Genomic DNA, 72,089 nt, shown 5'->3' on the forward strand with positions numbered 1-72,089 from the left:
TTCATATGTATTCCATTATTCAAGAACAGCTTTTTCCTTTTTTACTCAACTGACAGCATCTACCACAGTTTCCTTAACCATCACAGGTGGATCGAGGGTCATTGCTGCAGTTAGAATAAAACATGTTTTTGTTTTTTAGCTCCTTGCTCCACGAGAGTTTGTTAGAAATGCAAGCTATATCCCACCTAGATTTATTAAGTCAGAATTTGTCATTGTAAAAGATCTCCAAGTGATTTAAATACACATTAAATTTTGAAAAACACTGAAGCCAACAGAGTTCATTCAGCTGAGAAGGAAAGATGATTTTCTTTCTTTATTGTCCCAAGTTGGTATAGTTGGAAGTGGGTAGATGGAGAGATCATGGGTAAATCAGGGAAGACCTTTCTCTTCCCACTGTCCAGGATACAGATAAAAAGTCTCCATGAACACACACCACTGAAGCACACTAATCATCAAACAATCCAGCTCACCAAAGTAGAGGTGTTAACACACACTCTTATCACCTATGAGCCACAGCATGTTACTATAACACATAAACATTTGAAGTAAATATTATACTATTTTTTGACAAAAATTTGTGGTAACCATTTTCAAAAACAAGCTTCGTTTTGTGAGAACCTTCCAAATAATATTTTCCTGTGAATAGTACAGAAAACATGCTGTCAGAAGACACAAGAAAGGAAAGACAATCATATTTTTAGAAACTGAAAAACTGGAAATGGACATACTTTTTTTAAAAAGAAGCAAATACCTACTCTTTCATTATGTGTGTGTGTGTGTGATGTTCTTACAACTGTCTCATTCACAGTGCTATGCACTTTCAACATGCATGCAATATTTAAAGTGAAAGTGAAGTCACTCAGTTGTGTCCGACTCTTTGTGACCCTGTGGACTGCAACCCACACCAGGCTCCTCCGTCCATGGGATTCTCCAGGCAAGAATACTGGAGTGGGTTGCCATTTCCTTCTCCAATGCAATATTTGGGGAGGACAGTATTTTACAATATGGTTCAGACTCAGAGGCTGAAAAATTGAAGTCTGTTCCCCTCTGCACCACTGATTCCATCTCCAAAGCAATAACAGCAACACAAGTAGGGCACAAACACTGTATAAGATGTGTACAGGACAAGTCTACCACAATGAAATAAAAAGGCTATAATTCAAAGCATGGCATTCCATTTTAGTAAAGGTGTACACTGCCATTTTAAAAATAAATACTCTGGGCTCCTGCTGCACCTTTCATATGCAGAGAGTATATGTCCATTCTGTTGTTTTGATAGAATAATATTATTTTTGACTGTTAGCTCATAATGTACATCTACTATATAGTTTTATATTTATATAAAATGCAATACTTGAACTACTTTCTGGTAAAATGCAATGAAGGAAATTTAAGTTGTAAAAGTAATAAAAATTAATCCAAAATTTTTCATTATAGGCATATGCCAGAATTATTGTTAAAATGGTTAAACCTTATTCATTATAGCTCCTTCAGAAACTTTCTATGAACAATTATCATTTAAAATTACAGTTTTCCCCCCTGAACTCTCTTTTGATATGAAAAATAAATAGTTGGTAGTGTTTCCATATTCATGGAATTTAATCTTTCTCTATCTGGGCAGTACATTTCTATCTTAATTCTCAGAAGATAGTTAACTAAATTGTTAGAATTATGGCTAACTCCTTTTTAACACACATGCAAGCTAAAAAACTAAAGTAGGTCAATTTTGACTTTATGAAATGAATGGATCCTTTAAAACCTGTTTTGATTTTTGAGGGGATGAAAGAAGTTCTCCTTTTGAAATTGAAGTATAGTTGATTTGCAATGTTTCAGTATACAGCAAAGTGATTCATATATATATATATATATATATATATAGTATTTTTCAGACTTTTTTTTAATTATAGGTCATTACAAGATATTGAATACAGTTCCCTGTGCTATACAGTAGGAACTTGTTTATCAATTTTATATATAGTAATGTGTATCTGCTGCTGCTGCTGCTGCTAAATTGCTTCAGTCGTGTCCGACTCTGTGCGACCCCATAGATGGCAGCCCACCAGGCTTCCCCATCCCTGGGATTCTCCAGGCAAGAACACTGGAGTGAGTTGCCATTTCCTCCTCCAACACAGGAAAGTGAAAAGTAAAAGTGAAGTTGCTCAGTTGTGTCCGACTCTTAGCGACCCCATGGACTGCGGCCTACCAGGCCCCTGCATCCATGGGATTCTCCAGGCAAGAGTACTGGAGTGGGGTGCCATTGCCTTCTCCAATGAGTATCTATTAGGCCCAAATTCCCAGTAGATTCTTCCTCCTACTCCCCCCTTTGTAAGCATAAGCTTGTTTCTATAAGCCTATTTCTGTTTTCTAAATGTCTATTTCTATCATCTTTTTAGATTCCATATATGTGATACAATATGATGTTTGTCTTTTTCTTTCTGATTTACTTCTCTTTGATAATTTCTATGTCCATCCATGTTGCTGCAAATGTCATTATTTTATTCTTTTTGTGACTGAGTAATATTCCATAGTGTGTATTTTTGCATGTGTGCACATCTCTATCCATTCATCTGTTGATGGATATTTAAGTTGCTTCCATGCCCTGGCTACCGTAAATAGTGATATTACGAACACTGAGGTGCATGTCTCTCTCTGAGTTAGTTTTTCATCTTTTCTGGACATAGTCTCAGGAGTGGGCTTGCTAGGTCATATGGTAACTCTGTTTTTAGTGTTTTAAGAAACCTCCTTAACTGCTTCCCATAATGTCTGTACCAGTTTACATTCCCACTAATAGTGCAGGAGATTTTCTTTCCTCCACATCCTCTACAGCATTTATTATTTATAGACTTTAAATGATGGTCATTCTGGTCAACATGAGGTGATACCTCATTGTAGTTTTGATTTTCATTTCTCTAATAATGAGTAATGTTGAGCATCTTTTCATGTGTTTTTTACCATCTATATGTCTTCTTTGGAGCAATATCTAGTCAAGACTTCTGCTCATTTTTTGTTGGGTTATTTTTTTTATATTGAGCTGTATAAGGTGTTTGTATATTTTTGAAAATTAATCCCTTATTGGTTGCATCATTTGCAAATATTTTTTGAAGTCCTCATTTTAAATTAAAGTAATATTCTTAATTTTTTCAGAATTTCTTTAAAGATTTGGTCTATACCAAAATGGGTTCATAAGTTTATAAATAAACAGATAAATAAGTAGATTATAAACGGTGGTTATAACCAGACATTTTCTAAATAGGTACTGAAATAAATAATTCCCCTTTTTTAATCCATATTGCAAAACACTAGTAAAATATTACTGCTGCTGCTGCTGCTAAGTCACTTCAGTCATGTCTGACTGTGTGCCATCCCATAGATGGCAGCCCACCAGGCTCCCCCGTCCCTGGGATTCTCCAGGCAAGAACACTGGAGTGGGTTGCCTTTTCCTTCTCCAATGCATGAAAGTGAAAAGTGAAAATGAAGTCACTCAGTCGTTTCTGACTCCTAGAGACCCCATGGACTGCAGCCAACCAGACTCCTCGGTCCATGGGATTTTCCAGGCAAGAGTACTGGAGTGGGGTGCCATTGCCTTCTCCGAAAATATTACTAATTCATGTTATATGTGAGGTTATGTATGCTAAAGTTATTTGTCTAGTGATACAAATAATCACTAGTATTTTTGGTCTAGATTATCAAGACCAGAAGAAGAGATCCTGATACCAGATATAGCAGATGATTGAGTCTCTCCTATATCATTTTGTTTCTCAGAAATAAAATCTGTGATTATGGGCCAATCACCAATATGAATTGATCAATTCCTACAACTTTAGAGAAGGAAGGTACTACCAGACATGGTCTATAATCAGTTTTATTCATGTCTAAAGGCAATGGCACCCCACTCCAGTACTTTTGCCTAGAAAATCCCATGGACGGAGGAGCCTGGTAGGCTGCAGTCCATGGGGTTGCTAGAGTTGGACACGACTGAGCGACTTCACTTTCACTTTTCACTTTCATGCATTGGAAAAGGAAATGGCAACCCACTCCAGTGTTCTTGCCTGGAGAATCCCAGGGACGGGGCAGCCTGGTGGGCTGCTGTCTATGGGGTTGCACAGAGTCGGACACGACTGACGTGACTTAGCAGCAGCAGCAATAACTCTGACACTTGAAAAATTATGAAGGAAGTATTTTGTCTCAGATGTCATAAGACCTAGAAAAGTAGAAGTTTAGAGCACTTTAAAAGAAATGAAGTGTCATCTGACAAGCAAGAACAGGCTGGAACTTTACTTCTCCATGTAACTAAAGAAAATAATATAAAGGGTAAACATCTTAAAATGGAAGCAATATAACAAGAGTGTTCCTATGAGGAAAGCTCCTGAAAGCCCCACCTAATGGTGTTGTGGTGCCGGGTGCAAATGCTTCAGGTGCCCACACTCCAAGATAGGAGGCACCAAGGCCTTCTACCTTAAATCCTCTCCATAGGAAGGACAGCAATGAGATAGATGCTGCTGCTGCTAAGTCGACAGCAATCAGATGGCTGCTGCTGCTGCTAAGTCTCTTCAGTTGTGTCCGACTCTGTGTGACCCCATAGATGGCAGCCCACCAGGTTCCGCCGTCCTTGGGATTCTCCAGGCAAGAACATTAGAGTGGGTTGCCATTTCCTTCTGCAATGCATGAAAGTGAAAAGTGAAAGTAAAGTCATTCAGTCATGTCCAACTCTTAGTGACCCCATGGACTGCAGCCTACCAGGCTCCTCTGTCCATGGATTTTCCAGGCAAGAGTACTGGAGTGGGTTGCCATTGCCTTCTCTGAATGAGATAGCAGGTCAATGTTTTTCCTTTTGGAAATGCCTATTAGCTCAGTGTGTCAGGATCTTTTGGTGATAAGATGATACCTTGACTTGTTCCCATCCACAAATCTAGTTGTCTATGAAGATTGTAGGGCCCAAGGGAGATAGCACCTAAAGAACCCAAAATTGAGATTGTGGAAGATTTTATAGATCTTTGGGCATTAATCTGCATTATTACATGCAAATATTAGCTATTTGACTTTAAAATGTATTTCTGACAAGTATTGAAAGAAGAACAACACTAAATTCCAAATTGGAGAGACATACCCCAAAATCCATTCCCGTAATTTGTCCATACATCTGCTTTTACTTCTACTCAATAATAATAGATGACTTTCTCAAATAATTAAAAGTGATGAGCACTTGTAGTCTTCCTGATGGTGAATGGACCACATCACTACCAATTCATTCATTTTTCCTCTTATATTTGCAAATTGCAAAAGTATGATCATTGTATGTTTTAGTCCAATTCTGTATTGTATAATAAGATACAACCCGGCAGTGTTATAATAATTACCACTGCAAAATCATACTATTAGGGAAGTATACTGGATAGGAAATGTTCATGTCTTGCTGCAGCGATCAAAACTGCCAGGAGCAATACCCATATTTCAGTCTCAGCACCTGACATTTTGACATGTTGATGGATCCAAGGAGCAGCTGCTGGAACCTAGTGACAAAACAAGGTTTTAAGAAGCGTGGGGTGTTTTGTATCAAGTGCAGTCAAATGCAAATAGAGATAAGGGGTAGAGTTAGGGCAGGGAAAATGTTAATGAAAAATGAAGATTTGTGTTAAGTACTTAACCCACAGTCCAGAATACAGAGCTGTAATGACAGAAAAGGGCACAGTGGTAAAGAATCTACCTGCCAGTGCCGGAGACGCAGAGACATGGGTCCAATCCCTAGGGTGGAAAGAACCCCTGGAGTAGGAAATGGTAACCCATGGCACTACTCTTGCCTGGGAAACATCATGGACAGAGGAGCCTGGCAGGCTACAGTCCATGGGGTGGCAAGGAGTCAGACATGACTGAGTGGCTGAGCACACAGCACAGTGACGGGAGAATGCAGAGCCTTCTTGGCGCAGGGGTAGCACAAAGTTTGAAGCTGGAATAAAAGTCCACAGCACTCTTCTCCATGCAGTGTTCCACTTGTTACTTGAAAACAATTTTTTTTTTAATTTTCCTTCATTATCTTTTTTCCCCTGTACTTTAAGAATTCTTTATATTTCTCATTCTCCTGCTCTGTTCTTTTGCCTTCTTATAGCTGTTATATTATTGCCTAACCTTTCAGTCAGGCATCATTTTCTATAGGCGTTACTCATCCCCGAGAGTAATGCTTAGGGATAAAGGGATTCCTCTTTACGATCCATCAGGAGTAGGATTGGAGCTGAGACATCATCTCTTACAAATAAAAGCTTTCCACAAATCACTTCATAATCTAATCTGATGATGAAGACAGTGTATAGGAATCATTCCAGAAAAAAAGAAAAAAACACTAAATGTTCCTATTAAAATTATAAAGCAGAGCTAAAATACAATACAAAATACAGTGAACCATCAAGAAATAGAAAGTAAAAAATATTATATTGGAGAAAATATAAATTTAATTATGTAAGAAATTGTAAGTGAATTAAAACAAACAAAAAAACTACACCAAGGAAGGGAAACCATGGACAAATCAATGCTGAAAGTACCACTAGAAACCAGTAATATCGAACATGACAATGAATACCTCTTAATAGCCCTTAGAGAACTTAGTAATCTGAAGAATTCACTTCAGGAAGAGTATTGTGATTTCCTAGTTCTAAAATCTATGAGGACATCAAATGTGCCCCAGAGGAGATATAAATAAAGGCAAAGATAACAGAGCTGCTACCCAATCCTGAACAGCATTAGTAGTCACTCAGGAGGATCCCAGAGTGACTTCATAACATAAAGAATGAGAATGTGAAAGGTGTTCAAAAGGACGGGCAGGAAACAGCAAGAATTTGATAATTCAAGGGGAGAAAAAGTCAGTCTCTCTTATTTCCAGTGTTATAAATGTAGGTGTGGCTACTTGCTGTTAATCCTCAGTTTTTCTGCTCTTTGACAGTGTAATATATAGAGGGATTTACAGACAAGGGAATAAAATGTCTCCCTATGGCTGAAGACTTCCCTTCATGCAACTGAGCTTTATGTGATTTGATGGCTCCAAAGACTAGTTTAGAATTATCATAGTCATGCTCAATATCTGACCTTTGGAGGACTTGCTGGTGGCCTAAAAACATTAAACACACTGTATTATATTCTCCCCTTACCCATGCTGTGATCTGTCACCCTGGCATTTGTTGGAAAAGGAATAAAAATACAAAAAGCATTGCTATATATGACAAGCACCACTTTTCAAACAACAGTGTTAACCATATACCACATCTTGTCTAGTCAATGCTTTAGGTGGTATGTAGATCAATAAACACTGTTACATTCTTTGTTATAAAATGCAGCTGGATCATCCCAGTGCACCAGCCCCAAGCATCCTGTATCGAACCTGGACTGGTGATTCGTTTCTTATATGATATTATACATGTTTCAGTGCCATTTCCCCAAATCACCCCACCCTCTGGAGGGATGGTACAGGGAGGGAGGTGGGAGGGGGGTTCAGGATGGGGAACATGTGTATGCCTGTGGTGGATTCATGTTGATGTATGGCAGAACCAATACAATATTGTAAAGTAATTAGCCTTCAATTAAAATAAATAAATTTAAATTTAAAAAATAAAAATAAAAACTGAAAAAAATAAAATAAAATACAGCTGGCTTATTTGTTACACTAGACATATAAATCTCAGCTACTTCAAGGTTCTCAACCTCTCTGAGCCTTAATTTAGCCATGTATGATATAAAGATACTAGCTATCCCTATAGGTTAAATAAAGATTAAATAAGATTCTTTAACCACACAAAGTTTAATCCATCGCAGAAGTGCAATAAATGGTAAGGTTTGCTATTACAGCTATTGTTGTGGTTGATGTTTTAACTTTTATCCCAGAGAGTACACATTCATATGAATATGCATATGCATTCAAGACTTGGAAGGAAACGTTTTAAAACATAATAGCCCAAGAAAATCATATTTTGATTTAGTATATGGACTTGATAACTTTCCCTAGGTACTTATCTTGTATAAATTTTATAACTATAAACTTTGTATTGTGTTTGAATTCCATTAATTTAAAATCACTACTCCCTTTCTTACTGAATGTGGAAGGGAAAAAAAATCATGGAAAATCTTACTTAGGCATCTTATTTAGGTACACACACACACACACACACATAGCTTGCCTTGACCAAATGCTGCTTTTGTGATCTTAGAAAATGATCTTTTGATGTTTAAGTCTTAATGTTTGACCTATTACATTGGGTCAAAGAAGTTATTTTGGTGATATTGTTTTGAAACTCAAATGAGATAATTTATAGAAAAGTTCTGTCTAATTTAAAAAGTTCAGTGCAAATATCACCCTTGCCCAATAACTGAAGAGGAGGAAATAGAGTCCCTTCTAAAAATATGACCTGGTTCCTTAGATTTGTTCCTCTTTTGTAAGGAAATCCTATTTATATATAAGTAATGAGTTTATTTGTTTAATAAGTACATTAAAATGACACGGTGTAAGTTCAGGTTTTCAGCTGAAGTCTTGCCAGTCACCAAATATAGGAATGAGACGTTTGCTGTCAGAAAGATCATCAGAAAGGGCGAAGACCATGTGTTCCATGTCCAGTTCTAACTGTTGCTTCCTGACCTGCATACAGATTTCTCAAGAGGCAAGTCAGATGGTTTGGTATCCCCATCTCTTGATGAATTTTCCCCAACAATAAAACAGAAATAGATGTTTTTCTGGAATTCTCTTCTTTTTTCGATGATCCAGTGGATGTTGGCAATTTGATCTCTGGTTTCTCTGCCTTTTCTAAAACCAGCTTGAACATCCAGAAGTTCACGGTTCATGTATTGCTGAAGCCTGGCTTGGGCAATGTTGAGCATTACTTTACTAGCATGTGAGATGAGTGCAATTGTGTGGTAGTTTGAGCAATCAGGATAGATGCCGGAGGGGAGATACCCCACGCCCAAGGTAAGAGAAACCCCGCTAGTACAGTAGGCGCTGAGGGACGGCATCAGAGGGCAGGCAGGCTGAAACTGCGATCACAGAAAACTAACAAATCTAATCACATGGACCACAGCCTTATCTAACTCAGTGAAACTGTTGTGCCTACATATTCTCAAACATTATTTTACTTCTGAAAGTACATAAGTTGAAACTCATGCAGTTACAAAGTGTGATCTATATGCTTGTATCACCCCAAAAGTTTTCTGTATCCATTCAGATTATTTGAGTACTTCAGAGTAGTTCAGGAATTTTTTTTTTCTGTGTATAAACAATCTCAGTATTTTTTTTTTTTAATTAAAACAGAATAATGTTTTGTTTTTGTTCTTACTTATATAGGGCTGTGACATGAATTTTCTGAAGTTTTAAGATAAATATGATTCCCTGGTAGCTCAAAGGTAAATAATCTGCCTGCCCTTGCAGAAGTTGGGGGTTCAATCCCTCAGTTGGGAAGATCCTCTGGAGAAGAAAATGGCAACCCACTCCAGTATTTTTGCCTGGGAAATCCCATGGAGAGAGGAACCTGGCAGGCTGCAGTCCATGGCCTAAAATAAATAGTGTTTCATTGATAGCCTACATCTCTGGACACATAAAAACAGGCTTTCCTGTTTGAATATTATCTGTTGTTGTTGTTTAGTCACTACATCATGTCCAATTCTTTGGGACTCTGTGGACTCTAGCCTCCCAGGCTCCTCTGTCAATGGAATATTCCAGGCAAGAATACTGGAGTGGGTAGCCATTTCTTTCTTCAGGGTATCTTCTCAACCCCAGGGATCGAATCCACATCTTCTGCATTGGCAGGCAGATTCTTTACCTCTGAGCCACAGAATACTTTTAGTAACTCTTAAAGAATGCAAAGCACAACTTCTGCAAACTCTACTTGGACAACCTTGGCAAGTTTAACTTCTATACCCAAGAACATGTGCACATCCCCAAGGAACAGTAATACCCATTATCAAATCATTTCATCTAAAAATTAGCAGCTATTGACATTGTAATTCCTTGTAAGAATGTTTGTAGTTTTGCATGGTGACCATTATTAACATGCTGCTGCTAAGTCACTTCAGTCATGTCTGACTCTGTGCGACCCCATAGATGGCAGCCCACCAGGCTCCCCTGTCCCTGGGATTCTCCAGGCAAGAAGACTGGAGTGGGTTGCCATTTCCTTCTCCAATGCATGAAAGTGAAAAGTGAAAGTGAAGTCACTCAGTTGTGTCCAACTCTTAACGACCCCATGGACCGCAGCCTACCAGGCTCCTCTGTCCATGGGATTTTCCAGGCAAGAGTACTGGAGTGGGGTGCCATTGCCTTCTCCAATTATTAGCATAGATAAATTCAATTAATGATGAGTTGCCTAGGTGAAAAAGGAAAGATATGGAATCCTTCCAAAATATCATGTGTGTCAGAATGGCCAGATTTAAAACAGAGTGTAATTCTGCTCAATAAAAATCAGTTTTGAGAGATGCAGCAGATTATAGAACAACTAATTATTACCAGACCCTGTTCTAGTAAGAATGAATATTTCAAAACACCCAGCGGCACGTACAGTCATCAGCCAAGAATTGACTATTCACAGGTGGATTGCCCACACTACAGTCTCCAGGCATAGCAGATCTCATTGCTCAGCTGCCTCATATCACCTCAGGCAAACTCTGCTCTCCAAAGTAGCATTTCTGCTGCTCAGTCACGCTGCCTTACCCTTTGCAAATTTTACAAGGTCTTGGGCAGCCCAATCCTCCTGCATCAGCTTTAAGAAGCTCAATCAACCCTTCCTGGCCTTCCACTGCCTTTGCATTCTCAGGTGGCTCTTGCAGTCCTACAGGTAAGTGTGTGCCTCTGAAACGTTTCCACTTTGTCTTCCATTAGGAGTCTCAACTGTTTCCTAAAAAGTCCTGTGCAGAAACATAAATCTCTTTCGAATCCCCTCTGATCCTTATTTCCTTACACAGTATCTACTTCAGGGAATTAGGAGCATGCAAACTCACCTGGAGACATTTCTAGTTGTAAAAAGCAGTTCTTAGAGGCTGCCCTACAAACAGCTGCGAGATCAAAAACAGCAAGAAAAAGAAAAAAATCAGAAAGCCTCCATGCCACTCAAATTAGGACCAGGAAACACTGAAGGGATATCTACCTTTGAGGTTTCCTAATATTTAGAAAAGGTTGTCTGAGGCGGCCTTACAAATAGCTGTGAAAAGAAGAGAAGCAAAAGGCAAAGAAGAAAAGGAAAGATTACCCATCTGAATGCAGAGTTCCAAAGAATAGCAAGGAGAGATAAGAAAGCCTTCCTCAGTGATCAATGCAAAGAGATAAAGGAAAACAATGGGAAACACTAGAGATCTCTTCAAAAAAATTAGAGATACCAGGGGAACATATCATGCAAAGATGGGCTCAATAAAGGACAGAAATGATATGGACCTAACAGAAGCAGAAAATATTAAGAAGAGGTGGCAAGAGTATGCAGAAGAACTATGCAAAAAAGATCTTCATGACCCAGATAACCATGATGCTATGATCACCCACTTAGAACCAGACATCCTGGAATGCAAAGTCAAGTGGGCCTTAGGAAGCATCACCACAAACAAAGCTAGTGGAGCTGATGGAATTCCAGTTGAGCTATTTCAAATCCTAAAAGATGATGCTGTGAAAGTTCTGCACTAAATATGCCAGAAAATTTGGAAAACTCAGCAATGGCCATGGGACTGGAAAAAGTCAGTTTTAATTCCCATCCCAAAGAAAGGCAATGCCAAAGAATGCTCAAACTACCACACAATTGCACTCATCTCACATGCTAGCAAAATAACGCTCAAAATTCTCCAAGCCAGGCTTCAACAGAACATGAACTGTGAACTTCCAGATGTTCAAGCTGGATTTAGAAAAGGCAGAAGAACCAGACACCAAATTACCAACGTCCATTGGATCATTGAAAAAGCAAGAGAGTTCCAGAAAAACATCTACTTTTGCTTTATTGACTATGACAAAGCCTTTGACTGTGTGGATCACAAAAAAACTGGAAAATCCTTAAAGAGATGGGAATGCCAGGCCACCTGACCTGTCTCCTGAGAAATCTGTATGTAGGTCAAAAAGCAACAGTTAGAACTGGACATGGAACAGCAGACTGGTTCCAAATTGGGAAAGGAGTATGTCAAGGCTGTATATTGTCACCCTGCTTATTTAACATATGAAGAGTACATCATGGGGAATGCTTGACTGGAAGAACCACAAGCTGGAATTAAGATTGCTGGGAGAAATATCAATAGCCTCAAATATGCAGATGACACCACACATACAGCAGAAAATGAAGAACTAAAGAGCCTCTTGATGAAAGTGAAAGAGGAGAGTGAAAAAGCTGGCTTAAAGCTCAACATTCAGAAAACTAAGAGCATGGCATCTGGTGAGATGAACAGTGAGAGACTATTTTTTTGTGCTCCAAAATTACTGCAGATGGTAACTGCAGCCTTGAAATTAAAAGGTGCTTGCTCCTTGGAAGAAAAGTTATAACCAACCTAGACAGCCTATTAAAAAGCAGAGACATTACTTTGTCAACATAGGTCCATCTAGTCAAAGCTATGGTTTTTCCAGTAGTCATGTATGGATGTGAGAGTTGGACTATAAAGAAAGCTGAGAGCCAAAGAATTGATTCTTTTGAACTGTGGTATTGGATAAGACTCTTGAGAGTCCCTTGGACTACAAGGAGAGCCAATCAGTCAATCCTAAAGGAAATCAGTCATGAATATTTATTGGAAGGGTTGATGCTGAAGCTGAAACTCCAATACTTTGGCCACCTTATGTGAAGAACAGACTCATTTGAAAAGACCTTGATGCTGGGAAAGATTGAAAGTGGGAGGAGAAGGGAATGATAGAGCATGAGATGGTTTGATGGCCTCACCAACTCAGTGGACATGAGTTTGAGGAAACTCCGGTAGTTGGTGATGGACAGGGAGGGCTGACATGCTGCATTCCATGGGGTCACATAGAGTCAGACACAACTGAGCGATTGAACTGAACTGAACATAAGTTATAAAGCAAAATAGCCTTTAATGGAAATAAAAGAGATCATTAGATCCAAGATATTTTGGTAGATAAATAGGCTTCAGTAGAATAAATGGGATATGGAAAAAAAGGCATCAAGAATAAATTCTAATCTCTGTACTATACTATGATATGAATAGTATTTTCATTCACTGTCATAGGAAATGTGGAAATAGAACCATACTTTTAGGGACTGCACATGGGTGTTGTCAATTTGGCTATATAATTCTTGGTACACCAATATAGAAAAGTCATTTTCACACCTATTTGGCAGGTTCTTCATATTTGATATTAATTAAAATGTCTCTTTGAATATTAGAATATCAATAAATAATGCTTCTCTCTTCAATTCTCAAATGTAGAACCAACTCATAGACTGAAGTGTCAGACAGATGGAAATGAAACATGACTTTTATTGTTATATAGCTAAGTGGAAAAATGATTTGAGACTGAAGTTTGGTTTGCCAGTTGTGCATCCTAGAATTGAATTTACCCATTTAGACACAGACAGAGTGCATAATTGCAGACCTCTCAGTATGGGCTTGTCCTATAAAATGTCAAGCCGTGGAAAAGCAAGGAATATCTTCTTTTTTTTATGTGGATTTACACTGCCTAGTTCTTTCTCCCAAACTAAAATAAGTCAATCCTACTTCTGTGGGGACATTTGAGGGTGGAAGTCTAGAAGGAAGCAAGGTCTTTAATATACAAGAGACCTTGAAGAAGTCAAGACTTTGTAGGAGCACCTGAGCAAGTGATGTAGAATAGGAGGCTGTGGCTGGATAGTTCATAACTGAATCACTCCTTTTGGAATTGGAGAAGTTTCATGTTTCTGATTGCTTCTTTGGGATGTAACAGATTAGATAAAGCAAAATGTTATAGAAATTCATAAGAGTTGACATAGAAATGCTAAGAAACTACAGTTTATAAACAGAGGATGAGATGGTTGGATGGCATCACTGACTTGATGGACATGAGTTTGAGTAAGCTCTGGAAGTTGGTGATGGACAGTGTACAGTCCATGGGGTCACCAAGAGTTGGACACGACTGAGCAGCTGAATTGAACTGACAGTTTATAGATATATTGAAGTCATCCAGGATGAGATATTTATAAAGGAGGGAAATATTTATAAAAAGAGGGGGAAGGCTTAAAAATTGTGCATCTACAGCAACTACAGTTAGCCTTTTGTATCTTAGATGCCGTATCTGTGGATTCAATCCACTGTGGATCAAAACTATTTAGAAACAAATTCCAGAAAGTTCTAAATAGCAATAGTTGAATTTTCCAAGTGTTTACGTAGCATTTACATTATATTAGATTTTGTAAGTAATCTAGAGATTATTTAAAGTAAATGAGAGTATGTGTGCACATGTTCTATGTCACTTCAGACATGTCCAACTCTTTGCAACCCTATGGACTGTAGCCCGCCAGGATCTTTTATCCATGGGGTTCTCCAAGCAGCAATACTGGAGTGGGTTGCCATGCCCTCCTCCAGGGAATCTCCCTGACCCAGGGATACAACCCATATTTCTCATGTCTCCTGCATTAGCAGGTGGGTTCTTTACACTAGTGCCACCTGAGAAGCCCAGATGAGAGTGTGTGCATAGGTCAAATGCAAACATTGCACCATTTTATACAAGGGACTTGATCATTTTCAGATTTTGAGATGAATACTCCTATTTCAAGACACCATTTCTTTTCTGTTGTGCAATGCTTATTGAAAGAAAAAGGAATCTGTTTGAGGATCAAATCATTTTTCAATACACTAAATATTTCACTTCCCTCTTAAAGATCTTCACACGATACTGAGAAGTCCTACATTTTTTTTTTAAATTTCTGATTTTTTTTTCACCAGATAGATTATATGTTTATTGCTGTCCATGGTTGTACAATGATCTCAGCTTATTCTTTTGGGAAAAAAAATCTGCTTTTAAAAAGACAATCACAATAAAATAATATATTCATTATTTCATTCTTATAATCTAGATGTTCAAAATCATTGCTTAGTAAATTATAGTATAGAAATATAATTCAATCTTGATTTTTAAAAATTGGACTATATTTGCTTTATGATCTGATTTATTTACGCTTGGAGCCCATTTTTCACATTATATCTATTGAAATACTTAGCAAAACATTGCAACAGAATATTAAGAGATAATTTATTTCATATTCATCATGGCTAGGTAAAGTGTTTTACACAATATTGTATCAAATCAGATAGTAAGTTATAAAGTAGGTAAATTTCTCTAATGTTATACACTTAAAGGTCACTTATCCAAAATTGATGGAACCAGGATTCAAGCCCCAAATAGTCTCACTCCAAAATTATTTATTTATATACTATTCAGAACCCCCTACATAATCTGTAGGATCTATTGCAAAATATTAATAAAATGCAAGGCCTGTTGTTTGAAAGTTAAGAATTTCAAGGAGGCAACAGCAGAGCATTAAAACAAATGTGGAGCCTTCTGAACATAGTGCCTTGTATGACTGCACAGATGGAACACCCACAAACCCAGCCTTATCATTATAAATAGTGCCTCCAAGTATGCTGTAGTATCTATAAAAAAAAAAAAAAAAATACTCCCACTAGAGTGAGTACCATTATCATTTAAACCACTGTGTAAAACTCCCTGAATAAAATAACTCGGACACTTCCAGTTTAAGGAGTTACAGCCATTATTGTGAAGTCTAAACTCTGCCACTTAATAAGTATTAAGTACAATAAATAAGTGAAATATTAATTTGCCCTAAGTTTATTACCATTACCATTTTATGGTTCCAAAGTTATCATGAACCTGAATGACTTCTCTGTTCATGACCATAACTAACTATTCAGATACTGGAAACTTTTTTCTCCTTATAAATAATTGATGTTATTTTAATATTAAATGGCACAACATATTAATGGCAAATTAAATTTGAAAAGCATTGTATATAAACATACTTTCTGAAATATAAAAATCTGAGAAGAGTAGATATCTCTTTAGAGCAGTCACTGACTCTATAAACTTTTGGTGAACATTTACATTTCTTCAGACAAGTATTGAACATCTACTGTTTCTCAGAAGCATGGGTGACCTGGCTGAAAATATCTTATATGCTGAGGATGCCGCTGCTGCTGCTAAGTCACTTCAGTTGTGTCCGACTCTGCGCGACCCCATAGACTGAAGCCCAACAGGCTCCCCCGTCCCTGGGATTCTCCAGGCAAGAACACTGGAGTGGGTTGCCATTTCCTTCTCCAATGCATGAAAGTGAAAAGTGAAAAAGAAGTTGCTCAGTCGTGTCCAACTTAGCGACCCCATGGACTGCAGCCCACCAGGCTCCTCCGTCCATGGGGTTTTCCAGGCAAGAGTACTGGAGTGGGGTGCCATTGCCTTTTCCTATGCTAAGGATAATGAGATTTAATTAAGCATTACTGTGTTAAGCCCTATGAAGGATTCTGAACTAGGGAACCCAATATGAAAGATCATCATAATCTACTATAATCCTTGAAACTAAAGTATCTTTTAGATAATCAAGAACTATCTGCATTTGGTCTGTTCATTGCTATGCTTTCCTGTTGTGGTTTCTAATGTTCTTTCTTTTTCTGACAAAATATGAATAGTTTCCCTAAAAGGTATTGATTGATTCATCACTGCTTTCTTGAGTTATTTATTACTGTTCCAATTCCTTGAATAACTTAAGTTGGGTATATCTGGTCATAGTAAATGAGGAATACACAGTAAATTCTGAGCAGACAAAAGGTTGACTGTTTCAGTCAAACAAAATTTATAGTCAATTTAATCTGACATTTGCTTATTGAATAAACATTATTACCCTATTGGGTAATTAGGGATAAATGGTAGGGAGTTTACCAAAATGACTGTGATTAGTATTACTTTTAGAAAATAAGGTGTTCCTATAATCTGCTCTGGTTAAGGAGTTTTTATAGAAAATAGAAGCCTGCCTTTAGGTATTGAATCCTTACAATTGTATCTAAACTTCTAAAATCAACTTGGTTGGATACGTATGGGGAGAAGAGAGGGTTGGAAGTGTGATATATAAGGAATGTAAAGAAATCTGGGAGGCAAATTACATCAAATATATACTGATGGACCAGAGGGTAAATACATTCATGTAACAGGTACCCTTTTCTCCAGAAGTTTATGAACATAATGCTAGTTTTCTTGCTTGTTTAGTCTGATGGATGTAACCACACAGTGATGCTGGGAAACCCACAGAGCAGATGCTGGGATCCTGCAGAAGTCAGATTTGCTGGGTTTGATATATCACCCCGGAACATGAGTGGCTTCCCAGGTGGCTCAGTTATAAAGAATCCACTTGCCAATGCAAGACACACAAGAGATCTGGATTTGAACTGTGGGATGGGAAGATCCCCTGGAGGGGGAAATGGCAACCCACTGAAGGATTCTTGCCTGGAAAATGCCATGGACAAAAGAGCCTAGCAGGCTACAGTCCATGGGGTCTCAAAGAGTCGGACACAAGTAAGCAACTGAGTATGAGCCACCGACGTGAGTTGCGCAGTTAAAAGCCAGCACCCTTTAACAAAAGCTTGGCTTCAGAGACAGACAGATGGGAAACAAGTTCCACAGACAAAAGATTGGGGTGGAATAGTGAAGAAGAGTCTGACTATAAATTAAGGCTTCTAAGGACTCAAAGCCAGAGGAAGTTAGGAACACATGAAGTAGGTACTGTGATTTCCATCATTATCAGAAAACTTGCAGGTACTTAAACCATACATGCTGGGATAGAAAAGCTCTAAAATCAGTTCGTCCATGTTGTACCAGAGTGATATCAGAGCATGCAGGGCAAGTTTTAACAAATTCATTTGAGTAAATATAGTTGGAATTAAAGAACAGGCTCACAAATGGAGTTGCAGATTTGACGATCTTTTGCATACCAGTGATAGGGGGAAATCATGGAAATGGATGAGAAGAAATGAAGGCTAAGGGTGAGAAGTGAAAATCATCTACATTAAGTGTGAAAAAAAAACAGTAGTAGTGAAAATAGGGTTGGAAAGTCAAAAGAACTTTGAAAACACTCAGACTCCAAAGGAGAATACTTGTGGTAACTACTAACAACCCAACCTCAGGCTGTCAATGACTTAGACTTCTCTGGCTAAATACTAAAATCTCAATCATTATAGAATGTGATTGGCTAATACAATTTCATATGTAGATTAAGTAGCCTGTTTGTTTCCTCTGCAATTGTCGTGTTAAATGAGAGTTGGAAGTATCTCTGTATTTGTCAAACAAAGTGCTGACTTGCTTTTGCTTCAGTCAGTATTAAAATTCTTGTTTCTCTTTGTATTTTCTCTCACCCAATTACATCTGTAGTAATATGTAAAATATGGTTCAGTCGGGAACATTAATTGTACTATTATTTGATTTCCTTTCCTTAATGATTCTCTGGTGAGTCTTGTTGGAAAGAATCTAGCAACACTGTACATATTTCAAATATATTGCTTGTCTTGTGTCTTTCCTTGGTGTTTCTGAAATTATAGCTCAAATGTTAATAGAAATCTCTGTATTTTAATAGGATGCTCTTGTCTACAAACTCAATATCGACTCAATTACATATTCTAAAAAGCTATTTACAGTTTTAAACCTAAAGCAAATTAGGAAATTTAATTTAAAACCTGCAAGTTACTCAACAGTAATAAGAATTTCAAAAATAGAAGATGACTTTTTTGTCTAATAGATATGAATTACCCATCATTTTAAGTTTATGCTAATTCTGATAACAGTATTATACTATGAAAATGAACTTGGAACTGATGAACATTATCATTGGAAGCATCAAGAAAATTGCAGTTAACTTCTTACACTGTTGAAATGCCTTTTATTATTGTCATATTCTGTTCCAACCAAAGAAAAAAGTGTCCATATTCCAGCAATAAACCATTTTAATGATTTTAAATAAAAATTCAACCAATGAACAAGATCATTCCTAAATGTAATCAGTCTCCATTCTAGAAATAGTCAATAGAAAATGAAAATGAAGATACCATAGAGGTACTTTCATTTTTATTATAAGAATCTCCTTTCTAATTGGCAAAGAAATATATATATTATAAAGAGGCTGAGAAAAAGGACATTTCTAATACTGAGATTTTCTAGTAAAAATGAGAAAATAATATTTTATTTTATTATTTTACAGAGAGAAAGTCATGCATATGTTTAAAGTGACTAACTTCTTTTCTAGTTCATTTCGTTTCTCTGCCTGACTCTTTCCCTTTTATGTCTGTATGAATTCACACACACATACACAAATTTGATATATTTGCTCACTGAGATGGAGGTTTCCAAGCAAGTATCCCTTGATCTGAGAAATCTGTACACACAGCCATTCCTAAGAGGATGCCATAGGAAAATAGAGAGTATACTCTGATGCCAGAAGGTTTCTCCTGAAGCTCCCAGGTGATGCTAACAGGAGTAGGTTTTCTGTTCAGACCCTGATCCCAGGCAGAAAAAAGACTCTAAGCCAGAAAGATCAACAGCCTTTTCAGTTCTCTAATCTGCCATAGACACAAGCTTCAGAGATAATCTACACTCCATGATGGGATATTGAGTGTCTGTTTATAAACTCTTATCATCAAATTTTCAATGATTTGTGTATGTGTGTGTGTGTCACCATTTGTAAGTTACTCCTAAAGAAACTTCTAAAATGATCAATAGTATGTAATGCTAAAAATGGCTTCCAGGGCATTCAGTAAACCACATTTTTCCAGAATGATTCTAGATAGCTAACGAAATCATAAAACCTTATATTCATAAAAAAATCCTAGGGATCAACTCTTTCATTTTATAGAAAAGGAAATTAAAACCAAATGAAGGAAAGGCTGTCTCTCAATGTTATATATCTGAGGACTTTAAAGTAAGCCAAAGTTTCATTCACCTGCCATACTTTTAATGTAGGTTTAAAATAACAACCTTGATGGCAGACTAATATGTTAATGAAATGCACATATATTGGTAAATAAGCCACTCAAATATTTCAATGCCATTTCAAACAAATAGTCTACAAAAATCAGCTCTTAAACAAACATCAAGGGCAGAAGGGGACTTTACTTCTATTATTTTGTTAATAATATATGTCTTTTCTTAGGTTATAGTCATGATAGTTTTGCTGTGTTCCATAGAATTCCATATAAATGCCTGAATATAACAGATGGTCTTTTAAACAAACATATTTCCCACTGTATCATCAGCATAAAGTTAGATACAGATTGCTTATTTTTGCTCTGATGCAGCTTCAATGAACTCATCATTAGCACACTTTGCTAAACCCTATTTTAATAATAACTCAACTGTATATTCAGAGTGTAATGTCAGAGGTAAAAATGTTGTGGCTAAAAAAAAAAGCATTAATAAGCCAATTATTTTTCTTCACTCTGTCAGATTTGAAATATAAATTCTGTTTTGACTATCGCACCAATTAAATATGTTTAAATTGTAATCCAGATACAAAGGTGCATTAGCATAAATATGCTTCTCTTTGCTTACCCTGACAAAGAAAAGTACTGACAAGAAAGAGTGACTATAACTCAGAATTCTGCTGACTGAGAATTCTCTAGCTCTTCAATTATTTGGGAATTCAACAGTGTGCCCTCAAGCCTAACCCATAGCACTTGCAAACTGTAAATTCCAGTTTATTCATAATAAATTTTCTTTCTTTCTCTCTCTTTTTTTTTTTTTAATGAAAGGCATTTTTAAATTAGAAACAAAGAAAAGATTCACTATTTCTAACCCATGGGGCAATATTAGGAAATGAGACACAGACCATGATTTCTGAGATGTGACTCAACAATAGGTATTTCCAAGGGATTCATTTTAAATTCAAAACTATTAGTGGGTAGAGTAAGTGAAAACAAAATTACCTACCACATCATTGTCTTGAAGTACCTGGAGGAGTGAGAGGCTATACTTGTGAAAAAGTAGTACATAAGCTTACTAAATAATAGCATAAATAAATTTATATTGCATAATATGAAATACAAGTATACAAAATATTAACATACTTGCAAGCATGAACAGAAACACATAATAATGTACTTAAAGATTTTTTAATTTCTAAAGAATAATGTATAAATTTTAATATTAACTCTTCATAATTTCATTCAATTAAATATGTATTTCCTGAGAATTTACTATGTTACAAGCACTGTTCTTTAACATAATATACAGCAATAAACAGAAGAGACAAGATCCTTGCTTTTATGGATTTTAGAGTTCTTACTGACATTTCGCTATTGTAAAAATCTATCTCCTAAAATAATGACAAAATTAACAAAGTTAAACTTGTGTTTCAGTATTTAAGAAATGCTCTATTTATTCTTTTAGATAGGAAAATCATTTTTTATTTCACTTATTTTTCTTATGGTAAAATAAACATAAAATTGAGCATCTTGATCCTTTTTAATCATGAAATTCAGTGATATTAAGTAGATTCACACCATTATGTATCTATTACTATTATCTATCTCCAGAACTATTTTTCTCCTCAAAACTAAAACTCTATACCCATTAAATAATAATTCCCCACTTCCCCTCAACCCCAGTCCCTGACAACCACCATTGAATTTTCTGTGATTTTCACTACTCTCTCTCTCTCTCTCTCTATATATATATATATATATATATATATACACACACACATATGAAGAGTGATTAAGCATCATTTTCTTTCACCATATTAGTCTATTTTAACTCACCATAATGTTCTCAGTGGTAAACAATCTCCTGCCCGGGCAGGAGACATAAGCGATGCTGGGGTCAGGATGATCCTTTGGAGGAGGAAATGGCAACCCACTCCAGTACTCTTGTCTGAAATATTCCATGGATAGAAGACCCTGGTGTGCTACAGTCTATGGTGTCACAAAAAGTTGGACATGACTGAGTGATTGAGCACCTAATGTCCTCAAGTTTTTTCCATGTTGTAATATATGTCAGAATTTCTTTCCTTGTTAAGGATGAATAATATTCCATTGTATGTACACACATTTTGTTTTTTTATCTTTTGATGGATGCTCAGTTTGCTTCTACAGTTTAGTTACTGAGAATAATGTTCCTATGAACATGGTTGTACACATATTTCTTTGAGACCCTACTTTTAATTCTTTGGGGTATATACTCAGAAGTGGAATTGCTGTATCATATGATAATTCTATGTTTAAGTTTTTAGGAATTGTCATTCTATTTTCTGCAGTAACAGTTTATATTCCCATATAGCTTTTAACATGTTTTATCATCATGTTTTAGGTAGTTTCCTTCTAGTCCTAGTTTGTTGAGTGTTTTTGTCATGAAAAGGTGTTGAATTTTGTCAAATTCATCTGTTGATAAATCTGCATCTGTCAAGATGACCATGTAGTTTTTTCTTCCCTTAAATGTAGTGTCACACTGATTGATTTTCATCTGTTAAACCATCTTTGCATTTCTAGAATAGATCCAGTTTTACCATGGTTCATTATCCTTTCAGTATGCTGAACTCGATTTGCTAGTATTTCCCTGGGGACTTTTCCATCAGCGTCCTTAAAGGACACTGGTCTGTAGTTTCCTTATAGCGTCTGTCTAGCTTTGGTATCAGGCCAATGGTGGCCTCACAAAATGGCCTAAGTGTTTCCTCTTCTTCTTCTTGAAAAGCTTATGAAAGATTGGTTTTAGTTCTTTAAGTCTGGTAGAATTCACTGGCAAAATCATAAGGCTCTGAGCTTTTCTTTCTTAGGAGATTTTTGGTTACATATTCAGTTTCCTTACTAGGTATGTCAATTCAGATTTTCACTTTTGTCCATGATTTAGTCTTTATAAGTTTAGTGTTTCTAGGAATGTGTCCAATTTATCCATGTTATTCAATTTCTTGCTCATATTGTTTCATAATTCTTTTAGGTTCTGTAGAATCAGTTTTAAAATCCCACTTCAATTTCTGATTTAGTAATTTTAGTCTTTTCTTTTTCTCTTAGTCAATCTAGCTAAGATTTTCCCAATTTTATTGATCTGTTTGAAGAACCATTTTATTTTATTGATATTCTCTACTATTTTTCTATTCTCTATTTCATTTACTCCTCTAATTATTATTTCCTTTCTTCTGCTAGCTTCAGTTTAGTTTTTTCTTCTTTTTCTACTTTAATTTGTAAAGATTTATTGTTGATTTGAGACCTTGTTTTTTAATGTTGGTGTTTATGTCATTGCTTAGCATTGCTTTTTCACTGTGTCTCATAAATTTTGATATGCTGTGTTTTCATTTTTATTTGCTGTAGTGAGTGAGTGAGTGAAAGTTGCTCAGTCATGTCTGACTCTTTGCAACCCAGGGACTATACAGTCCATGGAATTCTCCAGGCCAGAATACCAGAGTGGGTAGCCTTTGCCTTCTCCAGGGGATCTTCCCAACCAAGGGACAGAACCCAGGTCTTCCGCATTGCAGGAAGATTCTTTACCAGCTGAGCCACAACAGAAGCCCAAGAACACTGGAATGGGTTGCCTATCCCTTCTCCAGCGGATCTCCCCAATCCAGGAAGTGAACCGGGGTCTCCTGCATTGCAGGCAGATTCTTTACCAACTAAGCTATCAGGGAAGCCCCTTATTTAACCTAAGTATTTTCTAATTTATATTGTGACTTCTTCTTTGATCCATTGGTTATTTAAGTGTGTTGTTTATTTTCAACAAATTTGTGAATGTTCTAGTGTTCCATTTGTGATATCTAACTTCATTCCATCCCATTGTGATATGAGAAGATGGTTTGTATAATATTTATATTTTTTAATTTGTGTTTCAATTTCTGACCTGATATATGGTCTATCCTGGAAAATATCTCACATGCATTTGAGAAAAATGTGTGCTTTATTGTTATTTGGTAAAGTATTCCTTACATGTTTATTATGACTAGTTATTTTATGGTATTGTTAAAGTCCTCTGTTATCTTACTTATCTTTTGTCTCAGTATTCTATCCATTATTTAAAATAAGGTACTGAAGTCCCCAACTATTTTATGTAGTACTGTCTATTTTTTCCTTAAAATTTGCCAATTTTTGCTTCATTTATTTTAATGGCTTTTTAGTAGATACATTAGTTTATAATTGTAATGTATTTTGCTATACTGAGTCCTTTATTAATGTATAATGTCCTTCTTGGTCTCTTATAACTTTTTTTTTTTAATTTAAACTCTGTATTTCTGATAGTAGTATCATTACTTCTGCTCTCCTTTGGTTACTATTTGCTTGGACTTTTTTTTTTTTCATCCTTTTGCCTTCAACCTTTCTGTCTTTGAACCTAAAGTGAGTCTCTTATAACTAGTCATAGTATTTGATTCCATTACAGTAGTTTCTGTCTCTTTATTGGAGAGATTAATGCTTTTACGCTTAAAGTAACTACTCGTAAGTAGAGCCTCACTTCTGTCATTTTACTATTTGCTTTTTATATGACTTATGGGCTTCCCTGGTGGCTCAGTTGGTAAAGAATCCACCTTGAATGCAGGAGACCTGGGTTCAATCCCTGGGTTGGGAAGATGAGAGAAGCTCAGTGGGGTATAGTCCATGGGATCACAAAGAGTCAGACAAGACTGAGCAATTAACACTATCCCACCATCTGTCTTTGACTTATACTTTTTTTGTCCCTCAGTTTGTATACATCTTCTTTTGTGTTTAGTTAAATTTTCTGGCACTGAAATATTTTAATTCCCTTGTCATTTCTTTTCATGGATGCTCAATAATTTCTTTGTGGTTACCATGAAGATTACATTTAACATGCTAAAGTTATGACTCTAATTTGAATTTATACCAACTTAACTTCACCAAACTTTGGGATTCCCTGGCGGCTCAGACGGTAAAGCATCTGCCTGCAATGCGGGAGACCCGGATTCGATCCCCGAATTGGGAAGATCCCCTGGAGAAGGAAAGGGAAACCCACTCCAGTACTCTTGCCTAAAAAATTCCATGGATGTAGGAGCCTGGTGGGCTACAGTACATGAAGTCGCAAAGAGTTGGACACGGCTGACCGACTTCACTTCGCTTAACTTCAACAATATAAAAACTCTGATACTTTGTAATTTTGTTTTATTATGCTGCTGCTGCTGCTAAGTCGCTTCAGTAGTGTCCGACTCTGTGCGACCCCATAGACGGCAGCGCACCAGGCTCCCCGGTCCCTGGGATTCTCCAGGCAAGAACACTGGAGTGGGTTGCCATTTCCTTCTCCAATGCATGAAAGTGAAAAGTGAAAGTGAAGTCGTTCAGTCGTGTCCGACTCTTAGTGACCCCATGGACTGCAGCCCACCAAGCTCCTCTGTCCATGGGATTTTCCAGGCAAGAGTACTGGAGTGAGGTGCCATTGCCTACTCTAGATGTCACAGAACTACATGTTTATACACTGAGTGTCCAAAAACATAAACTAATGATTTTTAATGCATTAGCTTCTTAGATTATATAGGAATTAAAATATGGAGTTACAAACCAATGCCATAATAACACTAGTTTTTAGACAACTACTTGTGAGGCTTTTTTTTTTTTTTTTTTTGACTCATCGGTCTCTTAATGTTGAAAATAAAATGTGGAGCAACAACAATTACAACAATAATAGCTTTTATAATTGCCCTGTATTTATCTTTACTGAGATCTCTAGCTTTCATAATTTCCCTGTAGTTATCTTTACTGAGATCTTTATTTCTTCACATAGCTTTGAGTTACTGTCCAGTGATTTTTCCTTTCAGCCTGTAAGATTCCCTTTAGCATTTGTTGCAGAATTTTGGTAGACACTTTTTTTTCTCTTTGACTGTTTTGAATATAGCAGCTCATTACCTTCTCACCTCCAAAGTTTCTGATGAGAAATTTACTAAAAAAAAATCTTACTGAGAATGAGTTATTTGCATGTGATGAGTTGCTTTCCTCTTCCTGCTTTCAAGATTCTTTCTTTGTCTCTGTCTTTCAACAGCTTAATTATAGATGTGCTGGTGTGAATCTCTTTGAGTTCAGTCTACTTGGTTGTACAGTAGTGTGATTGTGTATGACATGAATTGCATATATATTGCTTATGAATCACATACAATCACACACACACACACACACACACACACATGGGTGTCTCAAAAATAGTAGTTAAGTGACTTATCAAAATAAAGGAAGATAGGAAGTAAACCAGATTTGAATCCAAACCTAGCCCTTCTATACTGGAACTAGAGAATCTTGAAATTATATTATCTACCCTTTTGTTCTACATGATTGTGTTCATGCATCATTATCAGCTGATTTATTCTTACTCTTCAAGACTACACATGATCACCTCTACTGTAAAATGTCCCACAGTCTCTCATGGTGCTTCTTTCACATAGCTCTGTTAACATTTACCTTGTTATATTCTGTTTGTTTGTAACTCTAACTTCTCATACTGATTTAAAAAAAATTAGCAAATATTTTTTACTTACTATGTCTATTCAGCACAATTCCTGAGACACAACAAGTTCTCAATAAATAGTAAAGCAGAAAGGACAGGAGTCAAAGCTGAGATGGAAAACATTTGCTTGGTAGTGAAATAGGTTCTAAAGCTCAAAACCACAAAGAAGAGGAAAATGTTAAGGATAGTGATGCCAATCTGACTGGAATAAACAATTTAGGAAGACAGCATATGGTCTCATGTAATATTTAATTCAGCAGAATTGAGGAATATAGAAATCTAGTGACTGTCAGAAAAACTGTAATTTATGATTTCAGTCAGTTCAAATCACTATATTTAAGTACTGCCAGAAGGAAAAAAACAATAGATATTATGTGATATCCAGACTTTAGTCTCTATGGGTAAAATTATGAGTAGGCTGATTTCCGTCAGTTCTAGGTTGGTTCATTCTGTTACTACAAGATGCACTACCATGTCATTTTAATTCCTTACCCATCCTTGGAAAAATTCAAGTATAGTCTAGATAACTCCTTAACTGAGCAGTCCTATGAAGAACTGGAGACTGAACCAGATATATCTAATCTTTAATGGCTCATCATGAATTTCATTTTCCTCTAAAATATAATACCAGAAGATCCTCTGGAGAAGGGATAAGCTACCCACTGCTGTTTTCTTGCCTGCAGAATCCCCACGGAGAGAAGAGCCTGGCAGGCTACAGTCCGCAGGGTCGCAAAGAGTCAGACACGACTGAGTGACTAAGCCCAGGAGAGCGTCCCAGGTGGCACTAGTGGTAAAGAATGTACCTGCAATGCAGGAGACCTGGGTTCAATCGCTGGGTTGGGAAGATCCCTTGGAGAAGTGCATGGCTACCAGTTCCAGTATTCTTGCCTGGAGAATTCCATGGACAGAAAAAACTGGCAGGCTACAGTCCATAGGCTGAGTCAGACATAACTGAGCAACTATTTCATATAGTTAGCCACGTATGAGAAAAAGATCTGAAAACTTATTTGTTAGGGACAAAAAAAAGTTTTAAAGAACTTTCTCTTTCTTGCTCCAGTAGACATAGTCATCAGTTATCCCCAATTATAAAACTACTATGTAAAGTATGTGTGTATGTTAGTTGTTCAATCGTGTCCAACTCTTTGCAACCCCATGGACTGTGTAGCCCACTAGGCTCCTCTGTCCATGGGATTTTCCAGGCAAGAGTACTGGAATGGGTTGCCAGTGCCTTCTCCAGGATGTAAAGCATAGTGAAATAATTTAATCTATACCTGTCTCACTCTTCTACTTTCCACTGCTCATGTGTAGCAGGTTCTTTCTGCCCAAATTCCAACATTCTGCTTTTAAAATATGAACTGTTCAAAGCAAGGATGAAATGTACATAATTTAAGAGCTCTTTCCCTGGAAGTTTAAGCCCATACTTTATACTCTGTTTGTCAGAATTAGATCCTAGCAAGCTTGCTTGGGAAAGCCCTGGATGCATTCATTTTAGAAATGCCCCAGAGTCTATAAGTTACAAGTGAAAAACAAGGACTAAAATATTGATTTCCTTTTTTATTTTTTTGAACCTGTCACTATGGTGGGATTTTCTTTCTTTATAAATAAAAGATTTATTAAGATTTTATTTTTTCCCTTCAGCATTCATAGACAGTATGATAATATGATAAATTTTAGGCATGAATGAAGCTGAGTTCTCTCTCCTTTTTGAGACAAATGAAATAATCCTGAAATTTCTTAAGGTGGTAAAATATGAGTATCCCCATAGTCCAGGAACCACTATCAAAAGCTGAAAAAGTAAATAATATGATTTTGAATTCTGCTTATATTCTAACCAAATTTGGAGTAGAATCATAAAGTACACATAGCCAATCTCAGCACATAAGTGTTTAAAAAAATGTAGGCATTAGTAGTACCAGTGTTTTAAAAGAAAAAAAATAGAAATGAAAAAAAAAAAAAATCCCTAAGCTTATTGCTTAGCGAGAACTGTACAATGAAAAAAACAAAAAGAAGAAGAGAAATTAAGGACATTATACTGTGAGGGTCAGTTTTAGTTTTACCAATCATTCCTCTTTGCTAATGTACTTCTCAGTTTCCTTAGATTTCCAGTGGATTTTTTTTTTTTGCCCTGAACAGAACAATTTTGCAGAAGCCAAGTAGTACCTTGAGAATAGACAAGGCTGCCTCTCCTATATCCCTCAGGTGCTGACTAATTATTTTGATAATCTGAGAATCAGAAATACAATTATAAGTTTTCTGTTTTATCTGATGCCAATTACTGAGAAGAAATGTAAGCTCTAAAAGTATATAATTACCTAAGATCACTCTGTATTCCACCTTCACTATGAATGCTTTCTTCCTGGCTTCCTTCCCTTCTAGTCAAATAAACTCTTCAATGTAGTTTAAATATTTTTAGTTTTTATCAATAGTCTTGTATCATGATTCAGAACCAAGCCAATGACTTTATCGAGTGATACAACTAAAAATTTTAGATTTGTAAAAATTCTCCTTTAAACCATCGAATTGCCTAATCCAGTCTCTGGGGAATAACAGGTATTCAAGAAATGTTGAACAATTAATTAATTAATTCTATAAATTCAGCTTCAGTTTCAAAACCAAGAATTTTTAAGTTTACTGTGAAAATGAAACTAGTGTGTCTCATGTTTATAAACATAAAAAATTCCAGTGAAAGGTAAAGTAAACATTGGATTCATTGCCTTTCCTGCTTTAATACTGAAGAGATTACTGAAAACAAAAATCACCATTAATCATCTCATTGAGTTTAACTGAAATAATGTAAATGAAAGTACCTTGTAAAACATTATGGTACATACAAATAAGGTATTATTACTAGCCATCTGTTCCACCATATATAGTTTAGATTATGAAAATAAAATTTTACCATGGAAAAATTTTAAATGGTAAAATCTTATTAAAAGAAGGTATAAAATAGTTTATTTTTAGTTAAATAAGCAATTATTGATTTATCTAGCTACATTTATTTTAGTATTTTAAAAATCAATGTCAAAATTCATGAACTATTTAAGAGGTTATAACCTAATAAGAGGTAAAATAAGGTATTAAATTGTCTGTTACCTGAATTAGAAATTTTTAGACTCTCATATGTAAAGGCTACAGATTAATCCAGTATTTTATCAAAAAGATAAAATTAAATGATGGAAGTCTATGCATTTACTATTATTTGTACACATGCTTTTAAAGATCTCACTGTTGCAGGAAAGGGGACCCCTTCCAGGGCCCAAAACTGGGCCCTTGTCTAGAAGCACACTGACTGAAACCGCCCACCCTGGCCAGGCACCATAGTAACCATTTGCATGAGGTGTTTTATGACAGGAGATCCTGATAAGGAATAAGGAACTAATACGCCACCACCAACCGGAAGAGTTCAGAGAAAGGTCGAAAGGAGACACCGCGTGCCCGTCCACTTCCCAGAATCCCTCTCACTAGCATCCATCTTGGCTGAGCGATGCATGTGCCACCAGGAAAGACTCTGAATTAGAATGATTGGCCAAAGACCACCCGAAAACTAATCCCATCACCATAAAACCCGAGACTGTGAGCCATGCGGCAGAGCTGTTCTCCTGGGTTCCCTTACCCTACTGCTCTCCACCCGGGTGCCTTTCCCAATAAAATCTCTTGCTTTGTCAGCACATGTCTCCTTGGACAATTCTTTTCTAAGTGTTAGACAAGAGCCTAATTTTGGGCCCTGGAAGGGGTCCCCTTTCCTGCAATATCACTGGAAACTCTCCTATTCCATTCTTCAAAGCTAATCTCAAATAACTCTCATGATTAACCTACATATTCACCCAAAGCATTACTAATAGAATACAAATGAGATTTACCTTTAATTTCCATAATAATCAGTCTAATTTACATTAAATTTACATAATAACAATCATAATTGAGTAGCATTATAGTAATGATTATAAAAACAACTGTCATAAATATCAAGCACTGATATGAGTTTGAGGAAGACAGAAGCTTTAAGCTATATATCCGTATTTATTTTATTGTCTTGTTTTACTGGAAATATATTCATGCCACTAATCTCTTGTAATATTTGTATTTAACTTCAACACAGAGCTGTAGGGCTATATTACTTTTTTTTTTTTTTTTTTTGAGGATAATATGATGCATTTGATTATCTGAAAACCAGGAATGAATTTACTAATTTTGCATTTGTGGGAAAGACAAAGTTTGGATAAAATAAAATAAATAATCAACTATTTTTGTTACTACACCACTGTAATGTTCTTTCTTTCCTTTCCTTCTACTTTTTCGAATTCTTCTATTATTGTCTTGCACTAGTTTTGTCTCATCTTTTTACCTGACTTTCTCCCAGAACTGTTCTTCCACTCTGACACTTTTATTCTTTTTGTTTTCCCTGCAGGATGGTTAAATATCTCATTGGTTGTGCTAACATGGGCATAATGAATAGATGGTTTGGCATGTTGTGAGAAGAATCTGTTCTTACACAGGATATATTAATTAGAACTCGTGTCAAATTAAAAGTGAGCTGGACAGAGTTAGATAAGCAAGGAGGACTCTGTTCAAGATAACTGCAAAAAGAAAAGAGATTTGAGTTCAGCTGCACTGAAACAAAAAAAAACAGGAGGCTATTTAAACACTAGGATAAGCTAGTAGAAAGCACTGAAGGACTCTAGGAAGAGGTCGGTCAGTGTGATTAAAGCATCTGTGTCTGCTAATTGATGCTTATCAAAGTTAGCTCCTGGGCTTCCCAGGTGGTGCAGTGGTGAAGAATCTGCCTTCAGTGCAGGCGACTCGGGAGACATTAGTTTGATCCTGGGTCGTAAAGATCCCCTGGAGAAGGAAATGGCAACTCACTCCAGCGTTCTTGCCTGGAAAATCCCATGGACAGAGGAGCCTGGTGGGCTACAGTCCATGGGGTTGCAAAGAGTCAGACACGACTGAGCTTGAGCACACACAAAAAGTTAGTCTCCTACCTTTCACAGGAGTTGGGAGATAGGGGTGTGATCTGTCCTGATTATATTTCAAAGGAATGGCTGTCAGTCTCTGGAAAAAGACATTCCTTGTTTGTAAAACCAGTAAAAGCCTGGGAGAGATTTACATTTTAAATGGGGAAATGCTTTAAGAACAGAGAGATCAAAGAAACTTGAGAGACTGGAGGAAACTTGTCCCAAGTTTAGACAAGCTAAGGGGAGCATTAGGTCACCCTGATCATTAGGTTTGGCTAAAACTATAGAGAAGTCCAAAACAACTATAGCTTGCTTAATTTTTTTAAAGTTCATTTCTTTCTCGCATGAAAGAGTGGAAATTTGCAGTCCAGAGCAACTGGCAGCTTTGTGGTAAGAGGTCTTCAAAATCCAGGTATCCTCCAGATCACCATCACCCTGCTTGCAGCAGGTGCCCGCTTTCTTCACAGCTCAGTAGCACCCCATGAACATTCCAGGCAGCAAAATGGAACCAGGGTAAGGGCAAATGTCTTGTGCTTACTGTCTCTTAAGGGAAGTTCCCAGAAGCTGCATACCGCTTTATATTCTTTTTGTCAGTCCGTCTGCGCAGTCCAACATTTTGGAGAGCTAAGTAACTGTCAGCACTTTTCTCCCCAAATATACAACACACTCTCTCCTCACATAAATAACTCTATTTGCATACTCATGTTCACCTCACTTCAAATAATTCATGGGAAAGTGACAACAGTCAAAACACACCAAAATTTAAAAATTTCTTCCCAAACACACTATAGTTTTTGATAACCCAAAACCTTCTAAGAAAATTCAGGAGACAGTGTCGCAAAATGCATTGCCAAGAAAGAAGGAGGTTGCTTTTTGAACTTGGAATATCTGAGTTGCTGCCCTATGCATGATTCCATTATGCTATTGAAAAAGGTTCAAATTTCACTAACTTAAGCTTATCATTGCTAGTACTGAATTCTTTATCTCTTAGCCTTACATTAAGCAGCTAGTAACATAAAAGTCCAGAATAAAAGGAGCTTAAATAAGAGAGAAATTTATTTCTCACCAGCATAAATGTCAGAAACTTTATAGTTCAGCAGTGTAGAAGTCGTTTAGAGATTCCGAGTATTTTCAGCTCACCTCTCTGTCATCTCTACACTTTGTTTTCATTATTCAAGGCAGCATGTATAGCCCAGAAAACAAGATAGAAGAAGGAGCAATACTCCAAGAAAAAAAAAAAAAAAGGTTAATTTTTAAAAAGATAGAAGAGATAAAAAAGAGAATGTGAGTGGTTGCTCTAGATATCTCTTAAGGAAGTTCCTGGAAATGGCTACAAATCATATGTGCTTGCATCCCATCTGGACAGAACTTAGTCACATGGAAACACCTAGCTTTAGGATGTTTGCTTGGATGATATATTCCTTTTTTCTCCCCCAAGCATACATATGCCTGGCTAAATATGTTATCATTTAGGAAAAGGAAGAGAAAATTATCTGGGGAAGCAGGCAGCCAGTGCTCCATTATAGCTTTACTAATGATTTGGGCATCTCTTGGGCAAATTCATTCATTCTTCACCATTTAGTAAACTCTTATAAAATACAGTCTATAATCAATCTTTGGAGGAATGAGATGTAAGTGAGCAGATTTGATGACATATGTTTTTAGAGATGAGGAAGCACAGACACTAAGTGACTGTATGACTGTTTGTGAAACCTGATCTCTCCCTCCATTTGGCCCCTTACCAATCAGTTCTCCACACTGAAGCCAGTGGGTTGACAAAAATTCATCTGATGATGTGATTATATCCTTAAATTATCCTTGGAAGGAAGTCCAAATTCTTTAACACATATCACAAGACTCTTTCAAATTCTGAGCTCTTCTCCTGTACCCAGGAACCACATCCCACTCGGTGTTCTGTCCTTCACTTTCTCCCAAATATATACTCATTATACTGAAGCCCTTAATATAGGAGAAACTTCTCTTACTTCCAAATCATTTTACAAGATGTTCACTTCATGAGATATATTTTTCTTCATCTGGCACTCACATTTCCTTTGTCTAATTTATGCCTACTATTTTTTCTCATTTTTTTATAAATTGAGGTATAACAAGCATATAATAAAGGGCATAAAGTTTACTAATCTTAAGTGTACAGTTTGATAAATTTCTGCATTCATATATACCTGCATAACCACCAGCCAGATTAAACTATAAAATATTTCTAGTACTTGAAAAACAGTCCTGCCCCTTCCTGACTGATAGCTGTCCTCCTGCCTTCAAGGAAAGAATTTTATGACTTCTGTCACCATTAAGGGCTTCCCAGGAAACTCTAGGGGTAAGGAATTCACCTGCCAATGCAGAATACGTAAGAGATGTGGGTTCGATCCCTGGGTCAGGAAGATTCCCTGGAGTAGGAAATGGCAACCCACTCCGGTATCCTTGCCTGGAGAATCCTGTGGACAGAGGAGCCTGGTGGGCTATAGTCCACAGCATCACAAAGAGTCAGACACACGGAAGTGATTTAGCACACATGCACACACATCACCAGTAAGGGTGTGATAACTTCGTGTAGTGTCACTTGGTTAAGTTAAACTACATTCCCCAAAATTCAGTTTTTAGTATGTTTTCAGAGAAGTTGGACCACAAGAGATATTCTAACCTGAGAGGTAGAGGACAGAAAGGATACAATGGCCATTCTGTAGCATATAACACCTCTTCCCAGTATTGCTACTCTTAGTATTGCCGTGAAGGGATTTTGCAGATACAGTTAAAATGCCTAAGCAGTTGACTTTATATTAGGTGGATTACTGTGGGTCAGTCTGACTTAATCAGCCAGAGTTTCTTTAAAAGAGAATTTAGGCCTCCTGAGAGGGGTAGAAACTCCCATCTCTAGATAACAGATAAACTTCAGACCCCACCTATGGGATCCTAGCTTGCTCCTGATCTTCCCTTGTGACTGTTGTCCTTGCATAGCTAACATCTACAACTGTATAAGTCAGTTATGTGTGATTGCTCGTTCAGTCACTCAGTAATATCCAACTCTTTGTGACTCCATGGACTGTCACCCACCAGGCTCCTCTGTCCATGGAATTTTCTAGACAAGAATACTGGAGCAAGTTGCCATTCCTACTCAAGGGACTATCCCAGGGATCCAATCCACATCTCTGGCACCTCCCGCATTGGCATGCGGATTCTTTACCACCCAGCCACCTGGGAAATCCATACACACACACACACACACACACGCGTAACATATAATTTGTTATACACATTATAATATATTATATATTTGTTTGTTTGCTTTATTATATATATATATATATATATAAGCTATTTTCTTCTGGTCAGTCATAACTAATCAAAATTTTCCTCAATTATCTTAGCATATAAACAGAATCATACAGTATATACTAAAGAGATAAAAGTGTTTCTGGCCTCTTTTTCTGAACATAACATCTTTGAAACTCATGTTTGTCAAGTGCATCAGTGGTAAATTCACTTTTATGTCTGAGTTTTATTCCATTGTATGGATTTAATACAATAACACAATTATCCATGTGTTCTCCATGGACCTGTGGTTTCTCTCTAGTTTTTAAAATATGAATAAAGCTGCTATGTGTATTATGAAGTATTTTGTTAAACATGCTGTCATATGTTGAGTCCTGGATATATATAGGAATAGAATTGCTGGGTCATGATATAGAAATATATTAAACTTTGTAGTTACTGCTGAACAGAATTTCAAAGTGGCTGTTCACATTGCACTCCTACCAGCAGTGCTTATGATTTCTCTTTCAGGCTGATCTACTCTATATCCTCCCCAAAGCTTGGAGTTATCTTTTTTTCTCTGCCAACCTCAGTGGATAGTCACTAGGACCTCATTGTGTTTTTACAATTTCCTGGTAAGTTTTATAGTCGCACACATTTCCATATGCTTTTCGGAATCTTAATTCCTTTTTTTACTCAAAGAATTAAATCTGTCTCTGCTTTTTTTGGGCTTCCAAGGTGGCTCAGTGGTAAAAATCTGCCTGCCAATCAGGAAATGCAGGTTCAATCCCTGGGTTGGGAAGATTCCCTGGAGGAGATGGCAACTCAGTCCAGTATATTTGCCTGGGAAATCCCAGGATGGAGGACCCTGGTGGACTACAGTCCATGGGGTTGCAAAAGAGTTGGTTACGACCTAGCAACTAAACAACAACAGCACTTTCTTTTGTGTTTTTGTCCTTCCCTTATTAATTTGAAGGTGCAATTTTTATATTTCCAACAGGTGTCTTTTGTTGAGTATATGTTTTGAATATAGTCTCTCAGTCCATAGTTTGCCATTTTCATTCTTTTAGTGGTATCCTTTCATAAACAGAATACTTTTATTTTCGTAAAGTTCAATTTACTGATTATTTTCTATTATATTTAATGACTTTGATTCATATTAAAGAAATAATGTCGTACCATAAAATAATTTCTCTCTGTTTTTTTCTGAGAGGCTTTATTATTTTGCCTTTCACATTTAGGCTTATGATTCCTCTCAGATTGTTTATTTTGTTTAGGATGAGTGGCAAGAGTCAAAGTTCATTTTTTCTTACACAGACATTTAATGAAAGCAATGCCATTTACTGCTGCATTGGCACCTTATTGAAAATAAACAGCCATATATGTGTGAGTCTATTTCTGAACATTTTTCTTCTGTTCAATTTGTTAGTTTTTGTGTCCTCATAATTCCACAATGTCTTAAGTCAAGTAAGGACAGAAATGGTATGGACCTAACAGAAGCAGAAGATATTAAGAAGAGGTGGCAAGAATATGCAGAAGAACTGTACAAAAAAGATCTTCATGATCCAGATAATCACGATGGTGTGATCACTCACCTAGAGCCAGATATCTTGGAATGTGAAGTCAACTAGGCCTTAGAAAGCATCACTATGAACAAAGCTAGTGGAGGTGATGGAATTCCAGTTGAAATATTTCAAATCCTGAAAGATGATGCTGTGAAAGTGCTGCACTCAATATGCCAGCAAATTTGGAAAACTTAGCAGTGGCCACAGGACTGGAAAAGGTCAGTTTTCATTCCAATCCCAAAGAAAGGCAATGCCAAAGAATGCTCAAACTACCACACAATTGCACTCATCTCACACGGTAGTACAGTAATGCTCAAAATTCTCCAAGCCAGGCTTCAGCAGTATGTGAACCGTGAACTTCCAGATGTTCAAGCTGGTTTTAGAAAAGGCAGAGGAACCAGAGACCAAATTGCCAAAATCCACTGAATCATCGAAAAAGCAACAGAGTTCCAGAGAAACATCTACTTCTGCTTTACTGACTATGCCAAAGCCTTTGACTGTGTGGCTCACAATAAACTGTGGAAAATTCTGAAAGAGATGGGAATACCAGACCACCTGACCTGCCTCTTGGGAAATTTGTATGCAGGTCAGGAAGCAACAGTTAGAACTGGACATGGAAAAACAGACTGGTTCCAAATAGGAAAGGAGTACATCAAGGCTGTATATTGTCACCCTGCAGAGTAACTTCTATGCAGAGTACATCATGAGAAATGCTGGGCTGGAAGAAGCACAAGCTGGAATCAAGATTGCCAGGAGAAATATCAATAACCTCAGATATGCAGATGACACCACCCTTATGGCAGAAAGTGAAGAGGAACTCAAAAGCCTCTTGATGAAGGTGAAAGAGGACAGTGAAAAAGTTGGCTTAAAACTCAACATTCAGAAAATGAAGATCATGGCATCTAGTCCCATCACTTCATGGGAAATATATGGAGAAACAGTGGAAACAGTGTCAGACTTTATTTTGGGGGGCTCCAAGGTCACTGCAGATGGTCACTGCAGCCATGAAATTAAAAGACGCTTACTCCTTGGAAGAAAAGTTATGACCATCCTAGATAGCATATTCAAAAGCAGAGACATTACTTTGCCAACAAAGGTCCATCTAGTCAAGGCTATGGTTTTTCCTGTGGTCATGTGTGGATGTGAGAGTTGGACTGTGAAGAAAGCTGAGTGCTGAAGAATTGATGCTTTTGAACTGTGGTGTTGGAGAAGACTGTTGAGAGTCCCTTGGACTGCAGAGATCAGCCCTGGGATTTCTTTGGAAGGAATGATGCTAAAGCTGAAACTCCAGTACTTTGGCCACCTCATGCGAAGACTTGACCCATTGGAAAAGACTCTGATGCTGGGAGGGATTGGGGGCAGGAGGAGAAGGGGACGACAGAGGATGAGATGGCTGGATGGCATCACTGACTCTATGGACGTGAGTCTGAGTGAACTCCGGGAGTTGGTGATGGACAGGGAGGCCTGGCGTGCTGCGATTCATGGGGTCATAAAGAGTCGGACATGACTGAGTGACTGAACTGAACTGAAGCTAGCTTTGCTGCATATTTTGAAATCTGATAGTAAGGAACGCCAAATGGCAAGTCTGTCCGAGGCCCCGTGAGTTCTGGGACTGGTGCTGGCAGCCTGTGATGTGAGATATAGTCCCTGGGCTGGTGCCTGCCCCCTGGTGGGGAGGGCCGGGTGCTGGGCCATGTGGTGTGTGCAGCTTGGGGCTTGGCTGTGGGCTCAAGGGATCCTGTGGCAACAAGCCTGCTGATGGGTTGGGCTGTGTCCTTGCCCAGCTAGTTGCTTGGCTGGGGCATTCTAAGACGGGTGCTGACTGACTAGTAGGCAAGGCCATATATCCCCACACTAGGGAGCCCCAGGGAGGATTCCAAAATGGTGCTTGCCAGAGTCTGTCTCCTCACAGTGGAATGAGCCCCCTAACATAGCTTCTGCCTCAATCTCTCTGCAGGAGGAATCCCCTTTGTCTCCTATCTTTCCAGGAGGCTCTCCAAGATCAGCAAGTTGTTCTGACACAGGCTCCTTTCTAATGACTGCTTCTGCTCTGCATGATGGAGCCTGTGAGACTTTGGCTGTGTCGTTTAAGAGTGGGTGTTTATTTCACACAGCCCTCTGCCTCTCCCAGAAGTGACCTCCTTTAGTCTTCATAGCCAAATATTCTAGGGGCTCATCTTCCCAGTGCAGGACCTCTGGGCAGAGGAAACATGCCAGGAGGGCTCAGACCCCTTGCTTCTTGGAGATAACCTCTGCATTTATAATTCTCCTCACATTTACGGGTCACCTACCTGGCATATTGGTCTTGACTATACCTCTCCACCTCTCCAACCTGTCTGCTTGTGGTTCCTCCTTTATATGTTTAGTTGTAGTAGATCTTTCTACTAGTCTTCAGGTCTTTCTCATTGATTGTTACTCCATAAATATTTATAGCTGCTATTCTCTCTTTTCTTGGGAGAAGTTAAGCTCAGGGTCTTTCTACTCTGCCATCTTGGCCACTTCCCCCTACAAACTCTTTTTTACAATATGTATATATTTATTGTTTGTTTATTTGTTTATATTTTGGGCTATGCTGTTTCTCTGTTGCTGTGCGTGGGCTGTCTCTAGTTGCAGCAAATGGGAGGGAGGGCTACTCTTCATTGTGATGCGCGGGCTTCTCATCACAGAGCTTTCTCTTGTAGTGGAGCACAGAATCTAAAGCACGCGGGCTTCAGTAGTTGCAGTGTTTGGGCTTAGTTGCCTTGTAGCATGTGGAATGTTTACAGACCGGGGATTGAACACATGGCCCCTGCATTGGTAGGCAGATTATTAACCAGCAGACCACAGGCAAGTCTCCCCACCACAAACCTTTTATACATATTCCAAAAAATATGGCATCTAATTTTCCTCCCCCTGACTTCAGATCAGTTGTTCAGTTGTATCCGACTCTGTGACAGCATAGACGGCAGCATGCCAGGCTTCCCTGTCCATCACCCACTCCCGGAGCTTGCTCAAACTCATGTCCATTGAGTCGGTGATGCCATCCAACCATCCCATTCTCTGTCGTCCACTTCTCCTCCTGCTTTCTATTTTTCCCAGCATCAGGGTCTTTTCAAATGAGTCAATTCTTTGCATCAGGTGGCCAAAGTATCGGTTTCAGCTTCAGCATCAGTCCTTCCAATGAATATTCAGGAATAATTTCCTTTAGGACGGGCTGCTTGAATCTCCTTACAGTCCAAGGGACTTTCAAGAGTCTTCTCCAACACCATAGTTCAAAAGTATCAATTCTTCAGCTCACAGCTTTCTTTATAGTCCAACTCTCACATCCATACATGACTACTGGAAAAACCATAGTTTTGACTAGATGGACTTAGTTGGCAAAGTAATGTCTCTGCTTTTTAATATGCCGTTTATGTTGGTCATAGATTTTCTTCCAAGGAGCAAGTGTCTTTTAATTTCATGGCTGCAGTCACCATCTACAGTGGTTTTGGAGCCCAAGAAAATAAAGTCTCTCACTGTTTCCATTTTTTTCCCCATCTGTTTGCCATTGAGGAATGAGACCAGCTGCCATCATCTTAGTTTTTTGAATGTTGAGTTTTAAGCCAGCTTTTTCACTCTCTTCTTTCACTTTCATCAAGAAGCTCTTTAGTTCCTCTTCACTTTCTGCCATAAGGGTGGTGTTATCTGCTTATCTGAGGTTATTGATATTTCTCCTGGCAATCTTGATTCCAGCTTGTTATTCATCCAGCCTGGCATTTTTTATGATGTACTCTGCATGTATGTTTAATAAGCAGGGTGACATTATACATCCTTGACGTACTCCTTTCCCAATTTGAAACTAGTCCATTGTTCCATGTCCAGTTCTAACTGTTACTTCTTGACCTGCATACAGATTTCTCAGGAGTCAGGTATTCCCATCTCTTTAAGAATTTTCCACAGCTTGTTGTGATCCACATAGCCAAAGGCCTTGGCCTAATCAATAAAGCAGAAGTAGATGTTTTTTCTGGAACTCTCTTGCTTTTGCAATGACCCAATGGAGGTTGGCAATTTGATCTCTGGTTCCTCTGCCTTTTCTAAATCCAGCTTGAACACTATATTTAGAGACTTGCTTCTAATAAAATACCAGAATGTTGTAGACGTGACACTATGGGATTCTGAGGTTGACTAGAAAAGCAACGAGGCTTCAGTCAGTCCCTTTGTCTCTGTCTGTCTGTCTCTCTGAGAATGCTTATCTTTGAAATCAAGTCATCATATTGTGAGGAAACCAGGCTGTAGGGAGGGACTCCATGTGCATATCATTTTTGGTAGGCCAAGCTCAAGTCCCAGCCAACAGCTCACATCATCTGTGGGGAGCAAGCCTTGACATGATTCCAGCTTTTGACCATGCCAGCGGATGCTAAGCAGAGCAGAGATGAGCCACGCTTACCTTCATCTGCCCAAATTGCAGATTAGGGAGCAAAACAAATGGTGTTTTTGTTCTTTGCATTGCAACGTTTTAGAGGTAATTTATTTTACAAGCAGATAGATAACTAGCCAGTCAAAGTGTACACATGTTTTTCAGCAGCATCCAAGACAATATTGAATATTGTTTTATTGATACATATGTGTGGTAATAGTACATCAGTGTGGAAGGGAATGATAAACTGGCAGTTCAATAATGTGGGGATTTGTTGAGAGGGAGGAAAAGGCATAGGCCTGTGAGTTTACAGAGAGGCATAAGGTATTTTTTAAAGAAAATACATGACCTAAAAAACCTGAAATTTCATAGACTTTGTGGTGGGGATATGAGTTTTTGTTATTTTATACATTTCAGTATTATTGAATTGTGTCCTAATAAGGAAAATAATTAGTTACCTGAAATTAAAAAAGAAAAAAGCTTAAATTTCACAGAGACAACAGTGTAATGAAAAAGACTAAGTTTGGAATTTGACAACTTGGTTTTTGACTTACGAAATTTTGTGGATGCTCTTTACTCACCACCAATAACTATGTTAAAGATAAACACTGGGATCAAATAAGCATCAAAAAAGGTCCTATGTTTTATTATTGATCAAACTAGGACACACAACCAAACAAAGACTTGTATTTCTTTCTGCCTCTGGGCCTCAGGACTCAGTGTCCCTGTATCCCTTCATGTCACTGGCTGGATAAAAGATGGAACCAATTAAAAAGACCTACTTGGTGGCTTACTTCATGGAGTTTCACAACCAACACTGTTTGATTTTTGGTTCTGCCGTTTGCTGGTTTTGTGACCTTATTTAAACCGTCTAAGCTTGAGCTTCCACGTTTAGAAATTGAGGCTATTTACATCTGCCTTGCAGGGTTTTATGAGGATTATAGATAAGGTGCTTATTGTTTAGGAGAGCGCCTGGCATGATCATAAACACCCAAGAACAAACAGTAGTTCTTAATACTGAAGATAATCCTTCTTGGAACAATTTCTAAGTTCTTTGAATCCTTGTCAAATCAGAAGGATATCTATTTATCTTTTAGATGATTATTTTAAACTGATTCCAAATGCATATGTGTTCAAAGTAAAGGAATTACAAGTGCATAGATGACACAGAAATTATTTAAATGATACATTTCTATAAACTCCAGAAATATTATTTGTTGTGATTTTAACACAAGCTAGATAGCCCAGTATGATCGGTTTGACTTAAAATATACATTACCCAATTAACTACTTAAAAATCTTTCATACTTGTTTAGAATAAACACAAAAATAGATCACTCATGGCTTGGGAACATAAAAGTTGTTGGAGTATGGTTGGGGTAAAAAGAGAAGATGATGGCTTCTATGGATACACATTAGGGCAGTTTTACGGTGAGCAGCCTTACCAAGGAGAATAATCTGCCAAGTGACAAGGTAAGAGGGAACCATTTCCTAACAAAAGAATATCTACTCAATCTCCTTCTCAGCCTCAGGCTAAAGGACAATTTTTGCTATTTCTTTGGTAAGAAAAGTGAAGCAAGTATTAATGAAAAGATCATGAGCTTTATAGTAATAGACAGAGATTTCCCTGGTGTCTCAGCTGGTAAAGAATCCTCCTGCAGTGTGGGAGACCTGAGTTTGAACCCTGGATTGGGAAGATCCCCTGGAGAAGAGAACGGCTACCCTCTCCTGTATTCTGGCCTGGAGAATTCCACGGACTGTATAGTCCATGGGGTCACAAAGCGTCGGACACAACTGAGAGATTTTAATTTTCTTTAAGTCCAATCCTATCACTTCCCAAGAAAGGTAATGCCTACCTCACAATGTTATTTTAGAAATTAAATGAAACAATATATGTAAAAATATACAATAAGACATTGCTGCTCAATAAACTGTTCAGTTTACTCTTCCCATAAGTTTTAAGGACAGTCCTGTACGCTCAGTTCAAGTTCCAAAGAAAGTGAAGTGTTACATGAGGCGTAGATACAAATTCTCCAGGTGTGGGTTAGTGCTAAGATAACTAGACTATACACAAGAATATTACCTCTCTGATCTGAAAATTCATAAAACAGAACATGATGATGTTTCCTCATCAAATTAGAAGGAAATTTTCTAGGTTCTTCCTGGGAATTTGGAGGAACGTTTATGGAGAGGAAGGACAATACACTAACTGAAAAATAGAGGCCTGTAATAATAACCAACACACAGAGGACTGTTGGGTACAAGCCTGTCCCTGTGAGCAGCTCCCTGGACGCAGGGGCCACCTCAGGTGGTATATCCCTCACACACCTTTTCACTCAATGAAAACAAAGTCAACACACCCAGTCTGCGGAACAGTTCTGCCAACCAAATGATGTCCAACAAACATTTTGCAGTGAAGAGATCCCTTCCCCAGGAACTAAGTTTCGCTAGGAAATGCTCAATGAGAGAAATTATGAAACGTGGATTGATGATAATTAGTCTTTGAACTTTTTCACACCAGAGGGAAAAACTGTTGATTTTTTATTTGCCCTCTGGAAAAATGTTGGTAGTTTCCCAAGCGGAAAATTTGAAAGTACTGAGATTCACTGAATTTCAAAGTAGAATTGTTATACTTCTTCACTGGGAGAAGATTTCATAACAATATAGAAAGGTTGTATTGAGAAAACATGGAGAAATTATTCTCTATATCTATTCTGTATCTGTATCATCTATATCTAGAGAAAAAGTATCAGATGGAATCCTAAGAAACAAACAAAAAAAAGTCTAGTGTAGATAAAAATTCATAATGAGTATGCCATTCTACTTTGGAAAAATGAACTGGGAGTTTTATGGAACAAAGAAAGGAAAAGACTCGAATTGAGCAGTAAAATACCAAGATAGTAGCTGACTGAAAAGAGGAGAGCAAACAGAAGATGTGAACCAACAGGACCTACTTTACTGACCAGCTGAATTAAATCAACTATCATAATATGACACATCTCTAGTACAATGTATCATTGTATATGCGGCTCAGCTCTCTGTGTCCCTCTGTTGTGTGCGATAAGAGCCATCATCCTATTTTCTATTGTTCTTTAAAAGATAAACAGAGCTAGGGCCAGGAGCAACATTACCAAAGAGACTGCCAAAATGTGCTGATAACAACTAGGATGTTTCATAGCTGTCACATTAAACTCCCTTTACACAAATAATCCAAAACAAACCAATAGGCAACATCTTGTTATGCCTGCACCATGGAATTTTGGATGAATATTGTTGCTATATATGGCAATGCATAAAACATAGAATCTTTTGAAGAAGTTCTGATATCTCCATTCAGAGATATCAGTGCTTTTTAATTTTCCATTTATTCTTTCATAATACTTATGTTGAGGATCAGCACCTTTCTTTCCCTCTAAAAGAGCTCAGAGTTAGGCTTTTAGTCAGGTATAGAATGAGAAATAACCAGGAGTCAAAAAATGAAAAAATTAAAGCCAGCTTTGCCATTTTATTTCTAACTTTGGTCTGAAATAAAATAGCCATGATATCTTCAATGGAATAGGCATCATTTTGTTTCGATGATGTTGTGTTTTGTTGTACGACTGTCAGAAATGATGCTGGGGAAAACAGCTGTAATCCACAAAAATGATAGTTACACAGTTTAAAAAGCTTCCAAATGGATTCTGCGATCTTACCAAATTTGTAATAGTTTAAATAGATATTGTCATGAAAAAAACCTGCTACTTTTTATAAGCTAGAATAACATTTTTAATTGAAATGCAAACTTCTAGAAGGCAAGATTGCTACTCTTCATTCTTTTTTTCCCTCTGTATGGCATTTTTCTACCCCCCTACAAGGAGTACAAAGACAAGAATTGCTTGACAGAACTAATTCTTGTAAGTTTAAGTATTAGCTTTGGAGACCCAAAGTGTCCCAAATCACTTTTTATTGCTGTTCCCAAATATGAAATGTTATCTTACCTTCCACTCTTTTTGTTCCCACCAAGCTTTTCTCATTCTGCACCTTTGCTTCCTTCTCTTTTACTGTTTCTTCTCTAACTGTGCCTTTCTATGATAAAAACAATGGCACCAATGACTGTTTTGTATTCTCACTCATGGCACTGATAACTGACGGGGTTACTGACCACTGTCCTATTTCCTAGGAAACAAAGAACGTGATGCCGAAATGAGTTAGCTGCAATTGAAAATGTGCACATTAACCCCTGGCCAGAGTACAGGTGAAAAAAAGCTATTGCTAAAAATGCTTCCTTTTTCACTTTTTGTGTCATTCACCATTTTTAATAAACTAGAGAAAACCTATTCATTGATATCAGTTCTCTAATTCTCTTTATGACATTATTATTTATTGGTTTAAGTTTAACATATAACTTAAATAAATTCATTTTTACTTAAAACATAGTTTTTAAAAATAGGTAAATGTATATATTGATTCGCTTGTTAGAAACCCTTTATCATTTGAAGCAAAACACTGTATTTGTTTTTTTCTCCTCTCACTCCAATAGCTTATATGGAGCTGTATATTAAACTAGGTCTGTCTAGAGTCTTGAATAGTCCACCTACTAACGTCTTTCCATAAGGAAGAAAGGCACAAAATTTTTCAGAAAATACGGATTTTTTTCTGAATTCAGTGTTTCTTGACAAAAGGGAGATGTATAAGTATTCATCGATGTAAAGTACAAAACGAGGATTTAATTGAAGTCATCAAGAATGCACTTTGTAGAGCTCTGTTTTAGCATCCCTTGACTTTTAAACATTGATTAAATAAGAAGAAACTTTGAAAGTGGTGGAATCTCTGACACATTGGATATACTCAAGTTTTAAGGAAACTATTTTAGATAAAACGAGAACTCTTGTAGATCCTGGCCCACTTTTAGAGACACGTTAAAACCCTAAGCTTTTGTTATTTCTAAAATAGACAGTTAAGTGCATTTTCTTTTCTCTTTTTCTTTTCTTTCTGACTAAATGGACCCCCATCTAAACACCCACATAGGTTTGTAAGGTCATTTCTAGAAAAAAGGAAATCATTTACACATTTCCTCATTCTTTTTACTTATAAAATAGATTTTTTAAAATTATAGGTTTATATACATGAAGATTCTACTTGAAAAAACAAGTATTATAAAAAAACACCAATCAGATAGACTAAGTTTTTGGATGCTAATCAAATACATTTCCTGAAATTCTGAACTGCACATTTGCTCTGGTATTGGTATAGGTTTGTTGCGATTACATACTTGTTTGGATATTGCACTGAAAAACAACACCATGCTGATCATGGGGAAGAGGTCATTATTCTATTGCACTAAATTCACCTTGTGTTCCATTTCTCTGCATTACTAACAATAGGTTTTTTTAGTCCAGCTGTGGTAATACTTTTTCTGTGAATATACACTTTCCTGTGTGAAAGTCACAACAGGCAACTGAGTAGTAATAGCTTCGAAAAAGAAAGTATGTTCATATATGCAGTTCATTCATAACGAGGAAAGAAAATGTTCTATGATTAGCAGGATGAACATGCACAGATTATAATGCACATTCGCCAGCATTAATTTTTCCTTTCCTTCCTCTGACAATATCACTGTAGGTTAACTAACATAGTGTCATCAAAACTTTCAGAGGTAAAGGAAGCCAGTAACTAAAAGTTGAACTTTCCTAAACTGAGTATTATTAGAATACATTGTTACAACTGGCAACATAAATCAATACAGTGTATTAGTCATTCACATTCATAAGGAAAAAAATAATCATTTCACACTGAGGAATGTCCAAAAACACAAAAACTGTTCTTATTTGTTATGTCTGCTATCAATGTTAATAAAATTAACCTTCACCTCCTTTTCTCAAGGAAGATAAGTATAGAAAGCATTTCTCTAATAGATTTACACATGTTATTTATATTAAAATAACATATTTGATAAAACAAATGATTAACCAGTCAATTAACTGAACAAAAATGCCTAGGTCATTAGTAAACCAACTTATTTTAGCCTTAAATAAAGTATTACTACAGTTAGTTTTCTGTTTCATTTTTTTAATGTTTCTAAGTATTGAGATGTATCCACTTGATAATCCCTGGGTATAGGAAATTATGAACAAGAGTCTCCATTTTTGGAAAGTGCAAAAGAGTATGAATTACTACAGACACAGTTCATAGAGTTGCTGGGAGGGCTAAAGAAATACTCTTTGGCTAGGCTCCCAAAAAAGACTTTTAATACCTCAGTGACGCAGAGCCGCAAGGAGGCTCCCTGTCACGATCAGTGCCAACAGAGCGGATGCCTCAGACACACCCTTTCACCTTTCGTGACTTAGACAAGACCAAAGCGCATATGACTGTATCTACCAGATCCAAATCACAGTGGGACTGGAGCCACAAGGAAACAGAACAGTCAATGTAGTGTCTCTAGCTTCTGCATCCCAGAAAAACAGAGTTAGAATGGGTTTTGGGGAGAACTGATACACTTCTTCATTTGTTGTATTTGGAAACCAAACTGTTTAAATGTTTATGAGAAAAGATGCAGTAGACTAAGATTTAACCCCATGGAAGGCAGTGGAGCGATTTCAAATCCTAAAAGATGGTGCTGTGAAAGTGCTGTACTCAGTATGCCAGAAAATTTGGGAAACTCAGCTGTGGCCACAGGACTGGAAAAGGTCAGTTTTCATTCCAATCCCAAAGAAAGATAATGCCAAAGAATGTTCAAACTACCACACAATTGCACTCATCTCACACACAAGCAAAGTAATGCTCAAAATTCTCCAAGCCAGGCTTCAATAGTACGTAATCCATGAACTTCCAGGTGTTCAAGCTGGATTTAGAAAAGACAGAGGAACCAGAGATCAAATTGCCAACATCCATTAGGTCATTGAAAAAGCAAGAGAGTTCCAGAAAAAAACATCTACTTCTGCTTTATAGAATAAACAAAAGCCTTTGACTGTGTGGATCACAGCAAACTGTGGAAAATTCTTAAAGACACAGGAATGCCAGACCACCTGACCTGCCTCCTGAGAAATTTGTATGCAGGTCAGGAAGAAACAGTTAGAATTGGACATGGAACAACAGACTGGTTCCATATCTAGGAAATGAGTATGTCAAGGCTGTATATTGTCACCCTGCTTATTTAACTTACATGCAGAGTACATCATGCAAAATACCAGGCTGGATGAAGCACAAGTTGGAATCAAGATTTCCGGGAGAAATATCAATAACCTCAGATATGCAGATGACAACACCCTTAGGGAAGAAATTGAAGAAGTACTAAAGAGCCTTTTGATGAACCTGAAAGAGGAGAGTGAAAAAGTTGGCTTAAAACTCAACATTCAGAAAACTAAGATCATGGCATCTGGTCCCATCACTTCATGGCAATCAGATGGGGAAACTGAGAGAGATTTTATTTTCTTGGGCTCCAAAATCACTGTAAATGGTGACTGCAGCCATGAAATTAAAAGCCACTTGCTCTTTGGAAGAAAAGCTATGGCTAACCTAGACAGCATATTAAAAAGCAGAGACATTACATTGTCAAAAAAGGTCTGTCTATTCAAGGCTATGGTTTTTCCAGTAGTCATGTATGGTTGTGAGAGTTGGACTATAAAGAAAGCTGAGCACCAAAGAACTGATGGTTTTGAACTGTGGTGTTGGAGAAGACTCTTGAAAGTCCCTTGAACTGCAAGGAGACCCAACCAGTCAGTCCTAAAGGAAATCAGTCCTGAATGTTCATTGGAAGGACTGATGCTGAAGCTGAAATGCCAATACTTTGGCCACCTGATGCAAAGAACTATCTCATTGCAAAAGACCCTGATGCTGGGAAAGATTGATGGTGGGAGGAAAAGGGGACAACAGATGATGAGATGATTGGATGGCATCACCAACTCGATGGACATGAGTTTGAGTAAACTCCAGGAGTTGGTGATGGACAGGGAGGTTGCATACAGTTGAACACAACTGAGTGACTGAACGGAAAGACATTTTTTTTCCTCATGAAGCATCATAATATACTACAAAAGAATTCTATTTCTACATGATTTCCAGCTAAAAATAATGGATAAATCATCAGAAATCCATCACCATTTATTGAGGAGAAAAACCCTAATATTGCTGATGTTCCTGTTTAGTGACTGAGAGTCACAATTGCCATTTTCATTTGTAAAAAAGGGTGAATGATGTTCATGAGATAGATCATTAGCTAATCTACAATCAGTTGTAATCCTATTTACTTATTTTCATTTTTATTGAGGTATAACTGATGAGTGGCTCCCAGGTGGCTCAGTGGGTAAAGAATCCGCTTGCATTGCAAGAGACATAAGAGATGTCTGTGTTCAATCCCTGAGTTGAGATCCCCTGGAGGACGGCATGGCAATGCACTCCAGTATTCTTGCCTGGAGAATCCCTTGGATAGAGGAGCCAGCGGGCTACAGTCCATAGGGATGCAGAGCTGGACACAACTAAGGTGACTGAGTAGGCACGCACACAACTGATAAACAGAATTGCAAGATATTTAAAGTGTACAACATAATGACTTGATACTCATATATTACGTTATGAAAAGGGTCCCCCCATTGAGTTAACATCTCACACATTTACTTTTTGTGGGTGTGAGAACACTTAACTGCTTCTCTATTAGCAAATTTCAGTTATACATCACAGTGTTATCAACTGCATCAGCACTCCTGAGTCCTGCCCCAAGGCCACAGGTGTGACGCCTTGCAGCAAGGCCACAGAAGCGGAGTGGGGGTCACCCTTTTTAACCATTGCTAAAAGCCCCCCCGTCACCACCAGCAGGCTTTCTGACCCCAGATTAGGCCAGAATGCCCACCCCAGTAGTCACCCCGTAGTGCCTTCACCAATCACCTAATGCCAATCTGGTGGGAATTGTCTTTGTCTTGAGGCTATAAAAATTGACTACTAACCCATGAAAACTGTTGACTCCCTATGTCAGCAGGTCGGCCCATGGCACTTACAGTGCCCACAGTATCTTTGCTCTTTGTTCTTAATAAACTCACTCTTTTCTGCAATACTCTATGTCTGGAAATTCTTTTCCAATCAGCTCTCACACTGCCTCAACAACCAAGTTTTACATTATAGTTTCAGATTTTATTTATCTTATAACTGAAAGTTTATCAACTTCTCCTTAATTCTACCACCCCTGGTAACCTCTTTTCAGCTCTGTTTCTATAAGTTCAATGTTTTTTTAATTTTTTAGAATTTCACATATAAGTGGTATTGCACAGTATTTTCTTTTCCGTCTGACTCTGATTTACTCCACTTAACACAATGACCTCCAGGTTCATTGTCGTTTCAGGAGGAGCATGGATAGGTAGATTTATTTTTCTTTTACCCAGATACATATGAAATGGCCCTTTTGGGTTTTCTCTTCGCAAGATGCTCTCTTAGATTTCATCTGCAGCATACCCCATCACAATTCCACAGCCTCCACAATTTTAAAATTGAAGATATGAACAATAGGGTTTGGTGGGAAATTTGTGATCAAAAAAGATCTTTGACAACTATATATCTATCTTTCAAGATTCCCATTTTTATAGTGTTTCAGCTCTTTATGGTCAATTTCTCCTCAGCTCAGTGATATGTTTTAATAGTGTCTTCTAGTTTGTTTGTTTGTTTGTTTTTCCCCCAGAGAGATTATTTATGCTGTGTACTCTAATATACTGTCAATAATGGAAATCTCTTTATTCAGATACCCAACTATTCATCTTTCTTTTCCAGGTATTCCTACCAGGACAAAAGACTTTGTGGACACTTCAGTCAGTGAAGACTTATCACGTGGAAAACAAGTTAGGTTTATTTTGTGAAACTGGAAAAACAAAGTAAACATGCTTTTATTTGTAGTTCATATAAATAACACCTATGATAATGTTTTCTGCGAGACAGCCAGTTATGATACAGAACTTAATGTCAAACTAACGTGAGGACAATCATTTGAACACAACTTTCCAAACACGGAGAGAGAACCACCCTTCACTGGAAGTGTTCCCAAAAGGGCTGAACGGCTACTTTTCCATATGATTAATATAAAATATATTATTCAGAGGTTGAATAGATGATATCTAAATTTTGTTGCATTCTAATATCCATTTTTAGAAAATCCTATAGTGTCTACTCTTCTTTAGGTTCCAAATGTCTGAAATATTTTCCAAGTTATCAGACATTTCTTCAATTTAAGTATTCTCAAATATGTATTCTAAACACTTCTTGATTCAATACTCACTCATAAATTCACTTACTCATGAATTTATTCTAAAAGTCACAAAATACATGACATTATTTCACCATTTTCCTTATATTTTTCCAAACACATGTTTCAAAATTATCAACTTGAGTTCCATATTTCCACATTTGTTTTTCCTTTTAACTTAGAAATCATAAAAAAAAAAACCACAATCACAGATTTAAAAGTACTTAAATTCTATCATGTTAACATCAAGAATTTAAAGTTTGATTACATGGAACATTCAGTATTCACTTTACTAACAATTATCATAAATGTAACAGGTCATATTAAATGATAAGCATTCATGAAGATACAGCATTAAGAAACAGCCCACATTCGCACATTAATTTCTTAATTACTTACTGTGTAATCTGCACAATAATTACCTATGAAACCATTACTTTCTGTAGAAGTCATATACTATTTTTCCCTCATAGACTTTTTGCTTGTTTGATGTTTTATTTTTTTATGCTTCAGGAAAACCCATTTCATGCTTATTGCCACAATGTAACAAGGCAAAAAATAAAAATATTAAATTGAGTGCTATGTTTCCTGACCAAGAACTCAGCATTAAATAAACCTTAGCCTGCACTAACAAATGTCATAAAATCAAAGACATTAAAATCCATACAATAATCATGTGCTGTGTGTGTGTGTGCTGAGTCACGTCAGTCATGTGTGACTCTTGGCGACCCCAAGGACCGTAGGCTGCCAGGTTCTTCTGTCCATGCAATTCTCCAGGCAAGAATACTGCAATGCGTTGCCATTTCGTCCTCCAGGGTATCTTCCTGACCCAGGTATCGAAACCACATCCCTTATGTCTCCTGCATTGCAGGCAGGTTCTTTACCACTGTCTCCTGGTGTCTGAGATGGCACAGCGTCTGCCTGCCGTGCTGGAGACCCGGGTTCGATCCCTGGGTTGGAAAGATCCCCTGGAGAAGGAAATGGCAACCCACTCCAGTACTCTTGCCTGGAAAATTCCATGGACAGAGGAGCCTGGTTGGCTGCAGTCTGTGAGGTAGCTAAGACTTGGACACGACTGAGCGACTTCACTTTCACTTGCTTTACCACTAGTGACACGTGGGAACCAACAATATTCATATACATAATAAAAATGAGGCTCTAGACAATAAAATCCTGCAATGCAAGAGACCTGAGTTTGATCCCTGGGTTGGGAAAACCCCCTGGAGAAGGGAAAGGATACCTACTCCAGTATTCTGGCCTAGAGAATTCCATGGACTATAAAGTCCATGGGGTCGCAAAGAGTCGGACACAACTGAGTGACTTTCACTTTATTTTCTCAGTCAATAAAAAGTAAATACCATTGCAATATACACATTCATTATGTGGAAGAAAAAACCTACACCAAATAACATATAACTGCTGTATCCAATATTTGACCTAAAACTGTTAGCTTAGCTAGAAGAGGCATCAAACGTTTAATTAGAGGGATTTTGCTTTATCTTCTTAAAATTTAAAAGGATATATAGAGGGAGATGATCCTAGTACTTTAAGAAGCTTTATAAGAATCTCTGAGTCATGCTTTTTCTTTTTCCTCATATTAATTTTTCAGTGGTAGGCAAAATTTTCAAAAATCACTATGATGACCTTAGAGGTATACTTTAAGTAGTATGTTTACTGCCTCTGGTCTTGTTTTTCCCACTGAAAAGCATTTAAAATGTGAGGTCCTACCTTTTACCCATCTCCTGCAAGAAGGAAGTGGTTTTGTCCATCATCTTCAGGATTATACTGTCTCCTGAGAGCTCACAGCCCTCTCTGATACAAATGTTTATTTCCCTTTGTCCTTTCATAGTTTTCAACTTTTCCAGCCCAACTTAGCTCTCAGTGTCTTTGAATAAAATAAAGAAGAAATCAAGGTTGAAATGGCTATTTTTTCCCCAAAAAATGCCCTGCTAAATGTGAAATGATGACTTGGTCATGATGAAAACTAAAGGTGTAAAGATTATATCTTAATAAGAGATAACATTATTGAATATATTCTGTGATTCAGGAATGGTGCTAACACTTTATATTACTTTATCTCCAATCCTCACACTGACATTGGCCAAAAAATTTTATTTCCATTTTGGTGAAGAAGAAATTAGGTGCAAAGAAACTAGGTAATTTTCCCAAAGTGACACATAATGAATGGAAAGCTGGAATTTGAGTAAAATCATCCTATATTTAAACCCTGTATTCTTTTTCCTTCCACATTGATCTTCTAGGAACTTAGAGAATAATGAGGAAATTCATTTGGGTTTTAATTTCCAGAAAAGCAGATATGCTTTCCAATTTGTCTTCATGCAATTCCATAAGCATTTCTTATATAGTTATTTTGAAAACATTGTATTATGAAGATTGTAAGGAATGTTCAAAATAACTTTTAAAACATCATGATAAATTCAGCATGCTTGTAGTCTAGAAGTGAAGTAAAGGAGTTTCATCTATATATGTGAATTCTATCTTAGTTTTAGTCCATTGGTCAACGTATTAGATCAGGCTGCTATAAGGTATAATTATAGACTGGGTGCCTTATAAACAACATCAAATTATTTCTCACAGTTCTAGAGATTGGGGACTCCAAGATCAAGGTGTCTGATGAGAATCCACCTTTTTGTTCATAGACAGTCATCTCTCACTCGTCCTCACATGGTAGAAAGAGAGTAAGTTAGCCACCTAAGTTTATTTTCAGTTCAGTTCAGTTCAGTTCAGTCACTCAGTCGTGTCCGACTCTTTGTGACCCCATGAATCGCAGCACGCCAGGCCTCCCGGTCCATCACCAACTCCCGGAGTTCACTCAGACTCATGTCCATCGAGTCAGTGATGCCATCCAGCCATCTCATCCTCTGTCGTCCCCTTCTCCTCCTATTCCCAATCCCTCCCAGCATCAGAGTCTTTTCCAGTGAATCAACTCTTCGCATGAGGTGGCCAAAGTACTGGAGTTTCAGCTTTAGCATCATTCCTTCCAAAGAAATCCCAGGGCTGATCACCTTCAGAATGGACCTGTTGGATCTCCTTGCAGTCCAAGGGACTCTCAAGAGTCTTCTCCAACACCACAGTTCAAAGGCATCAATTCTTCGGTGCTCAGCCTTCTTCACAGTCCAACTCTCACATCCATACATGACCACTGGAAAAACCATAGCCTAGACTAGATGAACCTTTGTTGGCAAAGTAATGTCTCTGCTTTTGAATATGCTATCTAGGTTGGTCATAACTTTCCTTCCAAGGAGTAAGCGTCTTTTAATTTCATGGCTGCAGTCACCATCTGCAGTGATTTTGGAGCCCAGAAAAATAAAGTCTGAGACTGTTTCCACTGTTTCCCCATCTATTTCCCATGAAGTGATGGCACCGGATGCCATGATCTTCGTTTTCTGAATGTTGAGCTTTAAGCCAACTTTTTCACTCTCCACTTTCACTTTCATCAAGAGGCTTTTTAGTTCCTCTTCACTTTCTGCCATAAGGGTGGTGTCATCTGCATATCTGAGGTTATTGATATTTCTCCCTGCAATCTTGATTCCAGTTTGTGTTTCTTCCAGTCTAGCATTTCTCATGATGTACTCTGCATATAGGTTAAATAAGCAGGGTGACAATATACAGCCTTGACGTACTCCTTTTCCTATTTGGAACCAGTCTGTTGTTCCATGTCCAGTTCTAACTATTGCTTCCTGACCTGCATATAGATTTCTCAAGAGGCAGATCAGGTGGTCTGGTATTCCCATCTCTTAAAGAATTTTCCACAGTTTATTGTGATCCACACAGTCAAAGGCTTTGGGATAGTCAATACGGGGCTTCCCTGGTGGCTCAGATGGTAAAAAATATGCCTGCAATGCAGGAGACCCAGGTTTGAGCCCTGGGTGGGGAGAACCCCTGGAGTAGAAAATGACAACCCACTCCAGTATTCTTGCCTGGAGAATCCCATGGACAGAGGAGCCTGGCAGGCTACAGTCCATGGGATCAATCCACAAGGAGCTGGGCATCATACACACACACAATCCCATTCATACTGGTTCCACCCTCATGGCTATATTACCTTCCCAAATTGTGTTTCTAAAACACACATTGGAGATGAAACTGCAACATACGGGTTTTCAGTTCAGTTCAGTTCAGTTGCTCAGTCATGTCTGACTCTGCGATCCCCTGGATTGCAGCATGCCAGGCCTCCCTGTCCATCACCAACTCATGGAGTTTACTCAAACTCATGTCCATAGAGTCATGACGCCATCCAAACAATGCATTCTCTGTCGTCCCCTTCTCCTCCTGCCTTCAATCTTTCACAACATCAGGGTCTTTTCAAATGAGTCAGTTCTTTGCATCAGGTGGCCAAGGTATTGGAGTTTCAGTTTCAGCATCAGTCCTTCCAGTGAATATTAAGGACTGATTTCCTTTAGGATGGACTGGTTGGATCTCTTTGCAGTCCAAGGGACTCTTAAGAGTCCAACACCATAATTCAAAAGTAGCAATTCTTCGGCACTCAGCTTTCTTTATAGTCCAACCCTCTCATCCATACATGACCACTGGAAAAACCATAGCTTTGACTAGATGGACCTTTGTTGAGAAAGTAATGTCTCTGCTTTTTAATATGCTGTCTAGGTTGGCCATAGTTTTTCTTGCAAGTAGCAAGCATCTTTTAATTTCATGGCTGCAGTCACCATCTGCAGTGATTTTGGAGCCCACAAAAAGAAAGTTCTTCACTGTTTCCATTGTTTCCCCATCTATTTGTCATGAAATGAAGGGACCAGATGTCATGATCTTAGTTTTCTGAATGTAGAGTTTTAAACCAATGTTTTCACTCCCTTCTTTCAGGTTCATCAAGAGGTTCTTTAGTTTTTCGCTTTTTGCCATAAGGGTGGTGTTATCTACATATGTGAGGTTATTGATATTTCTCCTGGCAATCTTGATTCCAGCTTGTGCTTCATCCAGCCCAGCTTTTCTCATGATGTACTCTGCATATAAGTTAAATAAGCAGGGAGACAACATACAGCCTTGACATACTTCTTTCCCGATTTGGAACCAGTCTGTTGTTCTGTGTCCAGTTCTAACTGTTAATTCTTGACCTGCATACAGATTTCTCAGGAGGTAAGTCAGGTGGTCTGGTATTCCTATCTTTGTAAGAATTTTCCACAGTTTCTTGTGATCCATACAGCCAAAGTCTTTGGCATAGTCAATAATTCAGAAGTAGAAGATCTTTTGGAACTCTCTTGCTTTTTCAATGATCCAGAGGATGTTGGCAATTTGATTTCCAGTTCCGCTGCCTTTTCTAAATCCAGCTTAAAAATCTGGAAGTTCACTGTTGAAGCCTGGCTTGGAGAATTTTGAGCATTGCTTTGCTAGCATGTGAGATGAGTGCAATTGTGCAGTAGTTTGAGCTTTCTTTGGCATTACCTTTCTTTGGGATTGGAATAAAAACTGACCTTTCCCAGTCTTGTGGCCATTGCTGATTTTTCCAAATTTTCTGGCATATTGAGTACAGCACTCGCACAGCATCATCTTTGAGGATTTGAAATAGCTCAACTGGAATTCTATCACCTGCACTAGCTTTGTTTGTAGTGATGCTTCCTAAGGCCCACTTGACTTCGCTTTCCAGGATGTCTGGCTCTAGGTGACTGATCACACCATCGTGATTATCTGGGACATGAAGATCTTTTTTGTATAGCTCTTCTGTGTATTCTTGCCACCTCTTCTTAATATCTTCTGCTTCTGTTAGGTCCATACCATTTCTGTCCTTTATTGTGTCCATCTTTGCATGGAATGTTCCCTTGGTATGTCTAATTTTCTTGAAGAGATCTCCAGTCTTTCCTATTCTATTGTTTTCCTCTACTGCTTTGCATTGATCACGGAGGAAGGCTTTCTTATCTCTCCTTGCTATTCTTTGAAACTCCCATTCAAATGGATATATCTTTCCTTTTCTCCTTTGCCTTTCATTTCTTTTCTTTTCTTAGCTATTTGTAAGCTCTCCTCAGACAACCATTTTGCCTTTTTTGTATTTCTTTTTCTTGGAGACTTGGTCACTGCCTCCTGTACAATATCATGAACCTCTGTCCATAGTTCTTCAGGCACTCTGTCTATCAGATATAATCCCTTGAATCTATTTGTCACTTCTACTGAATAATCATAAGGGATTTGATTTAGGTCATACCTGAATGGTCTAGTGGTTTTCCCTCCTTTCTTCAGTTTAGGTATGAATTTTGCAATATGGAGATTGTGATCTGAGCTTCAGTCAGCTCCCGATCTTGTTTTTGCTGACTGTATACAGCATCTCCATCTTTGGCAGAAAAGAACGTAATCAATCTGATTTCAGTGTTGACCATCTGGTGAGGTCCATATGTAGAGTCTTCTCTTGTGTTGTTGGAAGAGGGTGTTTGCTATGGCGAGTGTGTTCTCTTGGCAAAATTCTATTAGCCTTTGCCCTGCTTCATTCTGTACTCCAAGGCCAAATTTGCCTGTTACTCCAAATATTTCTTGTCTTCCTACTTTTGCATTCCAGCCCCCTAAAATGAAAAGGACACCTTTTTTGGGGTATTAGTTCTAGAAGGCCTTGTAAGTCTTCATTGAACCGTTCAACTTCAGCTTCTTCAACATTACTGGTTGGGGCATAGACTTGGATTACTGTGATATTGAATGGTTTGCCTTGGAAATGAACAGAGATCATTCTATCGTTTTTGAGATTGCATCCAAGTACTGCGTTTTGGACCCTTTTGTTTACTATGATGGCTACTCCGTTTCTTCTAAGGGATTCTTGCCCGCAGTAGTAGATATAATGGTCATCTGAGTTAAATTCACCCATTCCAGTCCATTTTAGTTAGTTAGCTGATTCCTAAAATGTCGATGTTCACTCTTTCCATCTCTTGTTTGACCACTTCCAATTTGCCTTGATTCATGGACCTGACATTTCAGGTTCCAATGCAATATTGCTCTTTACAGCATCGGACCTTGCTTCTATCACCAGTCACATCCACAACTGGGTGTTGTTTTTGCTTTGGCTCCATCTCTTCATTCTTTCTGGAGTTATCTCTCCACTGATCTCCAGTAGCATATTGGGCACCTACAGACCTGGGGAATTCATCATTCATTGTCCTATCTTTTTGCATTTTCATACTATTTATGGGGTTCTCAAGGCAAGAATAATGAAATGGTTTGCCATGACCTTTTCCAGTGGACCACGTTTTGTCAGAACTCTCCACCATGACCTATTCATCTTGCTTTTTTGTGTGGGCACGAACATTTTGGGTTCTGGGTAGACACAAACAATTCAGCCAATTGCAGTCAACTCTGTGCCTCCTGACTCTATTTTTAGTGTCACACTTAATATTGACACACAGATGCAAAATCTTTTCATCTTTTTCTTCCTACAGTGTGGCAAACAATTTCGCTAAGGTGATTTCTGCAAGTCTTTTTTTACTATTGGAGAAATTTTCAGAATCATCAAATAGACACGTTTGGCTTCTGCTGCATAAAAAAAGTACTTGATTTCTTTTGCAAATAAACTAACAATACTAGGGGGATATGAATTATTGTTGCTGCTACTGCTAAGTTGCTTCAGTCGTGTCTGACTCTGTGCAACCCCATAGACGGCAGCCCACCAGGCTCCCCTGTCCCTGGGATTCTCCAGGCAAGAACACTGAAGTGGGTTGCCGTTTCCTTCTCCAGTGCATGAAAGTGAAAAGTGAAAGTGAAGTCACTCAGTCGTGTCCAACTCTTCACAACTCCATGAACTGCAGCCTACCAGACTTCTCCATCCATGGGATTTTCCAGGCAAGAGTACTGGAGTGATTATTGTTATATGATGCTAATTCCTCAGATTCCCTTTGTTTGTCAACCTACATAGTTTAGGCTAATTCTACTGAGAATGTTTCTTGATGGGCATACACATATTGAATCACAGATGACTGGGATTTCCCCTATTGAACTACAGCCACTAGATAAGTTCCTACAAGTTAACCAGTCTCAGTTTAGAGATTTTAGAGTTTAGTACTGTTTACTCAAATACTTCCACATCCATTCTGGATTTTATATTCCAGCATTTGTATTTAATAATTCAACCAAAAAGTAAATCAAAAGCTGAAATAAACTCAATGTATGCATTGAGCTCCTTACCCTTAACCAAAGCAAATGCAAAACTATTTAGTAGGTTATTAACTGAATTAGTTAATGGTTTGTTTATACATATTTTTGTTTGTTTCTAATGCAAACAACTAGGGCAAGCAGGAACTAAATCTACATATTTCTCTATGAAACAGGTACAAAAACCATATGAACTACTTTTCTGAACCAAACTTAAACCAAATTAATACTTTTTTGAATCTAAATTTGGAAAGGAAAGGGGAAAGGAAAGTATTCTGGCTTGAGAGATTGCAGTGCACCGACTTGAAGATACTCCTATGATGTGCTGTGCTGGGCTGTACTAAATCACCTCAGTCATGTCCAGCTCTGTGTGACCTCATAGACTGTAGCCCGCCAGGCTTCTCTGTCCATGGGATTCTCCAGGCAAGAATACTGGAGTAGTTTGCCATGCCCTCCTCTAGGGGATCTTCCCAACCCAGGGATCAAACTCACGTCTCATGTCTCCTGCATTGGCAGGCAAGTTCTTTACCACTAGCACGACCTGGGAAGCCCTATTCCTGTTATATTAAACATCTACATAGAATTTCAGCAACTCATCACTCTGGTACTGTTGTCTGACTTCCCTTTGATATTATCCCAAATTCTTTTCCTTTAATTTATTTATTCACAATCCAAATAGCCATGAATTAATGTGTACATACTCATACATACATACATATAATTCCCGAAAAAAGTTGTTTATCACTACTAGCTTTACTAGGTATACGTTTCTCACTGTGATCATCAAGATCTTTTACAATATGGTCTTATCTTTCCAACATTATTGCCTTAATTTTACTTCTGCAAATCTTGAGACCATAAAATAGAAATAATTCATTGTGGCTAAAAGCAACCAATAATTTTCTATCTCAGTGGACTTTGTTAGTACTGTTTCTTTATCTATATTCTCTTTCTATTTTTGTGAAAAATTCTACTTTAGGACTACAAATTCTACAAACGGGACTTTGTTAACCCCACTGAGACCCATGGACAAGTAATTTTGGTATCACCTGAGAGCTATAGATAGGAATGCATCTCATGCCTGCTTCAGGCTTATTGAACCAGAATTTGCATTTTAATAAGAACTCAGGTGATTTATAGGCACATTAAAATGTGAGCGATTTCAAATTATTTTTCTATGGTACCTGATTGATATTTTCCATGAGTGCAATAGTTCCTTTTTTTGTTGATCTTTATATATTTATCATTTCTTAACACTACAAGTATGTATTAAGTAGCTGCTATGTTCCCAGCAAAACTAAAGGCAGAAATTTCCAACTGTGAAAATTTTTCATTTATAAACATTGAGCTGTGGAAGTGAAAAGATTTGAATATGTTGGGTTGAAAGGGTGGGTTATATGTGGGAAATGAGTAGAAAAGAGGAAAGGTAAGCAGAAGCCAAAATATTGTAGGACTTACTAAGGGATGTGATGTGTAATATATACTGCTTCATTCGATGCAAGGCAATAATTGGCATATTTAATAGGTGATCTTCCCAGAGAATGAAAAGGAAATTAGATAAATTTAAACTAGAAAAAGAAATTAGATAAGTGTACTCTTTCCCAGTAAAGAGACTAGTTAGGAGGCAAAGAAAAGAATTCAATAAAGATTAGGAATTTGAACTAAAGAATAGAAGTCAAGATTTATTAATTCATTCAAGAAGTGTTGAGATTCTTTTTTTTCTTCATTTTTTTTTTTTAATTATTGAAGTGGTGCAGTCCTAAAGAAGCCACCAGCCAATGCAGGAAACACAAGAGATGTGGGCTGGATCCCTGGGTCAGGAAGATCCCCTGGAGTAGGAAACAGAAACCCACTTCAGGATTCTTGACTGGAAAATTCCATGGATATAGGAGAATGGTCGACTACAGTCCATGGGGTCACAAAGGGTCAGAAAGGACTGAGCAACTAAGCACAATAACAGGGTTGGTTTATAATGTTGTGCTCGTTTCCGAGATTCTTTTTAAACGCCCATCAATTGTAACCATTACTCGTACTTAATACTTATTTCTCAATCTTTGCACTTAGAACCACAAATTTATTGATTATATTATGTGATTTCTACACAGTCACAGGAGTCATTTGTATCAAACGCCTTGCCACATATGGGTCACCATTTCTCCACACTCCTATAATAGTTACCTTGCCCCTCACTGCCAGTATCCAAAGTCATTGCCAAATATTCCATCTGTTTTGTTATAGCAACACCCAGTCCTGGTAGAAATTCTTCCACAGAAAGTAGCAATATAGTTTACCAATGTCACCAACCCCAGTCGTGCTCAGAGATCATGTTCTCTTCCAACATGTGTGTGTGTGTGTATGTGTGTGTGTGTGTGTGTGTGTGTGCATGCATGCATGCTAGGTCGCTTCAGGAGTGTCTGACTCTTTGTAACCCTATTGACTGTAGCCTGTCAGGGATTCTCCAGGCAAGAGTACTGGAGTAGGTTGCCATGCCCCCTCCAGGGGATCTTTCTGACCGAGGGATTGAACCGGCATCTCTTAGGTCTCTTGCATGGGCAGACAAATTATTTACCTCTAGCACCACCTGGGAAACCCCTCTTCAAGCACAGCTCTGCCCTTCCTAGAGCTTGTACAATTTGAAAACTACAAGATAAGTTTCTGAACAATTTTCCATCTGTTCAGTAAAGCATTTGGTCTTGTATGTAGAAGTTACTTAATAAATTTGTATTGAACCAAACCCATATACTTATTATTATATCTTTCTTTGTTATACTCTTAACTCCAAAAAGGTTTGTGATAATCTTAAATTTTGCATGTGTAATTACACTCTGCTCAACAGTGAAAACTTTCATTTTTATGGTCATTAAAATGTGAACTCATTTACCACTGAATATGTGAGCTAAATAGATAGTTGTTCAGCATCATTGTAACTCCTGAAGTTCATTTTGAACCTTCACAGAGAAGTTCAAGTGTGATTTACAAATACTTGCTACACAGTCATCTGTATCATTTTATACCAATTTTATTATTTGAATAAAACAGTAACAACAGCTATTACTTAGTGAGTGAATATTATGTGCCAAGAAAAGGAAATGGCACCCGCCTTGAGTCTTCTTGCCTGGAAATTCCCATGGGCAGAGAAGCCTGGTGGGCTCCATTTTAAAATGTTTTTTAAAAACATTTTATATGTGTGTTTGGCTGGATACTGGGCTCCTAACATATTATATGCCAGGCACTTTTATGCATTTGACTTTATTTTATCATCACAAACCCCTATGAGATAGTTATTATTCAGAAGGTGTAGATTAGAAAACTAAGGGATAAAGGGGATACATAACTTGTCCAAAGTCATACACTTTATAACTAGTGGATGTGAGAGTTGGACTATAAAGAAAGCTGAGAGCTGAAGAACTGATGCTTTTGACCTGTGGTGTTGGAGAAGACTCTTGAGAGTCCCTTGGACTGCAAGGAGATCCAACCAGTCCATCCTAAAGGAGATCAGTCCTGGGTGTTCATTGGAAGGACTGATGTTGAAGCTGAAACTCCAATACTTTGGCCACCTGATGCGAAGAGCTGACTCATTTGAAAAGACTCTGATGCTGGGAAAGATTGAGGGCAGGAGGAGAAGGCAATGGAGACAAGTTTGAGTAAACTCTGGGAGTTGGTGATGGACAGGGAGGCCTGGCGTGCTGCAGTCCGTGGGGTCGCCAGGAGTCGGACACGACTGAGTGACTGAACGGAACTGAACTAGAATTTGAAAACAGAAAGTTTGATTCCTGAGCTCACTCTTAAGCACTATACAATGTTTCCTTTTTAGAATGTAGAAGCATATCAGATGCTAGAACTAAGATGTGGAATTGGCATTGAACAACAATGTATTCTCTAAATCGGGATTTCTCAATATCAGTTCTATTGACACTTTAATTTTTTAAAAACATTTTATATATGTGTTTGGCTGTTTCAGGGTTTAGTTGTGGCACAGAGGGTCTCTGATCTTCATTATGGCATGCAGGATCTTTAGTTGCAGCATGTGGACTGTTAGTTGGAGTATGTGAGACTAGTTCCCTGACCAGGGATAGAACCAAGGCCCCCTGCATTGGGAGTGTGAAGTCAGCCACTGAACTTCCTGAGGAATCCCCCTCTGTTGACATTTTAGCCTATATAATTCTTGTTGTGGGGCTTACTGTGCCTTGTTGAGTTTGGAGCAGTATCCCTACCCTTTTACCCACCAGAGTTCAGTTAGTACTCATCTGCATGTATGCTAAGTTGCTTCAGTCATGTCAGATTCTTTGTGACCCTATGGACTGTAGCCTGCCAGGCTCCTCTGTCATGGAATTCTCCAGGCAAGAATACTGGAGTGGGTTGCCATGCACTCTTCCAGGGGGTCTTCCTGACCCAGGGATCGAACCAGTGTCTCCTGCATTACAGGCTGATTCTTTACAGCTGAGCCACTGGGGAAGCTTAGCACCCACAAATCAAGATATTCAAAACTGTCTCTAGATGCTTGCAGATGTGCCCTGAATGGACAAAATCACCTCCTTCAAGAACCACTACTGTAAATTTTTAAAAAGTGAAACTATACTTGAATTCTCATTAGTCACTGATGCAGCCTCATAATAAGAGTATGGTTGGATGATCTTGTTTCATCTAGATATAGCCTAAATTAAGCACATTTTATTCCAGGCACTCACTCTCTTGTTTTTACATCAGGACATCTTTTCAGTGAAAAAGGTATTTTTAGAAGTTGCTCTCTCTCAGTCCTTTCACTTAATCTTTCACGATATCCATCAGCTGAGAAAAAAGGACCACAATGAACTAAAGGATCTGATGAGAAAAGATGTCTAAAAAAAGCCCCCCTTCTCCCAAAGCTATTGCAAATGAGCCATTATGTGAAAGCTCTCAAGGAATAGCTCTAAGGTAATAATGACTTTTTAAAAAGTGAATTCCTGATACTAACTACTATAATGAGATGCAATTGTTCTTCATCAGCTCTTCAGATAACCAATTTTATGTAGGATATCAATTATGTTAAGAAAGTTCCAAGGCAATGTGAGGGATTGTAAGTAACTTTTTCCCCTTCAAATCACCAAGATTTGAGACCCATAACTGCTGTGGTTCCATTAGTCTCACACTTACAGCCAAATGTTCTTTCCTTCTTGTGTAAGAGTGTACCATATCATTATCAAAATCAATTAGCATTATTATAATCAACAACCACATCATCGATTCACACACGTTCACATAAGAATGAGTGACATGTATAAGTGAAAATTCCATAGAGAATTAGATCATTTTCTCTACTAATTACTTTAATTTACAGACCCTTTTATAAATTCCCAGACTTGTTCAAGCTTTGTGTTCAGCACACTGTAAGAGAAAGCATTTATGGAACAGAATATTTGTAATCTTCCACTGGCCATATGAGCCATTGTAACTTTCCATTGGCCATGAGGATGTGACTATTGAAAGCACATGCATATGGTTTAGATAAGATGTGACATTTTACTTTTTGATCTAAACCAACAGGCCAGAGTTCTCAGTGGACATTTTACATTACAGGTGGAAAATTCCTCCTAAGAGAATCCTCACCTCCTACCAGTTGTGCAAACACTGGTCAACTTTTTCATGGTGCTCTTCTCCTGTCATGGTTTTATGATTATTTCATAAGCTAAAAAAATCAGCTTAATTGCCATTTTCATGTTGACTAGTTTCAAATGAATATATAAATTATCATTCTTATCACTACATATTCATATGTGAATTTGTCAAAGCTTCAAAGTTTTTCCTAGACTTTATCTCTTTCTTGTGAAGATGAACTTCCAGTCACGATGTCAAGACCATGAAGAATAACTTTTCCTAGATAAATGATCAGTCCTCCTGTGTGTGTGTGTGCTAAGACACTTTAGTGATGTCTGACTCTTTGTGACCCTAATGGACTGTAGCCCGCCAGGCTCCTCTGTCCACAGGATTCTCCAGGCGAGAATACTGGAGTGGATTGTCATGCCCTCCTCCAGGGGATCTTCCCTACCCAGGGATTTAATCCAGGTCTCTTACGTCTCCTGTACTGGCAGGTGGGTTCTTTCCCACTACTGCCACCTGGGAAGCCCCAGTCCTTCTCTATCAGTTATCTGCTCAATAAACACTCACACTGAGTCGTGGCTTATAAGAGCAGCTTTTATGCACATCATGAGTTTGTGGCTTGACTTCTCAATCTATAGATCCTGATGAGGCTCACTCGTGACTGTGGTCAGCTCATGGTTCAACTGGGAACAGATTGGTCTAGCATAGTCTCTGCTAACACAACTCAGCTCTTCTTCACACAGACTCTTGTTCTCAGCCTCTCATGTTAGTTGGGTGCTGTTCCAATATAGTGAGCAGAGATGTTTAAGATCTCTTGAAGACTAGGCTTGAAAATAAACAACACTTCTGTTTTATTCTATTGGCAAAAGCAAGACACAAAGCCAGTCCAGATTTAAGAGGAGGGGAAATAGCCTTCTCCTCCTGGTTAGATCTCCTGGAGAAGGGGATGGCAATGCACTCCAGTATTCTTGCCTGGAGAATCCCATGGGTAGAGGAGCTTGGCAGGATGTAATGCATGGGGTTGCAAAAAGTCAGACACGACTGAGTGACTAACACTTTCACTTTCTTGGTTAGAGAAGCTACCAATCAGTACAAAGGGCAACACACAGGAAGTAATGACTGGGGAAGGCGTTGTAATCTACCGCACTTCCAAGAGTGACGATGTTGACATTTTTTTTTAAATTTTATTTTATTTTTAAACTTTACATAATTGTATTAGTTTTGCCAAATATCAAAATGAATCCGCCACAGGTATACATGTGTTCCCCATCCTGAACCCTCCTCCCTCCTCCCTCCCCATACCATCCCTCTGGGTCGTCCCAGTGCACTAGCCCCAAGCATCCAGTATCGTGCATCGAACCTGGACTGGCATCTCATTTCATACATGATATTTTACATGTTTCAATGCCATTCTCCCAAATCTTCCCACCCTCTCCCTCTCCCACAGAGTCCATAAGACTGTTCTATACATCAGTGTCTCTTTTGCTGTCTCGTACACAGGGTTATTGTTCCCATCTTTCTAAATTCCATATATATGCATTAGTATACTGTATTGGTGTTTTTCCTTTTGGCTTACTTCACTCTGTATAATAGGCTCCAGTTTCATCCACCTCATTAGAACTGATTCAAATGTATTCTTTTTAATGGCTGAGTAATACTCCATTGTGTATATGTACCATAGCTTTCTTATCCATTCATCTGCTGATGGACATCTAGGTTGCTTCCATGTCCTGGCTATTATAAACAGTGCTGCGATGAACATTGGGGTACACGTGTCTCTTTCCCTTCTGGTTTCCTCAGTGAGTGTAGAACTATGTAGAACTATGCTGCCAAAATATGGTCAGGACAGACTGATTCAGTCCAGCAATTTTATTACGCATTGGGAGGTTGATTAAACTGACCAGTTTACAGACATAAAATGGGAGTTGACTCTTTTGGGGTGTGGGTTAAGAATTTTATAATTTATACTAAAGCCCTTTCTTTACTACTAAATATTACAGAACAGAAACAGTAGCAGAGAAAAAAAATTGAGAAGCATCTTTAAAGTTTAGGCCTATCTTGGGAAAGTTCATCTAGGGTAGTGCCCTATGGATTATTACTTTTTTAAGTCAGTAGGATCTCTGTGCATAGATGTCATGTGAAGCAGATGAAAATGAGGCAGAATGTTCTGTTCTTTAATGTGGGGAAAATTGGAATGTGCACACATTCCATTTCAATAGAAAAACCCCATGCAAATGTCATATTCCAAGCAGAACTAAGACTCGCTATAATACTGTCTAGTAATATTACTTCTAAAAAGCTATCATAATGCTTAGCTGGATTTCAGTAGTCTTGTTGCTCATGAATGTTCAAATTGCAGGGAAAACACATTTAGAATAATTATCTGTTTTAATCCACAACAACGATGTTTTCTTTTGTTCCTACTTATTGTGGAATGTGTACAGAGGTTTAAGTGGATCAACCAAAATTAAAAAGTAGAAGAAAAATTACCTATAAAATGTTAATGGTATATGAACAACTTTAAAGCACACACATTTTTCTGACTTAGACTCCTTCAATCATTGGAGAGAGACCTCTTTGCACTGACACACGACTGACTTCTGACTGCTTCTGTAACCCAAGGTCAGCAATAAAAATATTATTTTGCATATGTCACTTTGCAAAGTGTGTTCTCATACTTGGTGAACGTGTTATTTTTATCAAATCTATAAGGAATATGGGACATTATAATTATGCATTTTATGTGAAACGTCTAAGACTCGGGGAGATGGATGACTAGTCAAATGTCATTCTGTTCCTGCCTAGGAGGATATGAAAGAAACGTGGGTTCTCTAATTCAGTGTCCAGAGCTCTTCTCCATAAACCATTATTCCCTTTTTCCTATAGAGACTGAATAACGATGCTGTTGCTGCTGCTGCTGCTGCTAAGTCGCTTCAGTCGTGTCCGACTCTGTGCGACTCCATAGATGGCAGGCCGTCAGGCTCCACTGTCCCTGGGATTCTCCAGGCAAGAACACTGGAGTGGGTTGCCATTTCCTTCTCCAATGCATGAAAGTGAAAAGTGAAAGTGAAGTCACTCAGTCGTGTCCGACTCTTAGCGACCCAATGGACTTCAGCATACCAGGCTCCTCCATCCATGGGAATTTCCAAGCTAGAGTACTGGAGTGGGGTGCTGTTACTTAACTCAAAATACCAGGGAGGAATAAAGAAACACCTGGGATCATACTTAAATCCAATAGTATGACACTGCTGTATTTAAAATGGATAACCAACAAGGATGATGGTATAGTACAGGGAACTCTGCTCAATATCATGGAACAACCTTGTTGGGGGCCAGAGTGAGGTACTCCGCCCATGGCAAAGGTCATGAGGAAGGAGGCTCGACATACGCAAAGGCGGGATCGAGCCTCAGGAGTCCCCCTGGAAATCCTCGAGCGTCTACCCCCATAACCAGAGCCTGCCTACTTTACTACTTTGTGCTCTTACCTACACCTCTGACTTTACGGGGGGCTGTCCCCCACCACCTCTTTCGGAGAAGGAGTTAACCTAGAGCTCCAGTCAATAAAAACTCTTGGGTGTGACAAGAGTGTTTTAACCTACAAACTCCTCTGAAGGTTCTCTAGCCTGCCTGACAGGCTCGTCCGGCCACATGTGATTGCTCACAGCCTCCCAACCGTGAGAGGCACGAGATGCTTTAAACCTTCTAAAAACGGGTTCTTTAGAGAAGTTAGAAAACTATTAGTATAAGTATAATGGGCTGATTAGAAATTGTATTGGCGAAGGGTTTTTCATTTGTTGAGCCAATGTTTGTTGCTAAGTCTCCACATCCCCTGCCCTTACACACATTAATGAATATATAGAAGAAATAAGTATTAACCTTTGATATTAATCACGTTAGACCTTAGGCTAAGTAAATTCTTTCCTTAGCTAAAACCCACTACACCCTCACCCTGTAGGAATGTAACTTTACTTGGGTGGCGTCTGTTTTGAGACTAATCAGCCCTGGAGAAATAAGTGTCCTGATTGACTGACCGCTGTCACAAGGAGAGGGTCGTAAATTGTCAGCAGGCCCCCCTGGCCAGAAGATGATGTAACACCCCTAAGACCTCTGTATACATTTGTGTGAAGCACCTGACTTTAATAAAAGTCAGGACTGCTGTCCCCACGTGACTTTTGTATAACATCTTAGTGTATAAAAACAGACTCTGGAAAATAAAGAATTGGGATCAGTTTCTCGAAATACTGGTCTCCCCATGTCGCTCTCTCTCTCACTCTGGTTGAGTCTCCATCTGGAGCGCGGAACCCACCATGCTTACTAATTATGCCTGGGCTTCTAAGATCCGACCGGGGAGGCCTCAGTGTCTCCTCTCCTTCGGGAGAACGGAAGGACGCCTGCGGCCTACGTAAGTGGTGGAAACTTCTTGTCTTGAAGTTTTATTGGTCTCCCGCGTAAACCAAGCTACTCAGCCTCTTTTCTCCACTGAATTTTCCTACTGAGCTATCCTTATTCTATTACTCTTTATATCTTTAATTAATATCTAATTGAAGCTATTGTATCCTGATCCTCGCCTATGCCGTCTCTCCTTCGAATACCCTGGATCAGCCGGGGCAGGACCCCGGCACAACCTAAATGGAAAAGAACTTGGAAAAGATTCAGTTCAGTTCAGTCACTCAGTCTTGTCTGACTCTTTGTGACCCCATGAATCGAAGCACACCAGGCCTCCCTGTCCATCACCAACTCCCAGAGTTCACCCAGATTCACGTCCATTGAGTCGGTGATGCCATCCAGCTATCTCATCCTCTGCTGTCCCCTTCTCCTCTTGCCCCCAATCCCTCCCAGCAACAGAGTCTTTTTCAATGAGTCAACTCTTAGCATGAGGTGGCCAAAGTACTGGAGTTTCAGCTTCAGCATCATCCCCTCCAAAGAAATCCCAGAGCTGATCTTCAGAATGGACTGGTTGGATCTCCTTGCAGTCCAAGGGACTCTAAAGAGTCTTCTCCAACACCACAGTTCAAAAGTATCAATTCTTAGACACTCAGCTTTCTTCACAGTCCAACTCTCACATCCATACATAACCACTGGAAAAACCATAGCCTTGACTAGACAGATGTTAGTTGGCAAAGTAATGTCTCTGCTTTTGAATATGCTATCTAGGATGGTCATAACTTTTCTTCCAAGGAGTAAGTGTCTTTTAATTTCATGGCTGCAGTCACCATCTGTAGTGATTTTGGAGCCCAGAAAAATAAAGTCTGACACTGTTTCCACTGTTTCCTCATCTATTTCCCACGAAGTAATGGGACCAGATGCCATGATCTTCGTTTTCTGAATGTGGAGCTTTAAGCCAACTTTTTCACTCTCCTCTTTCACTTTCATCAAGAGGCTTTTTAGTTCCTCTTCACTTTCTGCCATAAGGGTGGTGTCACCTGCATATCTGAGGTTATTGATATTTCTCCCGGCAATCTTGAATCCAGCTTGTGCTTCTTCCAGTCCAGTATTCCTCATGATGTACTCTGCATATAAGTTAAATAAGCAGGGTGACAATATACAGCCTTGACGTACTCCTTTTCCTATTTGGAACCAGTCTGTTGTTCCATGTCCAGTTATAACTATTGCTTCCTGACCTGCATATAAGTTTCTCAAGAGGCAGGTCAGGTGGTCTGGTATTTCCCATCTCTTTCAGAATTTTCCACAGTTTATCGTGATCCACACAGTCAAAGGCTTTGGCATAGTCAATAAAGCAGAAATAGATGTTTTTCTGAAACTTTCTTGCTTTCTCGATGATTCAGCAGATGTTGGCAATTTGAACTCTGGTTCCTCTGCCTTTTCTAAAACCAGCTTGAACATCTGGAATTTTACAGTTCATGCATTGCTGAAGCCTGGCTTGGAGAATTTTGAGCATTACTGTACTACCGTGTGAGATGAGTGCAATTGTGTGGTAGTTTGAGCATTCTTTGGCATTGCCTTTCTTTGGGATTGGAATGAAAACTGACCTTTTCCAGTCCTGTGGCCACTGCTGAGTTTTCCAAATTTGCTGGCATATTGAGTGCAGCACTTTCACAGCATCATCTTTCAGGATTTGAAATATTTCAACTGGAATTCCATCACCTCCACTAGCTTTGTTCATAGTGATGCTTTCTAAGGCCCACTTGACTTCACATTCCAGGATGTCTGGCTCTAGGTCAGTGGTCACACCATCGTGATTATCTGGGTCGTGAAGATCTTTTTTGTACAGTTCTTCTGTGTATTCTGGCCACCTCTTCTTAATATCTTCTGCACTGTTAGGTCCATACCATTTCTGTCCTTTATCAAGCCCATCTTTGCATGAAATATTCCTTTGGTATCTCTAATTTTCCTGAAGAGGTCTCTAGTCTTTCCCATTCTGTTGTTTTCCTCTATTTCTTTTCATTGATCACTGAGAAAGGCTTTCTTATCATTTCTTGCTATTTGTTGGAACTCTTCATTCAGATGCTTATATCTTTCCTTTTCTCCTTTGCTTTTTGCTTCTCTTCTTTTCACAGCTATTTTTAAGGCCTCCTCAGACAACCATTTTGCTTTTTTGTATTTCTTTTCCATGGGGATGGTCTTGATCCCTGTCTCCTCTACAATGTCACGAACCTCAGTCCATAGTTCATCAGGCACTCTATCTATCAGATCTAGTCCCTTAAATCTATTTCTCACTTCTACTGTATAATCATAAGGGATTTGATTTAGGTCATACCTGAGTGGTCTAGTGGTTTTCCCTACTTTTTTCAATTTAAGTCTGAATTTGGCAATAAGGAGCTCATGATCTGAGCCACAGTCAGCTCCTGGTCTTATTTTTGCTGACTGTAGAGAGCTTCTCCATCTTTGGCTGCTAAGAATATAATCAATCTGATTTCAGTGTTGACCATCTGATGATGTCCATGTGTAGAATCTTCTCTTGTGTTGTTGGAAGAGGGTGTTTGCCATGACCAGTGCATTTTTTTTGGCAAAACTCTATTAGTCTTTGCCCTGCTTCATTCTGTAATCCAAGGCCAAATTTGCCTGTTACTCCAGGTGTTTCTTGACTTCCTCCTTTTGCATTCCAGTCCCCTATAATGAAAAGGGCATCTTTTCTAATCTTGGAAAAGATTAGATACATGTATACATAGAGCTGAATCATTTTACTGTGCACATGAAATTAACACACTTGTTAAATAACTATACTCCAACATTAAATAAAAAGTTAAAAAAAAAAAAAGTCTAACTACTTTCCAAGTCTAGCTGATTTTCAAGATACTTCTAAAAACCTAAAGGCTTTTCTAACACCCCCACTCCCATTTGGCCAGAGAAAACTCATGCTGGGAAAAAGTGGCAGGCCTGATGAATTTTATCCAGAAAGAAAGTTTAGCTGTTAGAAAGAAATAGCAGTTTTGCATGTGGTGGCAGTCATTTAAATCCATCTTGTAGATTTATTCCTGGGTCCTGGAGAGATGAACAGGGCTCTGAGTAAGAAAGTTTAATGGAACAGTTTCTTCTGTAAACCAGCAACCTTGCCATAAGACTTTTTTTTTAAATCCAAATCAAACCTAAAAGAGAGATGGGGATTTCCCTTTTCCCTGACAGTGCCAAAGAGCCTCCCAGCAGCTTTATGCTGGTGTTGACTTATTCAGTGAGTCATGCCAATGTTTGTTGGCTCCATGTTGGTGAC

This window comes from Bos indicus x Bos taurus, chromosome 5, assembly GCF_003369695.1.
Source record: "Bos indicus x Bos taurus breed Angus x Brahman F1 hybrid chromosome 5, Bos_hybrid_MaternalHap_v2.0, whole genome shotgun sequence".
Lineage (NCBI taxonomy): Eukaryota > Metazoa > Chordata > Mammalia > Artiodactyla > Bovidae > Bos > Bos indicus x Bos taurus.